This window comes from Salvelinus alpinus, chromosome 4 (assembly GCF_045679555.1).
Source record: "Salvelinus alpinus chromosome 4, SLU_Salpinus.1, whole genome shotgun sequence".
Lineage (NCBI taxonomy): Eukaryota > Metazoa > Chordata > Actinopteri > Salmoniformes > Salmonidae > Salvelinus > Salvelinus alpinus.
In genome coordinates, this window is record NC_092089.1 from 37,267,435 (window position 1) to 37,339,523 (window position 72,089).

General features: G+C 41.8%; 2 protein-coding genes and 1 long non-coding RNA gene across 11 annotated transcripts; all 3 read left to right on the forward strand.

The window, feature by feature from the left end:
• Positions 1 to 14,256: 14,256 nt before the first annotated feature.
• Positions 14,257 to 42,300, forward strand: LOC139573450 (serine protease hepsin-like). The gene is made up of 13 exons (XM_071396904.1): positions 14,257 to 14,642; positions 15,115 to 15,240; positions 28,665 to 28,763; positions 29,227 to 29,268; positions 29,368 to 29,506; positions 30,137 to 30,256; positions 30,397 to 30,437; positions 31,139 to 31,304; positions 31,431 to 31,627; positions 36,662 to 36,757; positions 40,124 to 40,266; positions 40,557 to 40,721; positions 40,830 to 42,300. The coding sequence occupies exons 2-13, from the start codon at positions 15,222 to 15,224 to the stop codon at positions 40,881 to 40,883; spliced, it is 1,281 nt and encodes a 426-aa protein (XP_071253005.1). The 5' UTR covers positions 14,257 to 14,642; positions 15,115 to 15,221; the 3' UTR covers positions 40,884 to 42,300.
• Positions 42,301 to 54,605: 12,305 nt separating this feature from the next.
• Positions 54,606 to 58,186, forward strand: LOC139573453 (uncharacterized). Of its 4 annotated transcripts, none has more exons than XR_011674600.1 (7): positions 54,606 to 54,715; positions 56,269 to 56,318; positions 56,653 to 56,685; positions 56,947 to 57,040; positions 57,161 to 57,235; positions 57,349 to 57,373; positions 57,561 to 58,186. It is a non-coding gene; the product is annotated as an uncharacterized lncRNA (long non-coding RNA). The 4 variants fall into 4 exon arrangements; XR_011674601.1 differs by having other exon boundaries at positions 56,947 to 57,036; XR_011674599.1 differs by having other exon boundaries at positions 56,947 to 56,961.
• An 8-nt stretch (positions 58,187 to 58,194) lies between these two features.
• Positions 58,195 to 69,389, forward strand: LOC139573452 (phospholemman-like). Of its 6 annotated transcripts, none has more exons than XM_071396907.1 (10): positions 58,237 to 58,377; positions 59,577 to 59,663; positions 59,775 to 59,890; positions 64,472 to 64,523; positions 64,948 to 64,986; positions 65,214 to 65,240; positions 65,489 to 65,563; positions 65,695 to 65,731; positions 65,901 to 65,944; positions 68,473 to 69,389. In XM_071396907.1, the coding sequence occupies exons 2-10, from the start codon at positions 59,660 to 59,662 to the stop codon at positions 68,490 to 68,492; spliced, it is 414 nt and encodes a 137-aa protein (XP_071253008.1). In that variant the 5' UTR covers positions 58,237 to 58,377; positions 59,577 to 59,659; the 3' UTR covers positions 68,493 to 69,389. The 6 variants fall into 6 exon arrangements, with proteins under 6 accessions (XP_071253012.1, XP_071253014.1, XP_071253008.1 ...); XM_071396908.1 differs by having other exon boundaries at positions 64,951 to 64,986; XM_071396912.1 differs by lacking the exon at positions 59,775 to 59,890.
• The last annotated feature ends 2,700 nt before the right edge of the window (positions 69,390 to 72,089 follow it).

Genomic DNA, 72,089 nt, shown 5'->3' on the forward strand with positions numbered 1-72,089 from the left:
GATCGTAGAATATGCATATAATTTACAGATTAGGATAGAAAACACTCCAAAATTTCCAAAACTGTCGCAATATTGTCTGTGAGTATAACAAAACCTGAGGAAATCTAACCCGGAAGTGATTTTTTTTTTTTTATATGTGTTTCATTGCCCGTCTTTCTTCCATTTAAAGGGGTATCAACCAGATTCCTTTTCCAATGGCTTCCTCAGGCTGGGACCAGGCTTTAGACATAGTTTCAGGCTTTTATTTTGAAAAATGAGCGAGATTTTTCTAAACTAGTCAGGTGTCCTTTGATTAGTTCCTGCACGCGAGAGGGGTAGCTCTCCATTTTCTTTCTCTCTTTTATTGAATAGGTTACGGTCCGGTTGAAATATTATAGATTATGTATGTTAAAAACAACCTGAGGATTGATTATAAAAAAACATTTAACATCTTTCTACGAACATTACGGATACTTTTTGGAATTTTTGTCGAACGGAACGAGGCTGTGGTTTTCTGAACATAACGCGCAATCCAAATGGCGTTGTTTTGTTATAAAAGTAATATTTATCGAACAAAAATAACATTTATTGTGTAACTGGAAGTCTCGTGAGTGCAAACATCCGAAGATTATCAAAGGTAAGCGATTAATTTTATTGCTTTTCTGACTTTCGTGACCATGCTAATTTGGGGCTAGCTGTTCTAGCATTGATTGATACACTCACAAAAGCTTGGATTGCTTTCGCTGTAAAGCATATTTTCAAAATCTGACACGATAGGTGGATTAACCTTTTCTCAATCTAGGGGGTGCTGTTTCCACTTTGGAAAATATCGTCTCCAAATTAAACTGCCTCATACTCAATTCTTGCTCGTACAATATGCATATTATTATTACTATTGGATAGATTTTGCTGTAACGGCTGATTTCCTCCTCTTCGTCTGAAGAGGTGTAGCAGGGATCGGACCAAGACGCAGAGTGGTAAGTATCCATGTTTTAATATAATCCACTGAACACGACAAAAAATACAAAATATCAAAGTAACCTAACCGAAACAGTCCCATGTGGCATAAACACAGACACAGGAAACAAACACCCACAAACCAACAGTGAAAACAGGCATCCTAAATATGGTTCCTAATCAGAGACAATGCAAAACACCTGTCTCTGATTGAGAACCATATCAGGCCAATTGACAAACCTAAACATAGAAACACATAACATAGACTGCCGACCCCAACTCACGCCCTGACCATACTAATTAAAGACAAAACAAAGGAAAATAAAGGTCAGAACGTGACAGCAGCTTAGTTTATTCAACATTATGAAAGGATATGTTCAGGCTTCAGGTTTGGCAACAGTGGAGTAGATAACAGAATGGTCCACCTCTAAACTTTCTTCCAGCCTGCAAAAAGCAAATGGAGTTTTTGTATGAGTATATTCAAACATTTCAAATAAACAGACTTCCAGAAATAGGTTATATGGAAAAGGACTGAACTGATAGTGAGTGCACTCTTACCTGGCAGTAGGACTGGGGAGGGGGAACGGGATGCTGGCGTACTGGAGGTTGTCTGTCACATTGGCCTTTATGGCTTTCACTGTGGAGTATACAACATCATCCCCACCATGGGGTCTGGAGAGTTGGGCCCCGTCGATGGAGCTTTGGAACTGCTGGAAGTCAAAGGTAGCGTAATGAGGGTCAGAAGGGTTCTGCAGAGCTGGTGGCTCGACCACAGAGTACAGAGAACTGTCTTGGTGGTGGGTGTGAGAGGGAGGCAGTTGAACGCTGGCATAGAGGGCATTTTCCTGTTCCTCCGTTCTAGTTTCCTGTGTGGCTGGGTCATTACTGGTCCTTCTTCTGGATAAGACTGAGTTTTGATCGTCCTGAAAGATGGAATCAGTCAAAAACAATACAAAATTTGTGATATATTGACATCCTTCATCTATTGGTTAACTTCTCACGAGTCACCAACCCTGATCCGGTAGCACCCCCATTTCTTTCCAATGGTATTATTTATATGCATATAGTAAGAGCAATAATTGAATAAGAGGCAGTTTAATCTGTAGAGCAAATTATGCTAATGGGAAAATAGCACCCCCTGTATTCTCAAGAAGTTAAACAAAATATCTTGTTACTGGGGAAGAATGGAAGCTTGTGCTTTAATGTTGTTCAAAACCCATGAATACTTACTGCGTTCAAACCTTCACATAACACTATTGCGCTGACATGCCGTGTTCCACTCACCTCTTTGTCCACAGCAGTCTTTTGACATAATTTGAACGGGCTTTTCCTCTCAAGGAAAACAAACTTCTTTAGAGGCACACATAGGTACCACAAGGCCATCATACTCTGCATTATGATGTTTCTAGACTTACCACATCCATAGGGACACAAAAAGTATGATCACCATGAAACCTGTGGCCGCGGAACTGATGTAAACTAGCATTTGGACAGTATTTGTACCTGAAAAAGACACAGTACATAAAAAAATACATTCAAGCAAAGGGAATTCCCATTTAGAACATAATGATTCAGGAGAACAGGACATTTCCCTCTACACTCACCATGATTGGCACTCTGTATGGTCAGAGACACCACAGTAGACTTGTGAGCCCCTTCTCTGTTCCTGGCCTCACAGAAGTACTGTCCACTGTCAGAGGAGGTTAGAGAGGTCAATCTCAACACCTCTCCTGAACCTGTCTGTGAGGTGTCTGTTCCATCCTTCTTAAACCAGTTGTAGTTCTCCACTGCTGGGTTGGCATGACTGCTGCAGGTCAGGGTCACAGAGCTTCCCTCTACCACTGGACCAGAGGGACTTACTGACACCAAGGTGTTCCTTGGTGCATCTAAAGTAAGGAGAAATATTCAAAAGTTGATATCTGCTTTTGTTTGTTTTGACACCTTAACACTCCATCAGAAATTAGGCAGGAGGGGAATCTCCCTCTTGCTCTTCAGTACAGGTAAAGGAATGTCCCTTTGTCTACAGAAAACTTTTGCCGCCAAAACTATAACGTCCAATATTGGAACAATATTTCTACGATAGGAATGTTAAGAATGGTCAGTGTGGGTCTAAAGAATAATCATGTCACATTGTTTATTACTTTGTGATGTCATTAAGAATGGTATAAAGAAAATACTGTAACTTGGAAGTATTGTCGTGTCTCTGACTATGATTAAATTATATGAAATGCTATTATATCAAATCGATGGCCTAACATTTAATCGATTACGTGAACGAATTAAACCATGCCACAATTAAACCATTAATAACCTGGGGCACCATGGAAGCATTCATTTATATAGAGCAGTTATCTCCCGAATCCACTCTCTTAAAGATCTGAAGATCTTTTATATCAATAGCAGTCAATTATTAGTCGTCACCTCGATCGGTCTCATTCTCATTGTCGTAAGTACTTGGTTATTTGCACGAGCCCTAGCTAATAAGTTCAATCAGCAATACACAAATTGGCTTAATTATTTATTTACTAAATACCTAAATAATCACACAGAATTACATATATATACACAGGATAGATCATACATCGATTACTAATCATGTCATGAAAAGCCCAAGTGGACTAACCCGATATGACGGCTGGTTACACAAAAGAAGGGGGTTGGGTTTAAATGAAAGAGCGGGAAGATTGAGGGACAAAGGGATTGGGTCTCTATCGGACCTTGAGAAGCTATGCTACCGTAAATAAGAATCTTATGCATTCTAATAACCTCCCATTTGGAAAAGGAAAATGCAAGATATATATTTACACTGAGCTGAGCTGCGGGTCGAAGATGGAAGACCGGTTTGCCCAGCAGAGATCGCCATTGTCCTTTGAAGAATCTTTCTGGTCGTAGTATTGTAGAGCGGATATGTTAAAGTACCCTGTCGTTCTTAGGAGATTGTCTGTCCTTTCCTGGGCCACGTACGGTTACAGCTGCAGCTGATAACTCAACTTCTAGGATGCATGCTTCTTCTTTAGTGAATAATAGTTCAAAGTCCATACCAAGTTACCATAATCAGCTCGTGCTGTATTCTGGCTGGTTTAGTCTAAATTTACCATTCCATCGTCACCTCCACATTGAAATTTGTCTTTATAAACGTTAGGACAGCAGTCCTAACCTTTCTGGAACTAAATGTTTATTTCGTTAGGTTGTAGTTGAAATTAGCCCTTTTAAATGTACGGACATCAGTCCTCACGACATGGAACTGAGGTTGACTTCCTTCAACGGGCTTTTGTACGGTGGGAGAGAAGGGCGTGTTTCATAGGTCTCAACCAATGTCTGTTCACTTGGGTGTGGCCACTGATTGGGCCTACGTTTTACTATGAAACAATTCTCTTTTTTAGGAGGCTAAAATTACATTTAATCTTTTCACAAATAGCTTCATATTTAAACATTTAAATTGCACAACAACTCCATGTGAATCTGATAACTAGAATGTGTAGACTTTCCAAGATACAATTTATGTCGTCCTATCATCAGATATATTGTCCCAGACACCAACTGATCTGACATCATATTCTTAACGTAACAACAGACACTTTAAGAGGACCAGAGGGCGCTGTTTTCACTTTGGGGGAAAATCGTACCCAATTTAAACGGCCTTGTACTCAATTCTTGCTCGTACAATATGCATATTATTATTACTATTGGATAGAAAACACTCTCTAGTTTCTAAAACCGTTCGAATTTTGTCTGTGGGTAAAACACAACTCATTTGGCAGCACACTTTCTGACCAGGAAGTGGGAAGTCTGAAATCGATGCTGTGTTCAAGGGCCTGCCTATAAATGGGCATGATACGTATGACTACACGTGCACGTCATACACCTTCCCCTAGATGTCAAGAGGAAGTGAGAGAAGAAATTAGTTGATTATCTCGGTCTGAGGTGGAATAAACCCTCTTGGAACGACGTGTACGCCATTTTCTGTTTTCTGCAAGGCGCGTGGAGGGACCTGTTATTGCCAACTGGAAAGCTGTCGTTACTATCTCCGGCTTTGATTTTATTTGATACATGTCACAATATCATCGTAAAGTATGTTTTTTCAATATAGTTTTATTAGAATATTGAAATTTATTCGGGACGTTAGGCGTGTTGCGTTGTTTGCGTTTGTTCACGAAGTAGAGCTTAGCACCACTTGGCCAGTGTGCTTGCTAATTCAAGAGGGAAAAACGACGTTCTGAATCCAAACAAAGACGGTTCTGGACAAAGGACCCCTTGTACTACATTCTGATGGAAGATCAGCAAAAGTAGGAACCATTTTGTGATGCTATTTCATATATCTGTCGAACTGTGTACTAGTAGCTTTGCGCTCAGGTTTTGGTTATTCCCTTACCATAACTAAGTCTTATGTCGTAATGAAGATATTTTTAGAATTCTAACACTGCGATTGCATTAAGAACTAATGGATCTATCGTTTCCTATACAACATGTATTTTTTTGTAATGTTTATGAATAGCTATTTGGTCAGAATAGGTGAGAGTCTAATAGAAATATCCGCACATTCTGGGAAAAATATGCTACGTTAGCACATTGTATAACCACGGATTTCAGGTCTAAATATGCACATTTTCGAACAAAACATAAATGTATGTATAACCTGATGTTATAGGACTGTCATCTGAGGAAGGTTTATGAAGGTTAGTGAAATGTAATATCTTTTGCTGGTTTATTCGCTAACGCTAACGTGCCTATTGCTATCGCTAACGTGCCTTGATGAATGAATGCGGTAGTGTGGTAGGCTATTGTAGTAAGCTAATATAATGCTATATTGTGTTTTCGCTGTAAAACACTTAAAAAAATCGGAAATATTGGCTGGATTCACAAGATGTTTCTCTTTAATTTGCTGTACACCATCGATTTTTCAGAAAAGTTTTATGATGAGTATTTAGGTAATTCACGTTGGTCTCTATAATTACTCTGGCTGCTTCAGTGCTATTTTTGACGGTAGCTGTGATGGTAGCTGAAATGTAAAACTGATTTATACCTCAAATATGCACATTTTTCGAACAAAACATAGATTTATTGAATAACATGTTATAAGACTGTCATCTGATGAAGTTGTTTCTTGGTTAGTTTGGTTGGTTCTAGGTTAGTTTGGTTGGTTTTGTGCATGCTACCTGTGCTGTGAAAAATGTCTGTGCTTTTTTCTATTTGGAGGTGAGCTAACATAAATATACGTGGTGTTTTCCCTGTAAAACATTTAAAAAATCGGACATGTTGGCTGGATTCACAAGATGTGTATCTTTCATTAGCTGTATTGGACTTGTTAATGTGTGAAAGTTAAATATTTCTAAAAAATATTTTTTGAATTTCGCGCTCTGCCTTTTCAGTGTAATGTGGGAGGAGTTCCGCTAGCGGAACGCCGGGGCTGTAAAGGTTAACCTGTTATGGCTGCAGGGGGCGTATTGGAAAAACTGGAAAATATGTGCCAATTTTCAAACGGCCTCTTAATCAATTTTTGCTCTTACAATATGCATATTAATATTAATATTGGATAGAAAACAATCTCTAGTTTCTAAAACCGTTCTAATTTTTTCTCTGAGTGGTACAGAAGTCATTTGGCAGCACTTTCCCTGACCAAGAAGTAGAATGTCAGAAATCTATGCTCGCTTCAACGTTATGCCTATACATGGTCATTATACGTAAGACCCTACGTACACTCCATACGCCTTGCTCTGGGTGTCAAGAGGGTATGAGAGAAGAAATTTAGTGATCATCTTGTTCAGAGGTTGAATAAGAGCTATTTCTTTGACGTGACCGACCACTTCCGGAAGTCTGAAGCGCGCGACTTGGGAGTGATATTGCGTTCTGTTTTGCTGCTGTTTTGGACGGGAACAATCTCCGGCTGGGTTTTTATTTGATAAATGAGACCATATCATCGTAATGTATGTTTTTTCAATATAGTTTAATCAGATTATTTGAATTTTTTTCGGGAGTTTTGCCGTGTTCCGTTCTCTGACCTTTTTTACGTTGGACAAATCCGTGCCAGTCGACCAGTGCCAATGCTAAGTGAGAAGGGAAAGTTGCCATCCTGACTCCAAACAACGACTCATCTGGACAAAGGACACCCTGATCAACATTCTGATGAAAGATCAGCCAAAGTAAGACCCAATTTATAATGTTATTTCATATATCTGTCGTGCATGTCAACTGGTCGCGGGCGCCCAAGTGTGTCTGGCTATTGTGGCTATGCTAACATAGCGCTACATTTTGTTTTCGCTGTAAAACATTTAATAAATCGGAAATATTGTCTGGAATCACAAGAATCCTGTCTTTCAATTGCTGCACAGTATGTATTTCTCAGATATGTTTTATGATGAGTAATTAGTTATTTGACGTTGGTGTCTGTAAATGTTATGGCTGCTTTCGGTGCAATTTCTGATTGTAGCTGAAATGTAATTTATGATTTATACCATAAATATGCACATTTTTCAAAAAAAACATATGCTATACAATAAATATGTTATCAGACTGTCATCTTATGAAGTTGTTTCTTGGTTAGTGGCTATATATATCTTTATTTGGTCGAATTAGTGATAGCTAGTGACGGAGTAAAAAACTGATGGAGTTAGAAAAGTGCTCTCTTTTGCTGACGTGGTTAGCTAATAGATTTACATATTTTGTCTTCCCTGTAAAACATTTTAAAAATCGGACATGTTGGCTTGATTCACAAGATGTCTACCTTTCATATGCTGTATTGGACTTGTTAATGTGTGAAAGTTAAATATTTTAACAAACTAGATTTTGAATTTCGCGCCCTGCACTTGAGCTGGATGTTGTCATAAGTGTACCTGTGTCGGGATTGCAGCCCAAACAAGTTTTAACTGTTACATTATTAATTTAATCGGGTAACAATTAAAGATAGCAAGGTTGATTCTATAAATAATAGTCATCACATTAACCTCTCTGCGCTACGGATCTCTTTAGCGGGATCATTTTCCTAAACAACCGCTGAATTGCAGGGCGCCAAATATTACTAAAATATTTATAATCATGCAATCACAAGTGAAATATACCAAAACACAGCTTAGCTTGTTGTTAACTCATTATGAATTTGGGGCACCACGGAATAAGTTGTTTAATAAGTTGTTTACCATATCCTGTTGTAAACTCTAAAAGATATAAGTTATATATCAATAACAGTCACTTAATCAATACCTCATATCAGTCTCATTCTGAACATCGCATACTCCTTGGATCCGTAAGAACCCCCAGCTTTACTTATAACTCAGCACTACACAAAATGTGTTTAAATATTTATTTACTAGTTCACTAAATAACACAGAATAACATAAACACTTAACACATGAGAAAAAGTCCCTAGCGGACTAACAACAGCATGATTGATTGGTTACCACAAGAGGGAGGGGTAGATAGGGAGAGGAAGAGAAAAAGCGAGCCAAACTTATCGTTGAATAATTTGGAAACTACCCTCAAAGTAATAATTTACTCTGCACAAGAACCATCACCCATTCGGGTAAGAGATCATGAATGTATTTGCACGTAGATGGCTTTGTTCGTCGTCTCTGTTGAAACCAATAAATCCTTCAATGGGGAAGTTGTAGTGTCCTGCTTCCGTGTAAGGCCCTGATTGTCCACCAGAGGTCACAATGGCCTTCTCCTTAATTGTCTTGGTCTTGTGTTCCAATATAACAGATACTTGGTGATTGTCTGAGATGGGATTTTCTCCTTCCCACCTTGTGTCTTTAGTCAAAGTTCTAGGACCACTTTTACATGCCCAGCAGCAGACTGGCAATGTTAAGGTCTAGTCTTTATCTTCTCCACCTCGTGTGGAGATTTAAAGCTCTAACCATTTCAGCCATGTAGCCACATCTACACATTTTCTGGTCTAAAGGAATTATTCGGTGTTCAGCTCCCGACCACTTTACACGCCAGTAGTAACCCGGCAATGTTTTGATCTGGTGGCTGAGGTTATCTTCTCATCTAGTGTTGAGGGTTTCCAACCATTGCAATATGTGGACCACTGTCTCATGTCTTCTGGTATGAAGGAAGGTTTCGTTACCAAGGCTTTTTATGCACTCTGATGGCACAATCGCTGACCTCACTCAGGGCGTGACATTCATATCTTAACAAAAATACTATCATTCTTAATCATATATTTTATACAACATATGGATGTAAACTTGACAGATAGAATGTCTACACTGTCATGACGTTGCCCTGTTGGGTGAGGTTTATGACCCCCCATAAATACCTTTCTCCCTTTTTTCTCCACTCTACAGAATGGACTCTTGGAAAGCCCTTTGTTAATTAATCATCAATAAGGATCCAACCGGAGAATTTCATTGTCTGAAGAAAGAGCATTGGAACGAGAGCTCTCTCTCTCCCTCGCGCGCAAATCCAGACTGAAATTTCTGACGACCACTCACTAAAACAGCTCCTATGATCCCCTCCTTTATAGTAGAATAATAAGACTAAAATCTAAAGACGGTGACATCTAGTGGAAGCCCTAGGCAGTGTTTATTCAGCCATATCTACAAGGGGTACCATTTGACACTGTTTTGAAAATCGAGTTCTCATTTCCTGTTTTGACCTCTTCTCAGGTTTTTGCCTGCCAAATGAGTTCTGTTATACTTACAGAAATAATTCAAACAGTTTTAGAAACTTCAGAGTGTTTTCCATACAATAGTAATAATAATATGCATGTATTACCTTCTGGGACAGAGTGGGAGGAAATTTCGTTTGGGCACGCAATTTGTTCAAAGTGGAAACACTGCCCCCTATCCCGATGAAGTGTTAAGAGAGTAATAAATGTTTGGGGTCCTGTTACCCTCTTTATTAGCTTCCTATAGAGACATAAAATGTAAGGAATGGAGAGAAGGAGAAGTGTCTTAAGTGGGATATAAATATCTGTATGGGACAAATGTTGGGTTGGCTGATTACAGCTGTACAGAACCTTTGGGAAGAATTCAACTTGGTTAAAGCTTCTCTAGTGTCCGTGGGTTATTTACTCTGAAAAATAAGAACCTAACAATGTGAATCAGAGGTGGTGGGTGGTCACCCAAAGGACGATTCCATACTGACAGTCAAGACCATGTGACTTCCTGCTACATTCCGCAATTTTTGCATACAGTCATTGTGGTCGTAGGACATGCCACCATACCATCAGGATTTAAAGTACAATGACTTAAATGTAAATGTAAATGTACAATAACTTCTTAGTTACAAGAGAGCTCTCAATGTTGTTGTCAACAGCTGGTACTGTACATACAGATAGCAATATCACTGTCACTATTACTCAGAGAGTCTTTCAGTAAGTTAATGAGAAAATTAGTAAATATTAAAACATTGACAAACTTTCTGAGGAAGTGTAAGAACACTATGAGAGTCTCTCTGAATCATGTGATAATACTGAAATGAGGAAGCAATGGCTCCTATCAGAGTGACTCAGAAATTATGATGACATTCATTTCATTGGAACCTCTGAGGCTTGTGGTCAGACTTGATCTCTGTGAAGATAAGCTGGAAGCTGACCACAACTTCAACAGCTCTCCTATTCTCATAGGTCAAATAGTTACACACTAAATGTACAGTACCAGTCAAAAGTTTGGACACACCTATTCATTCAAGGGTTTTTCTTTATGTTTACTATTTTCTACATTATAGAATAATAGTGAAAACATCAAAACTATGAAATAACACATATGGAATCATGTTAAACATAAACATATATTTTATATTTGAGATTCTTCAAAGTAGCCAGCCTTGATGACAGCTTTGCACACTCTTGGCATTTTCTCAACCAGCTTCATCGAGGTAGTCACCTGGAATGCATTTCAATTAACAGGTGTGCATTGTTAAAAGTTAATTTGGGGAATTTATTTCCTTCTTAATGCGTTTGAGCCAATCAGTTGTGTTGTGACAAGGTAGGGGTGATACAGAAGATAGCCCTATTTGGTAAAAGACCAAGTCCATATTATGGCAAGAACAGCTGAAATAAGCAAAGAGAAACGACAGTCCATCATTACTTTAAGACATGAAGGTCAGTCAATGTGGAACATTTAATGAACTTTGAAAGTTTCTTCAAGTGCAGTCGCAAAAACCATCAAGCGCTAGCTGGCTCTCATGAGGACCGCCACAGGGAAGGACGACCCAGAGTTACCTCTTCTGCAGAGGACAAGTTAATTAGAGTTACCAGCCTCAGAAATTGCAGTCCAAATGAATGCTTCACGGAGGTGAAGTAACAGACACATCTCAACATCAACTGTTAATGAGCGAGCTAGGACAGACGTAGTCAATATAACTATTTGTTCAGCACTTTTTAAATGTACAGCGACAGAATTCAGAACATTGGCAGTATACATATCTCCCTGGCATATTACATAATTTATGCAGCAGCATACAATACATTTTTGGACTTACCTTGTTGTGCAGTGCTCACTTGAACAGGAACATGGCACGGCGGTCCTTCGTGGGCAAATTTTGTCACCAAACTTTGTCATCAAAGTCTGACATTCTCTGGATTTATGGTGCTTTCAAGACAACTGTGTATGTAGTTCTGTCCTTGAGCTGTTCTTGTCTAATCATGTTAATGTATTATGTCATGTTTCAGTTTTTTTGTGGAACCCAGGAAGAGTAGCAGCTGCTTTTGCAACAGCTAATGGAGATCCTAATAAAATACCAAAACTTCCAACTGGGAACTTAACAACAACAAAAAAGTTGAATCATGATGATGTCAGTGATCTTCAGGTCGTAGCTCTAAAAAGAGGCCTGAGTTCCGGATTTACAATTCCGAGTTGGATGAAAGTTCAAAACGTATTTTCCCAGTCGTAGCTCGTTTCCCCCTGAGTTCCGAGTTGTCTTGAACTCACTAAAGTCAGATTTTGCAGTTCCGAGTTAACAGTTGTTTTGAGCGCGGCAAAAAAATCATGCTTCATTGACAGCATGGCCAATGTTGAAAGTTATTATTTTAAACTAGGAAAAGAGAGCCTTAATCTTAGACTTGGGACCACACAGCCACTTCATTGAATAGCAGACTAATGATTGCTTTGCAATGCTTGCAGTTAGCCACTGATTCCTTCCAAACCACTCATTGTTGAATTGGTCAATGAGCACTGATACGTTTTATCTATAATTTATCTTCATATGACAAGGATTGAAAAGGATTGAAAAGGATTTGCCAGTAGATTGTTGACTTGAGTGATGATGATGACTGCTTATCTAGCTTGCTCGCTAAGATTTTGAAAGTATAATGTTGACATGATCAGTCCAATCAAAGCTACGGTTGATAGTACGTGATTTAAAGTCATTTTATCTGTGGCCAATGTTTTTTTTTTATTGAATTTTACTGTTATTTTACCAGGTAAGTTGACTGAGAACACATTCTCATTTACAGCAACGACCTGGGGAATAGTTACAGGGGAGAGGAGGGGGATGAATGAGCCAATTGTAAGCTGGAGATGATTAGATGACCGTGATGGTATGAGGGACAGCTTGGGAATTTAGCCAGGACACAGGGGTTAACACCACTACTCTTACAATAAGTGCCATGGGATCTTTAGTGACCACAGAGTCAGGACACCCGTTTAACATCCCATCTGAAAGACGGCACCCTGCACAATGACCTTGAGCCTTCTTGGATGGGCACTTCTAATGTAAATCTATGGCAGCACCCAAGGAGCATGAATTTTCGAGCTCTCCCCTGTAGATTTTGTGGTGACATAGTGTCCCCATGAGTGACAGAACACTGAGCCATTCACTGCCCAACTAGAGAACATTACCAACCCCTATGCTCTGTATTTTCTGCTGCCTGTCCCACCACCACAGAAAGCACAGAGCTAGGCCGAAAAACACCTGCATTTTGGAGCTGCCTTACTCAAGAAAGCCAAAAAGAGACCATGTTTGTATGAGGCTTTATTAACTCAATGCGGCTTTATTAACTCGCCACTGGTCAGTTGCTATCGACATATAATCATTGACCACAAGGCATATTTACACAAAATACTTATAATATAAGTATACTTATAATATAAGTATATAATATAATATAACATATAATAAGCACTGTGGTCTTACCTGCCACTAGCAGGGTTACTCCAGGCTGTCCAGGAGGCTTCTCCACTGGGTGGTTGGTGATAAAATAGAAGACGTATGTCCCGCTATCAGACCTCCTCAGATCAGAGATCCTCAGGGAGCAGTCAGTTTCTGGTTCCTTCCTTCCCCAGGTACTCCACTCTGCCCTGGGAGGCTGGCTCAGGGAAGATGCCCTGGCTATGGTACACATACCTGGGGGTGATGCAGCGGCTCTGGTCCCGGCACCACATCTCAGACAGCACCCTGTAGGGTTGAGGGTAGCCGTAGGAGCAGAGAAGAACCACAGACGAGACGGCCACGGCATACAGTAGAGCGGAGGGAACACACACAGCCCAGTCACTACAGAGGACACCCACACAGCAGCCTGGGATACAAGGAATTAATGAATATGATTTACAATACAATACTTTGTATGTCTATTCACATACCATACTAAAAGTGTGTTCCGTATGATAATGATGAATATGATGTCAGTCTTACCTTGCAGGATAAGTGAGAGCAGCCTCCTCCAGCCAGTCTGGAAGATGCCCAAAGCCATCTCTGACGCTCCCCCACTCTATTACTCACTGTCCTTCTTTACATTAGCAGCGAAGACCTCGACAGTGTCTGTCTTTCCGTCTGTCACTCACTTCTCTTTTTCCTAACTAGGAACTGGTCAAGTATATTGAGAAACAAAAATAGATGTATAGAAAAGCATTGGCATTATAAGCCTGCAACAAAAAGCCAAGGCACTGTTGCTGGCTTATTATGTCACTGTCCCTAAACAAGCCAGAGCCTGTTTTTGGTTCTGTCTATTGAGACCTTGTTTACAATGAGCATCCATTATATGCAGATTTATGCCTTTACCTCTGACCGTTCTGCCTACAGACCTGTCTAGTTCCAATCTTATCCCAACCCCCTGTTTGCACCTTATTGTTTAGACAATAATGTTGCACGATCCATTAATAATGTTGCAAGGTCCGTTAAGCTCCTGTGGCATGGTTTAAGCCTAGGACTGGCCTACTCATGCCTCAACTTCAATGCACTTTGGTCTATTGCACCTGGAACATTACCTGAACTTAACACATAAATGTAGAACTAGGAAACGGTAAATCAGTTGAAGGGGTTGTTAACAGTTACACTTGATTAACCATGGTCTTTAAAAACAAAAGGGCTTTAAGCCTGTGCTCTGCTCTGCAGGTGCCATTTGTCTGATATCTCATGACGTCACCTGTGCACTACCTTGACCGTTTCTAAAAGGCTATGAGCGCAGAACCGGGAGTTGAACAAGTTGAACTGCTGAGCAGTCTTGTTTTTACAGAAAAAACAACTGTGTAAATACTTTGGTAGCTACACGTTTTATCTATAGGAAATTGTATTTTATTTTCAGTTTTGAACGGAAAACTGTTTTCTTTCGCAGAAGGGGAGAAAGTGGGGAACGTTTTCTTTTCGTACTCTTCGTAGCCATACAACCACTTGTCGAAGAATTGGGAATATCCATGGTGGAGTTTACAGCCTATTCGTACTGCTACCCCGGAGGGAACAGCGAGCCTCGAGAGTAATCGCCGAGATTGTAACTTCATTTTTTTTACGCTTGACTTGACAAGCAATCATACACCTGTTGCAAAAGAGAGGTGAGTGCTCTGAGAATGGTGTGGATTTTGAGTAACCTACTACTCTGTAATTTTAAAGCATCGAGTTGTTTTTGATCATGAACATAGCTATGGAAAAGTAACAGTTACATTCTGTCCAGTGTTCACGTCTAAGGGTGATTGTTATGAGTTTCTCGATATAAAAGGTATGTAGGCCTAATCATTCTATGCTGGATGGTAGGCCTATTGGTAGCTAGCTAGTATGCATACTGGGGAGAAACAGCATATCCTAAATCTGTGGTAAATTACAATATAGCTACCACTCATCAGTAGAGACATGTTTATTACACATTTATTCCATAGAAAAATAACAATTCCCCTTCAGCCTAGTCTATTAGTCAAATCTGCTAAAAACAACTCACTTTGCCCTTTGGTTTATTTAACTTGTTTAACCCACCTCTCTCCAGCCAAAAAGTGTATTAACGTTTATGTTCTGTGCTATCTATTTATACAGGCTGGGAATAAGACTGGGTGGCAAGTTGACCATCACAGGAGCTGTGAAGCAGGGCCACCCTGAACTTCAGCTAACTCTTTTCATTTTCTACTTTTGAGCGAGAAGAAATGACTGAGAAAAAGAACGGTGAGTTGTCCACACACATCCAGACATTGTGCTTGCCACATTTTTCCCTCTATATTTGACATCAGAAGAACTCAGTGTTAAAGATTAATAGAACTGGCCACTGCTTGATGTTTGATGGGGTAAGCTACCTTTTGTGGTGTCGAGTTTGTGATCGAGATTAGGAACCTTTTAAAAAAAATGTTTTTTCTTTGTACAGTCTGTTTTTGACGAAGATCTTGTAAAGAATTTTGGTTTTATTAAAGTACACACACTCTTAGAAAAAAAGGTGCTGTCCCCATAGGAAAACCCTTTGAAGAACACTTTTTTGTTCCAGGTAGAACCCTATGGGTTCTATGTGCCCAGAGGATTCTACATGGAACCCAAAAGTGTTCTACCTGGAACCAAAAAGGGTTCTACCTGGAACCTACATTAAAAGGGTTATCGTATGGGGACAGCCAAAGAACCCTTTAGGAACCCATTTTTCTAAGAGTTCAGTGATACTTTATCCATGCGTCTTTGATTCTGTTTAGAATTGTTTTGAGTATTTACAGTTGAAGTCGGAAGTTTACATACACTTAGGTTGGAGTCATTAAAAATAGTTTTTCAACCATGCCACACATTTCTTGTTAACAAACTATAGTTTTGGCAAGTCGGTTAGTTCATCTACTTTGTTCATGACACAAGTCATTTTTCCAACAATTATTTACAGACAGATTATTTCACTTATAATTCATTGTATCACAATTCCAGTGGGTCAGAAGTTTACATACACTAAATTGACTGTGCCTTTAAACAGCTTGGAAAATTCCAGAAAATTATGTCATGGCTTTAGAAGCTTCTGATTGGCTAATTTACATCATTTGAGTCAATTGGAGGTGTACCTGTGGATGTACCTCAAGGCCTACCTTTAAACTCAGTGCCTCTTTGCTTGACATCATGGGAAAATCAAAAGAAAACAGCCAAGACCTCGGCAAAAAAAATATAGACCTCCACAAGTCTGGTTCATCCTTGGGAGCAATTTCCAAACGCTTGAAGGTACCACGTTCATCTGTACAAACAATAGTGTGCAAGTATAAACACCATGAGACCACGCAGCCTGTCACGCCCTGGCCATAGAGAGTTTTTTTTCTCTATTTTGGTTAGGCCAGGGTGTGATTAGGGTGGGCATTCTATGTGGTCTATTTCTTTGTTTTTGGCCGAGTGTGGTTCCCAATCAGAGGCAGCTGTCTATTGTTGTCTCTGATTGGGAATCATAATTAGGCAGCCTTTTTTCCCACCTGTGTTTGTGGGTAGTTATTTTCTGTTTAGTGTCTGCACCTGACAGAACTGTTCCGTTTTTTCACTTTGTTATTTTGTTTGAGTGTTTTTGAGTAATAAAGAATCATGAACACTTACAACGCTACGTTTTGGTCCATGCCTTCCGACGAGAGACGTAACACAGCCGTCATACCGCTCAGGAAGGAGACACGTTCTGTCTCCTAGAGATGAACGTACTTTGGTGCGAAAAGTGCAAATTAATCCCAGAAGAACAGCAAAGGACCTTGTGAAGATGCTGGAGGAAACGGGTACAAAAATATCTATATCCACAGTAAAACGAGTCCTATATCGACATAACCTGAAAGGCCGCTCAGCAAGGAAGAAGCCACTGCTCAAAAACCGCCATAAAAAACTAAAATATAACTTTTTGGCCATAATGACCATTGTTGTGTTTGGAGGAAAAAGGGGGAGGCTTGCAAGCCGAAGAATACCATCCCAACCGTGAAGCACAGGGGTGGCAGCATCATGTTGTGGTGGTGCTTTGCTGCAGGAGGGACTGGTGCACTTCACAAAATAGATGGCATCATGAGGCAGGAAAATTATGTGGATATATTGAAGCAACATCTCAAGTCATCAGTCAGGAAGCTAAAGCTTGGTCGCAAATGGGTCTTCCAAAGGGACAATGACCACAAGCATACTTCCAAAGCTTAAGGACAACAAAGTCAAGGTATTGGAGTGGCCATCACAAAGCCCTGACCTCAATCCTATAGAAAATGTGTGGGCAGAACTGAAAAAGCATGTGCGACCAAGGAGGCCTACAAACCTGACTCAGGAGGAATGGGCCGAAATTCACCCAACTTATTGTGGGAAGCTTGTGGAAGGCTACCCAAATCGTTTGACCCAAGATATACAATTTAAAGGCAATGCTACCAAATACTAATTGAGTGTATGTAAATTTCTGACCCACTGGGAATGTGATGAAAGAAATAAAAGCTGAAACAAATCATTCTCTCCACTATTATTCTGACATTTCACATTCTTCATCCTAACTGACCTAAGACGGGGAATTTTTACTAGGATTAAATGTCAGGAATTGTGAAAAACTGAGTTTAAATGTATTTAGCTAAGGTGTATGTAAACTTCCGACTTCAAATATATTGTTATCTATAACACAAGGAACCTCTTTTACTATCTAATTGGGGCGTCTAGAGTTCTTTCTGAACGGAGAACATTATCCTTCACCATTATCACTCATTTAACAATGTTTACTAAATCCATTGGGTTCTTGCATTCACTTCTCAACTGTCTCTTCAGTTGAAGTAGCAGACCATACACCTTATTTTTATTTATTTATTTATTTAACCTTTATTTAACCAGGTAGGCTAGTTGAGAACAAGTTCTCATTTGCAACTGCGACCTGGCCAAGATAAAGCAAAGCAATTCGACACATAGAACAACACAGAGTTACACATGGAATAAACAAAACATCCAGTCAATAATACAGTAGAACAAAGAAAACAAAAAGTCTATATACAGTGAGTGCAAATGAGGTAAGATAAGGGAGTTAAGGCAATAAATAGGACATGGTGGCAAAGTAATTACAATATAGCAATTAAACACTGGAATGGTAGATGTGCAGAAGATGAGTGTACAAGTAGAGATACTGGGGTGTAAAGGAGCAAAAATAAATAAAATAGATAACAGTATGGGGATGAGGTAGTTGGATGGGCTAATTACAGATGGGCTATGTACAGGTGCAGTGATCTGTGAGCTGCTCTGACAGCTGGTGCTTAAAGCTAGTGAGGGAGATATGAGTCTCCAGCTTCAGAGATTTTTGCAGTTCGTTCCTGTCATTGGAAGCAGAGAACTGGAAGGAAAGACGACCAAAGGAGGAATTGGCTTTGGGGGTGACCAGTGAGATATACCTGCTGGAGCGCGTGCTACGAGTGGGTGCTGCTATGGTGACCAGTGAGCTGAGATAAGGCGGAGCTTTACCTAGCAGAGACTTGTAGATAACCTGTAGCCAGTGGGTTTGGCGACGAGTATGAAGCGAGGGCCAGCCAACGAGAGCATACAGTTCACAATGGTGGGTAGTGTATGGGGCTTTGGTGACAAAACGGATGGCACTGTGATAGACTGCATCCAGTTTGTTGAGTAGAGGGTTGGAGGCTATTTTATAGCGGTAGGATGGTTAGTTTTACAAGGGTATGTTTGGCAGCATGAGTGAAGGATGCTTTGTTGCGATATAGGAAGCCGATTCTAGATTTAATTTTGCATTGGAGATGCTTAATGTGAGTTTGGAAGGAGAGTTTACAATCTAACCAGACACCTAGGTATTTGTAGTTGTCCACGTATTCTAAGTCAGAGCCGTCCAGAGTAGTGATGCTGGACGGGCAAGCAGGTGCGGGCAGTGATCGGTTGAATAGCATGCATTTAGTTTTACTTGCGTTTAAAAGCAGTTGGAGGCCACGGAAGGAGAGTTGTATGGCATTGAAGCTCGTCTGGAGGTTAGTTAACACAGTGTCCAAGAGGGGCCAGAAGTATACAGAATGGTGTCATCTGCGTAGAGGTGTATCAGAGAATCACCAGCAGCAAGAGCAACATCATTGATGTATACAGAGAAGAGAGTCGGCCCAAGGATTGAACCCTGTGGCACCCCCATAGTGACTGCCAGAGGTCCGGACAACAGGCCCTCCGATTTGACACACTGAACTCTATCAGAGAAGTAGTTGGTGAACCAGGCGAGGCAATCATTTGAGAAACCAAGGCTGTCAAGTCTGCCAATAAGAATGTGGTGATTGACTGAGTCGAAAGCCTTGGCCAGGTCGATGAATACGGCTGCACAGTAATGTCTCTTATCAATGGCGGTTATGATGTCGTTTAGGACCTTGAGCGTGGCTGAGGTGCACCCATGACCAGCTCTGAAACCAGATTGCATAGCGGAGAAGTTACGGTGGGATTCTAAATGGTCGGTAATCTGTTTGTTAACTTGGCTTTTGAAGACCTTAGAAAGACAGGGTAGGATAGATATAGGTCTGTAGCAGTTTGGGTCTAGAGTGTCACCCCTTTTGAAGAGTGGGATGACCGCGGCAGCTTTCCAATCTTTGGGAATCTCAGACGATACGAAAGAGAGGTTGAACAGGCTAGTAATAGGGGTTGCAACAATTTCGGCAGATCATTTTAGAAAGAGAGGTTCCAGATTGACTAGCCCGGCTGATTTGTAGGGGTCCAGATTTTGCAGCTCTTTCAGATCTGGATTTGGGTGAAGGAGAAATGGTGGGGGCTTTGGCGGGTTGCTTTGGCGGGTTGCTGTGGAGGGTGCCGGTTAGTTGACCGGGGTAGGGGTAGCCAGGTGGAAAGCATGGCCAGCCGTAGAGAAATGCTTATTGAAATTCTCAATTACAGTGGATTTATCGGTGGTGACAGTGTTTCCTAGCCTCAGAGCAGTGGGCAGCTGGGAGGAGGTGCTCTTATTCTCCATGGACATTACAGTGTCCCAGAACTTTTTTGAGTTAATACAACAGGATGCAAATTTCTGTTTGAAAAAGCTAGCCTTAGCTTTCCTAACTGCCTGTGTATATTTGTTCCTAACATCCCTGAAAAGTTGCATATCACGGGGGCTATTCGATGCTAATGCAGAACGCCACAGGATGTTTTTGTGCTGGTCAAGGGTAGACAGGTCTGGAGTGAACCAAGGACTATATCTATTCCTAGTTCAAAATTTTTGGAATGGGGCATGCTTATTTAAGATGGTGAGGAAGGCACTTTTAATGAATAGCCAGGCATCATCTACTGACGGGATGAGGTCAATGTCATTCCAGGATACCCCGGCCAGGTCGATTAGAAAGGCCTGCTCGCAGAAGTGTTTTAGGGAGCGTTTGACAGTGATGAGGGGTGGTCGTTTGGTCGCAGACCCATCACGGATGCAGGCAATGAGGCAGTGATTGCTGAGATCTTGATTGTAAACAGCAGAAGTGTATTTGGAGGGCGAGTTAATTAGGATGACATCTATGAGGGTGCCCGTGTTTACGGATTTGGAGTTGTACCTGGTAGGTTCATTGATAATTTGTGTGAGATTGAGGGCATCAAGCTTAGATTGTAGGATGGCCGGGGTGTTAAGCATGTTCCAGTTTAGGTCACCTAGTACCACGAGCTCAGAAGATAGATGGGGGGCAATCAATTCACATATGGTATTGAGGGCACAGCTGGGGGCAGAGGGAGGTTTATAGCAAGCGGCAACAGTGAGAGACTTGTTTCTGGAAAGGTGAATTTTTTGAAGTAGAAGCTTGAATTGTTTGGGTACAGACTTGGATAGTAATACAGAACTCTGCAGGCTATCTTTGCAGTAGATTGCAACACCGCCCCCTTTGGCAGTTCTACCTTGGCGGAAAATGTTATAGTTAGCGATGGAGATTTCAGGGTTTTTGGTGGTTTTCCTAAGCCAGGATTCAGACATGGCTAAGACATCCGGGTTGGCAGAGTGTGCTAAAGCAGTGAGTAAAACAAACTTAGGGAGTAAGCTTCTATGTTAACATGCATGAAACCAAGTCAACAAATGAGAGCAACTGGGAAGTGGGAGTGGAGCTAGGCACTGCAGGACCTGGATTAACCTCTACATCACCAGAGGAACAGAGGAGAAGTAGGGTACGGCTAAATGCTATACGAACTGGTCGTCTAGCACATTCGGAACAGAGAGTAAAAGGAGCAGGTTTCTGGGCACGATAGCATAGATTCAAGGCATAGTGTACAGACAAAGCTAAGGTAGGATGTGAGTACATTGGAGGTAAACCTAGGCATTGAGTAATGATGAGAGAGATATAGTCTCTAGAGATGTTTAAACCAGGTGATGTCATCGCATATGTAGGAGGTGGAACAACATGGTTGGTTAAGGCATATTGAGCAGGGCTAGAGGCTCTACAGTGAAATAAGACAGTAATCACTAACCAGGACAGTAATGGACGAGGCATATTGATATTAGAGAGAGGCATGCGTAGCCAAGTGAACATATGGGTCCAGTGAGTGGTTGGGCTGACTGGGGACACGGCGATTCAGACAGTTAGCAGGCCGATGCTAACAAGCTAACAGTTAGTAGGCCGGGGCTAAACAAGCAAGCAGTTAGCAGGGGCTAGCAGTTAGCAGACCGGGGCAGGCAAGCTAACGTTAGCAGCTAGCAGACTGGGGCACGCAAGCTAGCAGTTAGCAGATGGGGGTAAGTCTGTTTTTGCCTCTTCGTGCGGTGACCTCGATAGACCAGTCGTGGAATTAGTAGGGTTCCAAGTATCTCTAGGTAGCTAGCAGGCCTAGCATGTTAGCAGAATGGGCCTTCAGCGTGCGTCGCGCCTGAGGGGCCTGTTGGAATCGTCAGGCAGATTATGTCGGTATTCCAGTCGTAGAGGATCGGCGGGGTTCCGTGCCCCGTACCGGCAGTAGAAGGTGTCCGGATATTGTAGCCCAGGAGTGGGCTTCGGTGGTAGCACAGGAGCCCTGGCCGGGCTAGGTTCAGGCTAATTGCTGCTTGCTCCGGGATGGAAACGCTAGCCAGGAGTGGTCACCCGGGATTGCGGTTAGCAAGTTGCGAAGATCCAGATGAAAATGTTCAGAGTTTGCAGTAGGAATCTGGGGATATGGAGAGAAATAGGTCCGTTATGGTCTGGTTTGAGTCACGTTGTTCGAACTGGCGAGAGCTTTCCGAGCTAAAGGTTACCTGATGACCGCTAGTAATGGTTTGCTGACTGATAGCTGGTAGGTAGTTAGCTAGCTTCAGTTGAGGGATTCCAGATCCGAAGTAAATAGAAATACTTTAGAAAAAAGCAGGACCACGCCACATTGGGTGAGGCGGGTTGCAGGAGAGTTTTCAGAAGTTGAGGTTAATGAAAATATTTTAAAAGATATGTGAAGAAAAAGATGTAAAAAGATATATACAAGGGACACGACAGGACAAAGACGTCTGACTGCTACGCCATCTTGGCTACTCTCTTTCTATCTTTATGACACTGTAATGTCTTGTGTGATTATGTTTATGGAATGACAGATAAGATAAAGGGCCAAGTGTACCTGGCTTGGAACCTCATCATCCTTGTGAAATGTTTTTTGACTGCTCATATCAGTATTTCTTTGTTATCTAATTATCACTAGTAGTAGGTGATCCTAATCATGAGCTTTACTCAGTATTTCGAAAGCTATACCTGTATGTACTGACAAATAATCAAAACGGTGGTAATAACAAGGGTACAGTAATCTTGAGTTTCACATATTTTTTAGACCACAATTATACTGTTTGCTTTTTACCAGACATAGCATCATTTATTGTGTGGCTTTTAATTTGGAGAATTAAAAATGCTCCTAAGTTCTCAAGCATGGACACTTCCGTGAGTCTTGTAGAGAGATGCTCACCAGGACTCTGACAGAATCTATGTTTCAATGTAAAGCCATTGTCAAACCCGAGTCACCATCCAATGAACAACATCTCAGTCTCCTTCTGAGTTGATCCTGTACAGTGTAGCTGAAACAGTTACAGCATGACTGGTGATTGTTGTGTTGTCTGGTTTCGTTTTGGTCTGGGTTGAGGTGTGGGCTGAGGTGTACAACACTGTGGTCTCTATCTGTGGTTTAGTTGCTGAAACTGCTAATTTGTGACATTCCATGACTCATTGATTGTTGTGTGAGACATTTTAGTCACAGTTCTGAAACAGATGTATCTTTATGAAATGATCTTTCTATTGTGAAATGAGGCAGAATACAATCTTCCTGAGAGAGACACAAGGTAACTCGGCCTTTCACCTTATTGAAGCAAAGGAGATGTGTATTTCTCACACACCGGATGTACTCAGGTAGAGGCTAAAACAATAGCAGGGCTTGTTCTCCAGCTCCAGGCCTGTGACTCCAGGATCCACTGGAGTGGGTTTAGGAAATGTGGGGCTTTCTTGGAACCAGCAGCTGGAATACTGGAAGGGAGACTGGCCTGAGATAAAGTCAGCCCTAACCAGACAAGATCTGGTTATGTCAATAGGATCTGTGGTTCCTTCCTCACCCCTGTCATTACAGAGAGTCCTGGGCAGGAACACTAACACATTAATCTACTGATACGGCCTCATAGGATATAGGTGGATGGGTTAGGGATGGGTTTTGTGGTTGCAGAACATTTTTGTTCGAAGTAGAATGTCTCCTGAAAGTCAACTAGGTTGAGAATCGCTTTTGTACAGAGAAGGAATGTTCTAATTTAAATCTGTAGTGCAGGGTTCTGCAATGCGACTGGGTATGAAGGGTTCTGCTCTCTAGACCGTACCTGTTTCAAACAATCAACTAATCATGGTCTTCATGCGTGTTAGTGCTGGGTTGGAACAAAAACAAGCACACCCACGAGCCAGTGTATCATGGCTCCAGACTGATATCTGGAAAAGCCCTTGAATCAGCAGCCTATAACATGTGCTGAGTAAGGGTTCTCTGGGGTTGCCATAGGTGACTGCACCAAAACATCTGTTATTGTTTGAAAATAGTCCATTTTATTATATAATGTACAGTCATCACACTAACAGAGCTTCACTGTATGTTATGCAGGTCAACTGTGTGTTTTAAAAACCGTGCAGTATACAAAAGCCTTCAAATACATTTGTACATCTTAATTTTCACCGTGTTAAAGAGCAACAGTACTTGATGTTATTCTTTTAATGCCCTCTCAGTAGAAACCCATGTATCTTATTGTTGATGCATGGTCCACACTGATTGAAAGTGGTGAGTAAGGGAGAAAAAAGTGGAGGATTTCCCCATCACTTAAGGAAGAGCCATCAGCTGCCTGTAAACTGTGCCCATATCCTGTGGTAGTGAGTACAGACGGCGACCCCATGGCCTTACAGGACCCCCAGTGTTTTCTCACTGAATTCCAGTCTCCCTCCTTTGTGTGCGATGTTGATTTTCCTCTCTTTTAATTGGCAGAGTATCAGGTTGATGCTCGTTTCCCTGCATAAGGCACAATGGGAAACAGTGTTATGTTGTTGATAAGAGACATGCTCATCTGGCAGACTCTACTTGTACAGGCAGCTAGGGTGATCCAGGTAGTGGGTGGCAGGTAACCTAGCTGTTAAGAGCGTTGGTAACTAAAAGGTTGCTAGTTCGAATCCCCGAGCCGACTAAGTAAAACATCTGTCTGTGCCTTTGAGCAAGGCATTTAACCCTAATTGCTCCTGTAAGTCGCTCAGGATAAGAGTGTCTGCTAAATGACTAAAATGTGAAATATGGTGCAACTGTTTGTGTTGTTGGTGTCGAATGGTTGAATGATGTCCTCACTATCGGTCATGTATTGATGCCCAATAGGCGATTAGGAGATTGTTCCTAAGCGTCCGTCAGACTGGTGTATTGCCCACATAGCTAGGGCCACATGACCAGATCAGTAAAATGTCTTGGCCCTATAGCATACATAAAGACTTGTGAATACCTACACAGTAATAACAGACTTATAGACCTGTGTATTACCTACAGAGCATTCTTATAGACCTGTGTTAGGCCTGAGTTGGATCCACACGCAGACAGTGTGTTTGTTTGCACTCAGTCAGGAGCTTATCATGCCTTGCTGTCAGTCAGTGTCTCTGCTGGTCTGCTCTGCTGGTTTGGTCTGGTGTGTGGCATGTCTCCACACAGGCTGAAGCTGGCTGGCCAGCCTGCAAGGTTAATGATCACTCCAGAACTCCACTCTCTGCGCCTCAGATACCTGTCTGCAAACAAAGCAGATATATGCGTGTGTGTGTGTGTGTGTGTGTGTGTGTGTGTGTGTGTGTGTGTGTGTGTGTGTGTGTGTGTGTGTGTGTGTGTGTGTGTGTGTGTGTGTGTGTGTGTGTGTGTGTGTGTTTGGTTTGGTTTTGCTATCCTTGTGGGGACCAGAAGTACTCACAAGGATAGTATAACAAGTGTGTGTTTGTGTGTGTGTGTGCGGCGCATATGTGTGTCTCACACGTGTGACTTAAGTTGTAAACAGTGCTTGAATAATCAAGTGTGGCTTTGTTTTGGTTAAACCAAACTTTAACAGTTAGTGACTGGTCAGTTCATGGACCTTTCATCATCATCAGCAATTTAATGTAATGAAATGACCTCTCATTCTGCCCAACCTTGTGTTCTAGCTAGGGACACAGTGACAATTTGTTGGGGCTTGAGATGGCACTGAAATCAAGCTTGCAGTTTGTTTTAGCTCTATGGAAATGGAGCAGACTTTGGACTATTGATCCTATTCATTTGTACTTTTGCAATGTGCCAATTTGCCAGTGTGTTATTATGACACTCTCTCTTCCTTTTTACCTATCTGATTAAAACACTTTCACTTCTTCAAGATGTTCAAATGTTCATAGATGACCAGCAGGGTCAAATAATAATCACAGTGGTTTTAGAGGCTGCAACAGGTCAGCACATCAGGAGTAAATGTCAATCAATCAATCACATTTATTTATAAAGCCCTTTTTACATCAGCAGTCACAAATTGCTTATACAGAAACCCAGCCTAAAACCCCAGAGAGCAAGCAATGCAGATGTAATAGATGTAAAAGCGTGGTGGCTAGGAAAAACTCCCTAGAAAGGCAGGAACCTAGTAAGAAACCTAGAAAGGAACTAGGCTGTGAGGGGTGGCCTGTCCTCTTCTCGCTGTGCCTGGTGGAGATTATAAGAGTACATGGCCATTAAGGCCAGATCGTTCTTCAAGATGTTTAAACGTTCATAGATGACCAGCATGGTCAGTTGTCTTTTCATAGCCGAGCATTGTCGAGACAGCAGGTGTGGTAGAGAGAGAGAGAGAGAGAGAGCAAGAAGGGGAGAGAGAGAGAGGGAGAGCGAGGGTCGAAACAGCAGGTCTGGGACAAGTTAGCACGACCAGTGAACAGATCAGGGTTCTATAACCGCAGGCAGAACAGCAGAAACTGGATCAGTAGCACAACCAGGTGGACTGGGGACGAGGAAAGCCAGGAGTCATCAGGCCCGGTAGTCCTGAGGCATGGGGCTCAGGTCCTCTGGATGGGTAGAGAGAGAGATTGAAGAATTAGAAGAAGCGTACTTAAAACCTCTACCACTTCTCTCTCCCGGATCCGGGATCCTCCTCATCAAAAAAGCTGACTAGCATAGCCTAGCCTAACGGGACAGGGATATCATATAATATAATTTTCATGAAATCACAAGTCCAATACAGCAAATGAAAGATAAACAGCTTGTGAATCCAGCCATCATTTCCGATTTTTAAAATGTTTTACAGCGAAAACACAATATGTATTTCTATTAGCTAACCACAATAGCCAAACACACAACCGCATATTTTCACCATGTTTCTACCGCATAGGTAGCTTTCACAAAACCGACAAAATAGAGATAGAATTAGTCACTAACCAAGAAACAACTTCATCAGATGACAGTCTTATAACATGTTATACAATAAATTTATGTTTTGTTCGAAAATGTGCATATTTGAGGTATAAATCATAGTTTTACATTGCAGCTACCATCAAAAATATCCCCAAAGCAGCCAGAATAATTACAGAGAGCAACGTGAAATACTAAAATACTCATCATAAAACATTTATGAAAAATACATGGTGTACAGCAAATGAAAGATAAACAGCTTGTGAATCCAGCCAATATTTACGATTTTTTAAGTGTTTTACAGCGAAAAGACAATATAGAATTATATTAGCTTACTACAATAGCCAAACACACAAACGCATTTATTCACCGCAAAGATAGCTTTCGCAAAAACCAGCAAAAGATATAAAATGAATCACTAACCTTGAACAACTTCATCAGATGACAGTCTTATAACATCAGGTTATACAATACACTTATGTTTTGTTCGAAAATGTGCATATTTAGAGCTGCAAACCGTGGCTATACATTGTGAATATGTAGCAACATTTCCCCAGAATGTCCGGAGCTATTTTGGACACTCACCTAATCTGACCAAAGAACTCATCATAAACTTTACTAAAAAATACATGTTGTACAGCAAATGAAAGATACACTGGTTCTTAATGCAACCGCCGTGTTAGATTTTTAAAAATAACTTTACCAAAACATACAGCTTGCGTTATTGCGAGACAGCGCTCGCCAAAATGGCGAAGAATAGGAATCAACATTTTCCACAGAAATACGAAATAACATCATAAATTGTTCTTACTTTTGCTGAGCTTCCATCAGAATGTTGTACAAGGAGTCCTTGGTCCAGAATAAATCGTTGTTTGGTTTTACAATGTCCTTTTCTTCTGTCGAATTCGCGCCACAATGCTAGCAAAGGTTGATAACGCTCCCATCTTCTCTCGAAGCTAAGAACGGAAAACTCCAAAAGTCCCAATAAACGTTGAATAAACTGATAAAACTCGGTTGAAAAAACCTACTTTACGATGTTATTATCACATGTATCAAATAAAATCAGAGCCGGAGATTTTCGCCGTGTAAACCGAACGCTTATCAGAAGACAATATCGAGGTACTTCGCGCGCCTTGGTAGACAAAGGAAATTCCTGACCTGCCACTCCAAAAGCTCTTGTTTGACCTCAGATCGAGCTAGACACCCCATTCCACCTTCCACTGCCTGTTGACATCTAGTGGAAGGCGTATGAAGTGCATGCATATCGATAAATATAAGGCAATTGAATAGGCAGGCCCTGAAACAGAGCCTCGTTTTCAGATTTTTCACTTCCTGCATGGAAGTTTGCTGCAAAATGAGTTCTGTTTTTACTCACAGACATAATTCAAACAGTTTTAGAAACGTCTGAGTGTTTTCTATCCAATAGTAATAATAATATGCATATTGTATGATCTAGAAAAGAGTACGAGGCCGTTTCATTTGGGAACAATTTTTTCCAAAGTGAAAACAGCGCCCCCCTATTGACAAGAAGTTGTTTAAGATCACACAGGACACTAGATAAGACAGGAGAATTACACCAGATAGGACAGATAGACCCCCGAAAAAAGCCTGGCACAACGTGATGCACCCCTCCTAGGGACGGAATGGGAGAGCGCGTGCAAGCCAATGACTCAGCCACCTTAATAGAGTCAGAGGTAGAGAATCCCAGTGAAGAGAGGGGAGCCCGCAAAGCAGAGACAGCAAGGGTGGTTTGTCATTCCAGTGCCTTGCTGTTCAACTTCACACTCCTGGGCCAGACTACCTTCAGTGTGACGTTGAACGTAATGGTATGTTTTTGTTGTGTGTATTGTCTTTTACAGGAGGCGCGGGGGTGACCTTCCTGACCCCATGTCGCGTGGCGGGCATGTGTCTGATCGTGGTGCTACTGGGGGGGATTGGAGCTACTGTCTGGGCTGTAGGTGAGAGACCTCTGCATCTGCTCTCACATAGTAGTGATGTGTACCTTTTGGCAATGAGCAGTGCTTTGTGGGCAATGTAGTTTTTGTTTTTTCATCGTACAGACAGAGCCAAAAGAGGAAGCGAGACATCCCACTCCCTCATTTTTTTCTGTTTGAATGGAAGTCAATTAACTAAGTACACCAGAACCAGTTTCTATCACATTGGTGTCTATGGGAGAGCCACCCCCTTAAGTAGACAGGAACTGACCAATTTTTTCAATGGTAAACGGCCTGAGTGAACTATCTTAATTCATCCTCCCATCTTTGGTACAGATATTACCAACATTGTTTGATTGCAGTCAGTGGATTTGTTTGCAGGCTCTGTGAGGTTTGCTGTTTCATCAACAGTGTGTATGCACTTTACAGTTTTATATTACATGTTGTTGACTTTTGTTTGTTTGTTTGTTTGTTTTTCAAATCCTAGTAACGTTTTGTATCAGAGAAGAAGACACAGGATTATATGATGGTAAGTGAGAGGGAAACCACTCCACCAAAGCCAACCTCATATCGTATCTGAATCGATAGAATGGTTTGTTTGATCCAGTATTTCATTGCTCCAACCCAGTCCAGGTGAACTCCAATCCAAGCTCGGACCAACGTCTCCGGGTGTTTGACTCGGCCGAGCGACGGTGGAGACACCTCTGTTCCTCAGAGGCCAACCAGCTCCTGGCCAACATCAGCTGTGAGGAAATGGGCTTTGTCAGGTGAGGAGATTGATGGATTGTGATATGAAAGGCTTTAGATTAAATCCAAAAGTGGGAGTCACTATCTACAGCATCATAAAAGGAAAGGGAAAGGGGGATACCTAGTCAGTTGTACAACTGAATGCATTCAACTGAAATGTGTCTTCCGCATTTAACCCAACCCCTCTGAATCAGAGAGGTGCGGGGGGCTGATACCCCTATGCCATGCAAGAAGGCTGCACAGAAATTGCTCCACCCTTGCCTGGTTGCTAAAATTCTAATGGTTTGCCTAATTTCAGTTTATGGCCACAAAGCAAGCAATGTATAATTTAGAGAATCTAACAGCTGTGAAATATATTTTCAAAAACAAAAAAGATTGTATTTTCAGCTGGTGTACAAAGCTGAAAATAAAAAGAGGCGAAAACTAAACTTAAGGACATGAAGCATAAAAATAGTGCATATAGAATGGATCTACCGCTTCTCAGACTTCCTTTCAATGAGAGATCTTTACCTCACATTGCTATGTGAATTTGGTCGGGTCGCCCAAAAAGTTATACAACTTCATGTGGTTTAGGCCAGGGATCTTTCAACTGATCTGTCAGTGATAGAAGTCTCTGTAATAAAGAGATGCATGCCTTATATCTCCTCCAGCATGGTGAATTACTCCGTGTCCAGTATCCCTGAAGGCAGTAACGACCGTGAGGAGTTTTTCTGTGTCAAAGAGAAGGAGCTGACCTATGGCAAGAAGATCAAAGAGTCTCTATATCCCTGGTAAGACATTCTTATAACACTCTTATATCTCATAGATGAAGGATGTGTTTATTAAAGCAGCAGCCGGCTGAAAAGTAGAGAAGAGCAGGAATGTTGTGTTCCAGGCTGCTGTGTCTGACTGTTGTTGTTTTGTTTTTCAGTGACTGTGAAACTGGCCAGGTCCTAAATCTGCTTTGTCAAGGTAAGTTCTGCTGAGAGCTTTGGTTTGGTACTGACACCGTGATAAACTTTTTACACAAAGTGATGAAAAACAACCTGAGAGTTGTACAGGATGGCTTAACTCTCTCTCTCCTGCATCCCCCGTTGCCTCTCTCTTTACTCCTCCCTATCTCTCTTTCTCCTCCTGTACCTCTCCCTCTCTTACCTCTCGCTTTACTCCTCCCTATCTCTCTTTCTCCTCCTGTACCTCTCCCTCTCTTACCTCTCGCTTTACTCCTCCCTATCTCTCTTTCTCCTCCTGTACCTCTCCCTCTCTTACCTCTCGCTTTACTCCTCCCTATCTCTCTTTCTCCTCCTGTACCTCTCTCTCTCTTACCTCTCTCTTTACTCCTCCCTATCTCTCTTCCTCTCCTCCTGTACCTCTCTCTCTCTTACCTCTCTCTTTACTCCTCCCTATCTCTCTTTCTCTCCTCCTGTACCTCTCTCTCTCTTACCTCTCTCTTTACTCCTCCCTATCTCTCTTTCTCTCCTCCTGTACCTCTCTCTCTCTTACCTCTCGCTTTACTCCTCCCTATCTCTCTTTCTCTCCTCCTGTACCTCTTTCTCTCTTACCTCTCTCTTTACTCCTCCCTCCCTATCTCTCTCTGTCTCCTCCTTCTCCCTCCCCATCCATATCTCTTTCTCCTCCCTATCCCTCCCTCCCCTCTCTTTCTGTCTGTCTAGACTGTGGCAGGCGTAGTCTGACAGAGGACCGTATAGTGGGTGGTGTAGATGCTAGGCAGGGTAGCTGGCCGTGGCAGGTCAGTCTGCAGTATGACGGGGTGCACCAGTGTGGAGGCTCCATCATCTCAGACCGCTGGATCGTCAGCGCAGCCCACTGCTTCCCAGAGTAAGTCCTGAATCTTTCTCTCCATCTCTCTCTCTCTCTCTCTCTCTCTCTCTCTCTCTCTCTCTCTCTCTCTCTCTCTCTCTCGCTTACACACACTTCTCATGGATTCTGTTTGTCCTCTCTCAGGAGGAACCGTCAGGTGTCTCGATGGAGGGTGTTACTGGGCTCCATCTACAACAAGCTCACCCATAAGAATGTTAGAGTTCTTGAGGTAAAGACTGTGGTGTACCACAGCAGCTACCTGCCCTTCGTAGACCCCAACATAGACGACAACAGCAGAGACATCGCTGTCCTGGCTCTGGCCCAGCCTTTGCACTTCACAGGTAAACACATCCGGGCCCATATTGTTATATTCTTATTATACTGTGATGATTTGTTGTTCTTTTTCAAGGCACATCAGACGAAGCCACATTGTGGGAGGGAGAGAAAGAGCGAGTGAGAGAGAGAGAGAAGGGGAGTAGAGAGAAGTGATAAAGCGAGATAGAGATGAGGGACGAGTCACTATGGTAATTCCCTTCCTCAGTGTTCAGGTTTCCAGTCAGACTACCAAACAAAGGCCCTCTTTACTGCCTGCCTGCTGTCGCCTGGACAAAAGACAATGATATCAGAACCGGACAGAATAGTTTACCCTCTGTTTTACTGTAATTTTTCCTGGAATCGCTGGACGTACATAGAAAAACATTACATTGTTATAATGTGAGAGAGAAAAGTCTCTAGGACAGCGTTTCCCAAACTTGATCCTCGGGACCCCAAGGGGTGCACGTTTTGGCTTTTGTCTTAACACTATACAGCTGATTCAAATTATGAAAGCTTGATGATTAGTTGATTATTTGAATCAGCTGTGTAGTGCTACGGCATTAAACAAAACGTGCATCCCCGATTTTGGGAAACTGATCTAGGATGTAGTTGTTATGCAGTGAACTTCCTGTTGTTTATCAAGGACACATGTATTGGGCCTTGTCTGACATCTAGTGGTTGGACTCAGATGTGCAGCTATTCTCATGATATAATAACTCACTGGTGGGGAAATTGAGAACATGCAGCATCAGCCGACAAGATGAACATTGTCCACAGTGAATACAACACACAAGCCAGCAAGTAAACTATCAACATTTTTGTGCAAGTATACATTTAAGTACAATTCAATCTCATCTCTCTCTCCCTCCTCTTCACCTTATCATAACCGCCATTGATAAGAGACAATACTGTGCAGATGTATTCATCGACCTGGCCAATGCTTTCGACTCTGTCAATCACCACATTATTATCGGCAGACTCAACAGCCTTGGTTTCTCAAATGACTGCCTCGCCTGGTTCACCAACTACTTCTCAGACGGAGTTCAGTGTGTCAAATCGGAGAGCCTGTTGTCCGGACCTCTGGCAGTCTCTATGGGGGTGCCACAGGGTTCAATCCTCGGGCCGACTCTTTTCTCTGTATACATCAATGATGTCGTTCTTGCTGCTGGTGAGTCTCTGATCCACCTCTACGCAGACGACACCATTCTGTATATTTTTGGCCCTTCTTTGGACACTGTGTTAACAACCCTCCAGACGAGCTTCAATGCCATACAACTCTCTTTCCGTGGCCTCCAACTGCTCTTAAATGCAAGTAAAACTACATGCATGCTCTTCAACCGATCGCTGCCCACACCTGCCCGCCTGCCCAGCATCACTACTCTGGACGGTTCTGACTTAGAATATGTGGACAACTACAAATACCTAAGTGTCTGGTTAGACTGTAAACTCTCCTTCCAGACTCACATTAAGCATCTCAAATCCGAATTAAATCTAGAATCAGCTTCCTAATTCGCAACAAAGCATCCTTCACTCATGCTGCCAAACATACCCTCGTAAAACTGACTATCCTACCGATCCTTGACTTCGGTTATGTCATTTACAAAATAGCCTCCAACACTTTACTCAGCTAATTGGATGCAGTCTATCACAGTGCCATCCGTTTCGTTACCAAAGCCCCATATACTACCCATCATTGCGACCTGTATGCTCTCGTTGGCTGGCCCTCGCTTCATATTCGTCGCCAAACCCACTGGCTTATAAGCCTTTGCTCGGTAAAGCCCTGGCTTATCTCAGCTCACTGGTCACCATAGCAGCACCCACCCGTAGCACGCGCTCCAGCAGGAAGATTTCACTGGTCACCCCAAAGCCAATTCCTCTTTGGCCGCCTTTCCTTCCAGTTCTCTGCTGCCAATGACTGGAACGAACTGCAAAAATCACTGAAGCTGGAGACTCCTATCTCCCTCACTAGCTTTAAACACCAGCTGTCAGAGCAGCTCATAGATCACTGCACCTGTACATAGCCCATCTGTAATTAGCCCATCCAACTACCTCATCCCCATACTGTTATCTATTTTATTTATTTTTGCTCCTTTGGACACCAGTATCTCTACTTGTACACTCATCTTCTGCACATCTATCACTCCAGTGTATATAAAATGTCAGCAGTTTTACGGGTGCCAAACCAATTGTGCTATTATGTGGGGGGGGGGGGGGTTTGCGTTATTTGTAACTTATTTTGTACATAAAGTTTCTGCAACCGTATCTTACGGCAAAAAAAGAGCTTCTGGATATCAGGACAGCGATCACTCACCTCGGATTAGACAAATATTTTTTTCTACAACAAGCAGGACGCACAGGACATTCTCCAAACACCCGACAGGGCCGACATTCCCGTTATTTGGAAGAGGAAGCGATGCAAGTGCAGAGGACAAAGAGCCGGATGCCTCGTGAGGACCCAGAGAAGGCGAGTGGGAAAGCTGCCATTACCGTCAATACTACTCGCCAAAATGCAATCATTGGACAATAAATTAGATGAGGTACGATCACGAATATCCTACCAACGGGACATCAAAAACTGTAATATCCTATGTTTCATGGAATCGTGGCTGAATGACGACATGGATATTCAGCTAGCGGGATATACGCTGCACCGGCAAGATAGAACAGCACACTCCGGTAGACGGGGAGGGGGGGGGGGGGGGGGGGGCGGTCTGTGCATATTTGTTAACAACAGCTGGTGCACGAAATCTAAGGAAGTCTCTAGATTTTGCTCGCCTGAAGTAGAGTATATTGTGAAAAATTGCAGGCCACACTACTTGCCTAGAGAGTTCTCAGCTATACTTTTCGTGGCTGTTTATTTACCACCACAGACAGATGCTGGCACTAAGATCGCGCTCAGTCAGCTGTATAAGCAAATAAGCAAACAGGAAACAACTCACCCAGAGGCGGCGCTCCTAGTGGCCGGACACTTTAATGCAGGGAAACTTAAATCAGTTCCACCATATTTCTATCAACATGTTAAATATGCAACCAGAGGGAAAACAATTCTAGATCACCTGTACTCCACACAGAGAGACGCATACAAAGCTCTCCCTCGCCCTCCATTTGGTAAATCCGACCACACCTCTATCCTCCTGATTCCTGCTTACAAGCAAAAATTAAAGCAGGAAGCACCAATGACTCGGTCTATAAAAAAGTGGTCAGATGAAGCAGATGCTAACCTACAGGACTGTTTTGCTATCACAGACTGGAACATGTTCCGAGATTCTTCCGATGGCATTGAGGAGTACACCACATCAGTCACTGGCTTTATCAATAAGTGCATCGAGGATGCCATCTCCAAAGTGACTGTACGTACATACCCCAACCAAAAGACATGGATTACAGGCAACATTCGCACTGAGCTAAAGGGTAGAGCTGCCGCTTTCAAGGTACGGGACTCTAACCCGGAAGCTTACAAGAAATCCTGTTATGCCCTGCGACGAACCATCAAACAGGCAAAGCATCAATAGAGGGCTAAGATTGAATCATACTACACCGGCTCCGACGCTCGTCTTATGTGGCAGGGCTTGCAAACTATTACATACTACAAAGGGAAGCACAGCTGCAAGCTGCCCAGTGACACGAGCCTACCAGACGAGCTAAATCACTTCTGTGCTCGCTTCGAGGCAAGCAACACTGAGGCATGCATGAGAGCATCAGCTGATCACAGACAACGACAAGACAGCCTATAGGGAGGAGTTCAGAGACCTGGCCGTGTGGTGCCAGAATAACAACCTATCCCTCAACAACCAAGACTAAGGAGATGGTTGTGGACTACAGGAAAAGGAGGACCGAGCACGCCCCCATTCTCATCGACGGGGCTGTAATGGAGCAGGTTAAGAGCTTCAAGTTCCTCGGTGTCCACATCAACAACAAACTAGAATGGTAGAAACACACCAAGACAGTCGTGAAGAGGGCACGACAAAGCCTATTCCCCCTCAGGAAACTAAAAAGATTTGGCATGGGTCCTAAGATCTTCAAAAGGTTTTACAGCTGCAACATCGAGAGCATCCTGACTGGTTGCATCACTGCCTGGTACGGCAATTGCTCGGCCTCTGACCGCAAGGCACTACAGTGGGTAGTGCGTACGGCCCAGTACATCACTGGGGCTAAGCTGCCTGCCATCCAGGACCTCTACACCAGGCGGTGTCAGAGGAAGGCCCTAAAAATTGTCAAAGACCCCAGCCACCCCAGTCATAGACTGTTCTCTCTACTACCGCATAGCAAGCGGTACCGGAGTGCCAAGTCTAGGACAAAACAGTTTTTACACCCAAGCAATAAGACTCCTGAACAGGTAACCAAATGGCTACCCGGACTATTTGCATTGTGTGCCCCCCCAACCCCCCCAAACCCTCTTTTTACGCTGCTGCTACTCTCTGTTTATCATATATGCATAGTCACTTTAACTATACATTAATGTACATACTACCTCAATTGGGCCGACCAACCAGTGCTCCCGCCTATTGGCTAACCGGGCTATCTGCATTGTGTCCCGCCAACCCCTCTTTTACGCTACTGCTGCTCTCTGTTCATCATATATGCATAGTCACTTTATCCATATCTACATGTACATACTGCCTCAATCAGCCTGACTAACCGGTGTCTGTATGTAGCCTCGCTACTTTTATAGCCTCGCTACTGTATATAGCCTGTCTTTTTACTGTTGTTTTATTTCTTTACTTGCCTATTGTTCACCTAACACCTTTTTGCACTATTGGTTAGAGCCTGTAAGTAAGCATTTCACTGTAAGGTCTACACCTGTTGTATTCCGCGCACGTGACAAATAAACTTTGATTTGATTTGAGTGTTTAATTGCTATATTGTAATTATTTCGCCACTATGGCTATTTATTACCAATTGACCGTATGTTTGTTTATTCCATGTGTTGTTGTTTGTGCTGCACTGCTTTGCTTTATCTTGGCCAGGTCGCAGTTGTAAATGACAACTTGTTTTCAACTAGCCTACCTGGTTAAATAAAGGTGAAAAAAATATATATATAAACCTTCTGTTTTCTGCAGACTACATTCAGCCGGTGTGCTTACCCCACTATGGCCAGCGCCTGATTGACGGCCAGATGGGGACAGTGACAGGCTGGGGAAATGTAGGTTACTATGGTGAGTGACTGTGTAGGCTTCTACATCCTTAAACTTACATCTGGTCCCAGAGCCAGATACTGTAGGAGTTGGGTTTAAAACATAATCTGGTCCCATAGACAGATACTGTAGGAGCTGAATTTAAAACATAATCTGGTCCCCGAGACTAATACTTTAGGAGCTGGGTTTAAATCATAATCTGGTCCCAGAGACAGATACTGTAGGAGCTGGGTTTATATCATAATCTGGTCCCAGAGACTAATACTGTAGGAGCTGGCGTTAAAACATAATCTGGTCCCCGAGACTAATAGTGTAGGAGCTGGATTTAAAACATAATCTGGCCCCCGAGACTAATACTGTAGGAGCTGGGTTTAAAACATAATCTGGTCTCAGAGGCAGATACTGTAGGAGCTGGATTTAAAACATAATCTGGTCCCCGAGACTAATACTGTAGGAGCTGGGTTTAAAACATAATCTGGTCCCCGAGACTAATACTGTAGGATCTGGGTTTAAAACATAATCTGGTCCCAGAGACAGATACTGTAGGAGCTGGGTTTAAAACATAATCTGTTCCCATAGACCATGGGTGTCAAACTCTGGCCCGCGGGCCAAATTTGGCCCGCGGGGTAATTATATTTGGCCCGCGAGACAATACCAAATTACTACTAGAGCTGGCCCGCCGGTATTATACAGCGCATTCACCGCTAATACTACGAATCCCATAATGCTCTGCTGTTGTTTTCGCGCGCCAATCAGGACAGGACCCAGAAACGCCCTCTCCTCTGTGACAGTAGTCATAGCAACATAGACGCTACAACTGTCAGCGCGCTATCCCTTCCCAAAAATGGCGAAAAGAAAGGCAGAAAACAGGAGCTTTCTGAACAAGTGGGAGGCAGAATATCTGTTTACATATGTAAAAGACAAACCTGTTTGTCTTGTTTGTGGAGTCAACGTGGCTGTAAGTAAGGAGTACAACATTAGACGACACTATGAAACGAAACACCATTGACAAATACAAGGACCTGGACATGACTCAAAGGAGCCAGAAAGTAGAGGAGATGAAAATAAGTTTGGTTTCACAACAGAATATGTTCAAAAAAGCCACATCACAAAGTGCTGGCTTGGGCACATCAGATTAGATCAGTGTGCAATAATTAACGTTTTCTTTGTGCACTTTTTCTTGCTACAAGGCATGGGCTTGAATGGTTGATTGATTTATTATCATTTTATTTGTAAAATTATTAGCCAGTGGAAAAAGTTTATTTTGGTATTTAAATCAGAAGGCTGCAAATAGAAAAGAGGCATACGATTTTTATTTACATTTTATTTATTTAATAAATGAATGCCATTGATGTGTTTTTTCATTTGAAATTCGATTTTGCATGTCTCCACTATTAAATTATATATTGTATGGTAATAAGCGATGCTTGTTCCATATTCAATGTTAAAGCAAAACTTGTTTGGGTCCATATTAAAAGGTTAATTTGTTCAATGTTGGCCCGCGACTTTGTTCAGGTTTTACATTTTGGCCCACTGGGTATTTGAGTTTGACACCCCTGCCATAGACAGATACTGTAGGAGTTGGGTTTAAAACATAATCTGGTCCCATAGACAGATACTGTAGGAGTTGGGTTTAAAACATAATCTGGTCCCAGAGACCGATACTGTAGGAGCTGACCTTAAAACATCATCTGGTCTCATAGACAGATACTGTAGGAGCTGGGTTTAAAACGTAATCTGGTCCCAGAGACAGACACGGTAGGAGCTGGCCTTAAAACATAATCTGGTCCCAGAGACAGATACTGTAGGAATTGAGTTTATAACATAATCTGGTCCCATAGACAGATACTGTAGGAGCTGGATTTAAAACATAATCTGGTCCCCGAGACTAATACTTTAGGAGCTGGGTTTAAATCATAATCTGGTCCTAGAGACAGATACTGTAGGAGCTGGGTTTAAATCATAATCTGGTCCCAGAGACTAATACTGTAGGAGCTAGCGTTAAAACATAATCTGGTCCCCGAGACTAATACTGTAGGAGCTGGATTTAAAACGTAATCTGGCCCCCGAGACTAATACTGTAGGAGCTGGGTTTAAAACATAATCTGGTCTCAGAAGCAGATACTGTAGGAGCTGGATTTAAAACATAATCTGGTCCCCGAGACTAATACTGTAGGAGCTGGGTTTAAAACATAATCTGGTCCCCGAGACTAATACTGTAAGAGCTGGGTTTTAAACATAATCTGGTCTCAGAGACAGTTACTGTAGGAGCTGGCCTTAAAACATCATCTGGTCCCAGAGACAGATACTGTAGGAGCTGGGTTTAAAACATAATCTGTTCCCATAGACAGATACTGTAGGAGTTGGGTTTAAAACATAATCTGGTCCCATAGACAGATACTGTAGGAGTTGGGTTTAAAACATAATCTGGTCCCAGAGACCGATACTGTAGGAGCTGACCTTTAAACATCATCTGGTCTCATAGACAGATACTGTGGGAGCTAGGTTTAAAACGTAATCTGGTCCCAGAGACAGATACTGTGGGAGCTGGCCTTAAAACATAATCTGGTCCCAGAGACAGATACTGTAGGAGCTGGGTTTAAAACATAATCTGTTCCCAGAGACAGATACTGTAGGAGTTGGGTTTAAACATAATCTGGTCCCAGAGACAGATACTGTGGGAGCTGGGTTTAAACCATTATCTGGAACCATGGAGAGACAGAGTAGGTGTATCACTGTTATCATTGGACAAGACAGCCTCTCCCTATTTCTTTCTTCCTCTCCCTCCTCTCTCTCTCTGTATGACCTTTGAGTATGTAAACAGGGACAGTGTCATAGTGTGCAGATGTGCCAAGCACTATTGACCAGGGATGTGAGTAGAGGGATTAATAGCTTCTCTCTCTCTCTCTCTCTCTCTCTCTCTCTCTCTCTCTCTCTCTCTCTCTCTCTCTCTCTCTCTCTCTCTCTCTCTCTCTCTCTCTCTCTCTCTCTCTCTCTCTCTCTCTCTCTCTCTCTCTCTCTCTCTCTCTCTCTCTCTCTCTCTCTCTCTTCTCTCTCTCTCTCTCTCTCTCTCTCTCTCTCTCTCTCTCTCTCTCTCTCTCTCGCTTTCTCTCTCTCTCTCTATCTCTATCTCTCGCTTTCTCTTTCTCTTTCTCTCTCTCTCTCGCTTTCTCTCTCTTTCTATCCCTCTCTCTCATTCTCTCGTTCTCTCTCTCTCTCTCTCTCTCTCGCTCTCGCTCTCTCTCTCTCTCTCTCGCTCTCTCTCTCTCGCTTTCGCTCTCTCTCTCGCTTTCTCTCTCTCTCTCTCTCTCTCTCTCTCGCTTTCTCTCTCTTTCTACCCCTCTCTCTCGTTCTCTCTCTATATCTCTCACTCTCTTTCTCTCTTAGGTACTCTTGCTGACGTTCTTCAGGAGGCTAACGTGCCGATCATCAACGACGCTGTCTGTAACGCCCCTGATTACTATGACAACCAGATCACCACCAGCATGTTCTGTGCTGGCTTTGAGAAGGGTGGTACCGATGCCTGTCAGGTAACCAGCTATAGTGACATCTAATTTCCCTGCCCTGACAGTCAATTAATAAACTTGATCAAAAAATGTCACCTTCCATCCATATTCTGTCTTCCACTTACAAACATGTTAATTATTGACGTCATCTATTGACATCTGAATGTGCCGGATATGAGCAAGGCTGTACCGTTGCTCTCTATCCAGATTCTAGCTTTTACATGAGAAATTGTTCATATTTATATAATCCATTCACCCAAGTGATACTGATTTTATAATGTACTGTATGTGAGTGGTTGACTTTTTTATTTCAGGGAGACAGCGGGGGCCCGTTTGTGGCTGAGGACTCCCTGTCCAAGGCCAGCCGCTACCGCCTGCTGGGGGTGGTGAGCTGGGGAACAGGCTGTGCCATGGCCAAGAAGCCTGGCGTCTACACCAGAGTGTCCCGCTTCCTACCCTGGATCTCCTCAGCCATGAGGGTGAGTACAGTACACAGACACACACACATGTACGCATGCACACACACACATGTACACTGATGCACACAGGTGGAAGTATAATCTTCTTTTCCTGTCTTATCTTCACAGACGTATCACAATTCACCAGGAGTGCACAAAATGGCGCGTACATGGGAGCACTGACCATACTTTTAAGGGATCAGAAATGACCAAAATATTATCCCTTCAGACTTACTGCACTTCACCTGTTCAAAACCCCCATCCTATTAGGGGAACCTTGTGCAAAAATCGGATGTAGAGGTAAATCCAGCTAGATTACCTGAGGAAACCCTTTGAAGTGGTAGCTTGACCAAATAATAATCAATAGGTGTATGGTCTTGTGAAATGAGAAAGTGTCAAATGAAAATACTTATGGGACATGCATGACAAAGTCATAGAAAATCACCACTCTGCCAGCCAATGTGCAGATTGTACTGTCGTATGGGGATTATTTGTATGTCATTAAAGGGTTCATTTTTGTATTCAGGGTTTCCTTAGAGTTTGACTCTTTTCAGGTGCAACCAACTTATGACACACAACAAGCCTGTGTATCAAAATGTATTGCTCAAACAGATGTTAAAAAACATTCTGGATGGTTTTGCCATGAAGTTTCTCCTTTATATTATTCCCTTGAACAAATAATGCCAAAGTTACTGAAGAGATTTTAACATAGACAACATGTAGCTGAAATTCCCTAAGACCTAAAACGTTTGCAACAAATAAAAACATTAGTGTCAGATATTCAGCTCTTGAATTGTCTCTCTATCCTTTGTTTGTATCACAGATTGCAGTTCAGACTGTTACCTTCTATAATGATACATGATGTTTCTTAGTTTTGTTTTTGGTGGGGACATGAATTTAGGGACAAGTAAACAGGTGAAATGTAAACGATATTTCTATAGCCTGTGTAGATTAGAAATTGAGCTGTAGAACGTATGAGATATGCATAGTTAAATCAATGTTGTATTTGTTTGGCTTTATTGTAAATATTAGTAACAGATTTTTTTGAAAATGGATGTTTATTTGAAAGTGATCCATGGATTTCAATCTCAAATGTGCAATAACAACCAGAATGAAGTTTTTATTAGCCATTTCAGCTTCACAAGTTACTAAGGAATTACGGTTAACAACACCAAGTCATATTACATATTCATCACAAGATGATGCACTACACTACAGAGATCATACTCAGTTGTGTGTTGTCAGTTACCTGCTGAGAACCACAACTACCTTATTGGTAGAGAATTAGCTACACAGCAACACGAGAAAAACTCTGTATTGTCTGTTGATCATCATGACTCAATTTGCTGTAGTTTATTGTGATGTAGTTTATCAAGCATATTTGACGGTCTTTATGCTTTCATTTCCTCATTTTATATTGTTTGAAGTCTAGTCTCTATGCAGATGACTTCAACAGATGTGAATGTATATATATTTTCTGTGAAGAAATTATGAAATTCTTAGTAAGAATGTTATTGTTACTGATTTAAACTCTGTTCCTTCTGTAAATGTAAATTGTTCTATTGAATATTGTATTGAAATAAAGATTTAATTTAACAAACTGGATGATGTATGTCAAATGTCATCTACAGATGTATGATCTTAATTTGAGCCAGTTTGCTACAGAAGGAAAATAATCCTGAAGCAACAAGAAATGTGAATTATTATGTGGATTATAATTAATGGATATTTTTGTAGTAGTAGATACATTTTCTGTAAGGGAAAATCAAGTCTGAAATTTCAAAGTGGAAAATTACAAACTCCAGAAGCCTTTTTAAAGTTGTACTTTTCCTTCAACAGGGTGATCAAATTAAGATCCTACATCTGTACCAGTATTATATTTTGCGGGTAAAGCCACAGTAAAAAGCCTGTCATTTCCGCAACACATAGCACTTTGTATCTGGACACAGTTGTGGAACTGGTTTTATGGAATCTAAACATTCCTGGTTTACAGGAACTGAACTACTCAGACATCTGGAAGGTGATACTATAAACGGCTCACTATATGATCAGTTCTACAGTCAATGTGATCTAACGTAATCATTAAATCATTGGATAACTCTGCATGGCTGCCCTGCATGACCCCTGCCAGGCAACCCCATTAGCCTGTGTATTTTCCCAGACCCAAATGTGCTATAGACTTATGTCCACTGGCCATGCAAATACATCTGTTGATAGTAAACCTAAAGGGTACCTAAAGTACATAACAGCTTTTCAACCTAAAGGCTTTAGCATTACTTGAATGTGAACTTTATAGTGTGTGGTATAGTGAGACACAGTCTCTTTTTCCCTTGGAAAAAAAGAGGACAATATTGGGTGTCTGCTTTGGAAGTGAAATGTCTTTACTCAAATCATAGGTGTGCTCTGAGAAGAAATGAAAGAGAGAAAGAGAGAGAGAGAGAAAGGAAAGGAAAGAACCTCATCGCTTTCTATGCTAAATGCGGCCCAGCCCTGCTCAACCTGTTCTCTTTATTTTCATTCCCTGGAATCTTTCTTGCAAATCAGTCCAGGGAGTTCCTTCATTTGTTTTTCACCATAGATAAAGTTGTTTGTTCATTTGTTTAGGTCATAGCTCAAGGAGAGTTGTCTGTCCTCCCCCTTGTCTGCGTTTTCAGGCTGGAATCATTGGCAGCAGCTAGAGTCTCAGGACATGAATGTCCACTGAAGCGGATGTCTTGGAGGGGTTGGTAGAAAGTTATTTTGTTGATGAAGAGAAGAATAATGTCTGTATGTGGGATGACGGGACCAGGGCTTGGTCTGTCTGTGTTCCTGTTGGCTCTGCTTCATCTTCAATGCTCAGGTAGGACTGACTTGGTTGACCGTTGGTTCTGTCTTGTCAATCATACATGTAAAGGTAGCTACTGTAAAGCTACCATATTGTGTTTATTTTAGCCAAGATCGGTTGGGCTCAAGAGCAGCCATCCAGACCTAGAATGTAGACAGAGAGCAATATTTGCAGTGGTGCCTTGGTTTCACTGATGTCCCTTAAATCAGGAAAATACAATCTCAGACCAATTCACATTGGAATAGTCAAACAGTCAAACAACCCTTTCCATGAGAACTAGTGCACTTTGCCTCCTAGGCAAATGAGGATTAGGCTGTGTCACAAGCTATGACTGATTATGTTGCATTTCTCTCCTTGCTACCCGTTCTCCCCTCCCATTTCTCTCATTCACTGTACCCATCTCTTCCTAATACCCCCTCATCATCCATCCTCCAGCCCAGAACAACTACACTACGCTCCCCAAAAACGTATCAGTGGCTGTTGGCAAGCCTGCTGCCTTCCAGTGTGGTGTGTCCCCTCCTCCTAGACAACTCAACTTCACTCTCTTTGGTAGCCATAGAAACATAACCCTCATCTGCCCGGGAGACCACACGGAGTATCTGGCTGCCCAGGTGAGTGGCACAGCCTTAGCTTATATTATACCAACCATCCAGGCTACAGGTATTTGCTCTGTACAGGCCTGGATGACGCAGGTGACCTAATTAGCATGACCATTGGTACAGCTGAATTCACTGAGAAATCCATACAGAAGCTCAATTCAGCAGGCCTGTTGGAGTGCAGAACAATTACTTTCATTGCCTCTTTAGCTCTTGCTAATTGGAGTCTTTATGCATCACCAGACGAGATTAGATATAATCTCTCTCTCTCTCTCTCTCTCTCTCTCTCTCTCTCTCTCTCTCTCTCTCTCTCTCTCTCTCTCTCTCTCTCTCTCTCTCTCTCTCTCTCTCTCTCTCTCTCTCTCTCTCTCTCTCTCTCTCTCTCTCTCTCTCTCTCTCTCTCTCTCTCTCTCTCTCTCTCTCTCTCTCTCTCTCTCTCTCTCTCTCTCTCAGTCAATAAAAGGGTACTGTGATAACACAGGTAAAGAGCTCTTTGCAATATGGCTCATCAGCGGGACGTCCCGCTCTGACAACAACACACGTGTGGTATGTGAGAGCTCAGGACGACCACTCGTGGATGGATACCTCTGGGTGTACGGTAAATACATCTCTCTAATATACCTTCCCTGAGCATATGGTATTTGACGTTGTCATCATTAGCTAACCCTAATCTCTTTGTCTGTCTGTCTGTCTTTCCTGTCTATCCTGTCTGTCTCTCTATCCTGTTTGTCTGTCTGTCCTCTTTGGATACATTTTCAGAGGACGGCAGTTACTTTGCCATCCTCATTGGCTGTGTCATTGGTGGTTTCTTTGGTATCCTCATCGTCTTTGGTCTGTCGTACACTGTGCTCAGGAGATCTGAGAGGTTCCAGCTCTGTTTCAGTAAGTACCTCTCTCCTTCAGCCCTAACAGAGGATGGACCAGAGAATGATGCCCCGCGACGTTCATATGGTTCTCTTCTCATTTCTGTGTTTGTGTCAACAGGGGGAAAAGATTGTGAGGATGACGTCACCACAATGGTGACAAAGGATTAAACACACACCTTTCAAAACTGTTGGATTTACTTATTCAACTTCTTAAAGGTGGCACTTTGTGGGGGTGTTTTGCATATGCAGAATTTTGATTGTAATTTCTATTTTGTTTTACTGTTCTATTATTTGCTTATCTAGCAGTATGCAGTATCTGATACTGGCATCAGTTTCCTGTGTTTTTTATCTTATTAAATGTAGCTAAACATAGGAAGTTAAATTAAATGTTGCATTTTGAAAACTTCTTACCAAAGTCCCATATATCATATTCTCTCCCATAAGCTTTTAGATTTTTTTGCCTTGGTTTGTTCAGTCGCAGTTCTACTATTTGTCCAACAGAGAGCAGCCATGACAGTACAGAAACTGAAGTTCAATGATGCTGGGATACTACTAAAGCATTTGATCATGTACTATAATTGTGCGTCTCTGACTTTTCCTCTACTCCGGAATACTGAAGTTTATGTTCCTTTTTTATACTGCGTTTTATAGCTCCATTAATTGTTTTACAGTTATGCTGGCAGCCAGCTAACACCTGTTTTCACTGCATAAACAATAGAGAGCAGGACGTCTGAGTAGCTGTCTAAAGTGTTCCAGTGGAGGATCAGTAGAGGTGATGCGATGTTGACTCAGCTGGCCTGCTATGCTCTGGTATGACTCTGACACGGACACAACTCACATCACTTCAAATCCCACAATATGCTAATTTGTTGAGAATTACATACATTCTTTGAGATGTATTTATATTTTTTATGCATGCTCCCCATCTTCAGAGTGGCTTGTCAGAGGGTATGGTCAAATGCTCAAAGACCCTTAGATGGTTTGTTTAGTGACAAATATGCCTTCTAACAAGTAAGAGTAGTGTACGTTTTGAGTGTTCCAGCACGAGCGTGCTTGTGTCAGTGCATACAGGCATGCTTACATACCACACTTTTGTTTAAGTCTAAGCTATGCACCGGAGTTGTGTCAGTGATGATGCATTCATATTATATTAATACAGTGTGTTCCAAATGTATTGGGGCAGTGAAACTTTTTGTTGTTTTGGCTCTGTACTCCAGCACTTTGGATTTGAAATGATTCAATGACTATGATGTTAAAGTGCTGACTGACAGCTTTAATTTGAGGTTATTTTCATCCCTATATGGTGAACCGTTTAGAAATGACAGCACTTTTTGTATATAGGCCCCCCATTTGGACAAATGCACTTATATGTGTATTAAAGTAGTAGAAAGTTAAGTATTTGGTCCCATATTCATCGCAAGCAATGACTACATCAAGCTTGTGACTCTACACATTTGTTGAATGCATTTGTTTGTTTTGGTTGTGTTTCAGATTATGTTGTGCCCAATATAAATGAATGGTAAATAATGTATGGTGTCATTTTGGAGTCACTTTAATTGTAAAATAAGAATAAAATATGTTTCTAAACATTTCTGCATTAATGTGGATGCTACCATGATTACGGATAATCCTGAATAAATCGTGAATAATGATGAATGAGAAAGTTACAGACACACAAGTTACAGACACAATCCATTATTTACCATTCCTATGTATTGGGCACAAAATAATCTGAAACACAACCAAAACAAACAGCAAATGCATTCAACACATTTGTAGAGTCACAAGCTTAACGTGGTCATTGCGTGCTATGAATATGTGACCAAATACTTAACTTTTTACTACTTTAATACACACACAAGTAAATTTGTGCTAATACTTTTGGTGCCTTAAAATGGGGGAACTATGTACAAAAAGTGCTGTAATTTCTAAATGGTTCACCCGATATGGATAAGAATATCGTCAAATTAAATATGACACTCTGCACTTCAACCTCACAGTCATGATATAATTTCTAATCCAAAGTGCTGGAGTACAGATCCAAAACAACAACAAATGTGTCCCTGTCTCAATACTATTTTAAAGAGTTGTTTTAAAGAGTTTAAAGAGTTGTTGTTGTGCAAAGAAGAGAGCAGGGTTTTTGTGGAGGGAATGTCTTATGTTTGTGTTGTACCTGTGTGTCAGCTTTACCCTTTGGATAGCCCACCCTGACTGTCTCTTGTGTGAGCCTACGACAAAACCCTTTCACTGTGGTCACTGGTTCTGTAGACTATGTAGCTGAGGTATGTGTAAGGTACCCAATTGTCATACTTGAGTAAAAGTAAAGATACCTTAATATAAAAGGACTCAAGTAAAAGTGAGTCACCCAGTAAAATCCTACTTGAGTAAAAGTCTAAAAGTATTTGGTTTTAAATATACTTAAGTATCAAAAGTCAATATAATCTCTAAAATGTACTTAAGTATCAAAAGTAAAAGTATAAATAATTTCAAATTCCTTTTATAAAGCAAACCAGACGGCACTCATATTTTTATTATATATTTGTTTTACAGATAGCCAGGAGCACCCTCTTACACTCAGACATAGCAAAGCATTTTTGTTTAGTCAGTCTGCCAGATCAGAGGCAGTACATATGACCAGGAACATTCTCTTGATAAGTGCGTGACTTGGACCATTTTCCTGTACTGCTAAGCATTCAAAATGTAATGAGTACTTTTGAGTGTCGGGGAAAATGTATGGAGTAAAAAGTACATGATTTTCTTTAGGAATGTAGTGAAGTAAAAGTATACATTGTCAAAAATATACATAAATAGTAAAGTAAAGTACAGATACCAAAGAAAAAACTATGTAGGTAGTACTTTAAAGTATTTTACATCACTGGGTATGCAGGTATGCAGTCTTCCAATCAATTAGTTTGCACTATATGGTCAGTTTTGAACATTGTGGAAAAGTTGTGTTATCATCAGTAATAAATGTCTTAAAACTATTCTGGTTGCATGGAATGCTGTTGTGCTTGAACGTACAACAATGGAACACATATATGTTGGACCCAATACACACAGACTTGGACAGCACAGAATGGACTTTATCTCACAGTTTTATCAGTCCTTCATGGTGGTAACCACCTCAGTCTCATGTCAGGTCTTCATATGTCACTGATGGTCCCTCTAACTAGGATATAGCCACTCACATTATTGTATTATCACTCGTGAAGAACTGGATACGTATTCCTCCGCAGACGCCGCAGGGATATAAATAGTCCCAGATAGCAGCACGTCACCATGCCGATAATGTGCAGAGGTTCAGTCATGTGTCCCCTCTGAGGAGCCACCATAGAGGTGTGAGCCTTAGGTTCTTGACTCTGTGGTTCAGTTTACTGTGTTAGCCTTTTTCAAGGCTTTGTGTTTTCATTTACTTTCCACACTACTCCAAATGAGAAGCACATGATCACACAGGCAGGGAGGCAGGCAGGCAGGAAGACAAAACCTGTTGTTTACGAAGCATGTGACAAATACATTTATATTTTATTTGTTTTGACAGGCAGACAGACAGATAGACAGACAGAGAGACAGAGTGCCACTGACATCACCAGTAGTGAGGTCTGATCTCTGAGCTATGATAGCTGTCTCTGTGAGTTGGGAGTAGAGGTGAAATATTCCAAAGCATTATATTGTATTTAAGGCACCTCCCTCTCTGTGAGGTGAGCATGATCTCAATCTGACGGTTGTCATGCTTCCTTTTTACTCCAAAACTGGCTTGGGAGGGACAGTTTTTTATCTCCACTTATAGATCTGTGTGTGATTTTCTATACAGTTGTCATTTATTTATAACAATAGAGCCATATGGACAAGGAGCACTATATATACTAAATTACATGGACACCTCTTCAAATTTGTGGATTCGGCTATTTCAGCCACAGGTGTATAAAATCTCCATACACAAACATTGGCAGTAGAATGGTCTTACTGAAGAGCTCAGTGACTTTTAGCATCGCACCGTCATAGGATGCCGCCTTTCCAAAAAGTCAGTTAGTCAAATGTCTGCCCTGCTAGAGCTGCCCCGGGCCAAACTATAAGTGTTGTTATTGCGAAGTGGAAATGTATAGGATAAACAACGGCTCAGCCTCGAAGTGGTAGGTCACACAAGCTCACAGAACAGGACCGCCAAGTGCTGAAGCATGTAAAAGTCGGCTGTCCTTGGTTGCAACACTCATTACCGAGTTCTAAACTGCCTCTCAAAGCAATGTCAGCACACGAACTGTTCGACGGGAGCTTCATGAAATGGGTTTCCATGGCCGAGCAGCTGCACACAAGCATAACATCACCATGCGCAATGCCAAGCGTTAGTTGGAGTGGTGTAAAGCTCGCCGCCATTGGACTCTGGAGCAGTGTAAACACGTTCTCGGGAGAGAATAATCACGCTTCACCATCTGGCAGTCTGATGGACGAATCTGGGCTTGGCAGCTGCCAGGAGAACGCTACCTGCCCCAATGCATAGTGCCAACTGTAAAGTTTGGTGGACGAGGAATAATGGTCTGGGGCTGTTTTTCATGGTTCGGGCTAGGCCCCTTTGTTCCAGTGAAGGGAAATCTTAACACTACAGCATACAATGACATTCTAGATGATTCTGTGCTTCCAACTTTGTGGCAACAGTTTGAGGAAGGCCCTTTCCTGTTTCACCATGACAATGCCCCTGTGCACAAAGTGAGGTCCTTACAAAAATGGTTTGTTGAGATCGATGTGGAAGAACTTGACTGGTCTGCACAGAGCCCTGACCTCAACCCCATTGAACACCTTTGGGATGAATTGGAACGCCGACTGCGAGCCAGGCCTAATCGCCCAACATCAGTGCTCGACCTCACTAATGCTCTTGTGGCTGAATGGAAGCAAGTCCCCACAGCAATGTTCCAACATCTAGTGGAAAGCCCTCCCAGAAGAGTGGAGGCTGTTACAACAGCAAAGAAGTGTTGCAAGGTATACTGCTACCACGGTAATATTATGATACTTATAATACCAACATTTTAGAATACTGTAGTACTGTTTCATATGATACTACCTGTAACGGTGGTCTGTGGTGGAAGAAGGAGAGGACCAAAGCGCAGCGTGGTTAGTGTTCATCTTATTTTAATAAATCCAAAACTGAACACTACAAATACAAAAACAACAAATGTGAAAACCGAAACAGTTCTATCTGGTGCAGACACACAAAGACTGAAGACAACCACCCACAAAACACAATAGAACACAGGCGACCTAAATATGGTTCCCAATCAGAGACAATGACTAACACCTGCCTCTGATTGAGAACCATATCAGGCCAAACGAGAAACCCCACATAGGAACAGAAAACATAGATAATACCCACCCGACTCACGCCCTGACCACACTAAAACAAAGAAAATACAAAAGAACTATGGTCAGAACGTGACAGTACCCCCCCCCCCCCCCAAGGTGCGGACTCCGGACGCAAAACTGAACCTATAGGGGAGGGTCTGGGTGGGCATCTGTCCGTCTGAGCCGCCCGTCAGTCAGGAGCCGCCAGAGCCGCCCGCCAGTCAGGAGCCGCCAGAGCCGCCCGCCAGTCAGGAGCCGCCAGAGCCGCCCGCCAGTCAGGAGCTGCCAGAGCCGCCCGTCAGTCCGGAGCTGCCCTTCAGTCCTGAGCTATCCCTCAGTCATGAGCTACCTCTCAGTCCTGAGCTACCCCTCAGTCCTGAGCTACCCCTCAGTCAGAGCCGCCCGTCTACAAAAGAACTATGGTCAGAACGTGACACTACCGACTTTTTAAACCTACCGATATAAAAAACCTGCTGGCGCCTATTATGAATTGTTTATGAAGTCAGTTTTGTTTATAAACTCAGTTGAATTTAAGCAACAGCCACTAGTCTCTTGTATGTTCAGGTCCAATAATATCCACTTCACTTTCATATCAGCGGGAATGCAGACCCAGACTCTGGTGAGTGTTCTCTTGTTAGATGTGTTACATTGGGTCTGCGCACAAAGCGAGCAATGTTAATATATTGTGCAATTTCATCGCCTGTTATAACCAAGGGCACAGACCAGTCTGAGTAGACTTTGCAAGTTCACTGTCATGCAGCCTCTGAGTGTCAGAGAGGGGAAATGGAGCACGCGACAGGCATGTTTGCAGCTTTACAGCAAAGAAAACGGCTTGTCTCTAGCCTAAACTGTTAAAAGAAGATGCCTTTTTTAAATATAATTTAACAAACTAATCCCGGGTCGCTAATTATTAGTTTGATAACAAATGACGTTGTTCAGTCATGTTACCTAGCTAGCTAACAACCTGCTAACTTGCCAGTAGGTTTAGGCAAATTTGACTGGCACAGGAAGAAAGGAAAAGGGTCTGCTACTCATGAGATGTGCTTCAAAAGGTAGGGTTCGTATAGGCCTAATGGAAGCCTAAACTATATACAAATCAATTTCTTTTTGGTGCTCCTTAAATTCTGTTTGGTGCCTAATGTTTTAAAAGTTGAGAGCAGTGTGCCCACAGTGCATTCGGAAAGTATTCAGACTCCTTCACTTTTGCCACATTTTGTTACATTACAGCCTTATTCTAAAATGGATTAAATAAAATAATTTCCTGATACATCTACACACAATACCCCATAATACAAATGTATACAAAATAAAACACAGAAATACCTTATTTGCATAAGTATTCAGACCCTTTGCTATGAGACTCGGAATTGTGCTCAGATACTGTACATCCTGTTTCCGTTGATTATCCTTGAGATGTTTCTACAACTTGATTGGATTCCACCTGTGGTAAATTCAATTGATTGGACATGATTTGAAAAGGCACCTGTCTATATACAGGTCCCACAGTTGACAGTGCAGTCAGGGCAAAAAACAAGCTATTAGGTGGAAGGAATTGTCCATAGAGCTCCGAGACAGGATTATGTTGAGGCACAGATTTGGGGAAGGATACTAAAACATTTCTGCAGCATTGAAGGTCCCCAAGAACACAGTGGCCCCCATCATTCTTAAATAGAAGAAGTTTGGAACCGCCAGGATTCTTCTTCTGGCTGTCCGCCCAGCCAAACTGAGCAATCGGGGAAGAGGGGCCTTGGTAAGGTAGGTGACCAAGAGCCCGATAGTCACTCTGACAGAGCTCCAGAGTTCCTCTGTGGAGATGAGAGAACGTTCCAGAAGGATAACCATCTCTGCAGCACTCCACCAATCAGGCCTTTATGGTAGAGAGGCCAGACAGAAGCCACTCCTCAATAAAATACACATGACAGCCTGCTTGGAGTTTGCCAAAAGGCACCTAAAGGACTCTCAGACCATGAGAAACAAGATTGTCTGGTCCGATGTAACCAAGATTGAACACTTTGGCCTGAATGCCAACCGTCACATCTGGAGGAAACCAGGCACCGCTCATCCCCCGGCCAATACCATCCCTACGGTGAAGCATGGTGGTGGCAGCATCATGCTGTGGGATGCTTTTCAGCGGCAGGGACTGGGAGACTAGTCAGGATTGAGTCAGGATCAAGGGAAAGACGACTGGAGCAAAGTACAGAGAGGTCCTTGATGAAAACCTGCTCCTCAGACTGGGGCGAAGGTTCACCTTCCAACAGGATAATTACTCTAAGCACAAAGTGAAGACAACGCAGGAGTGGCTTCGGGACAAGTCTCTGAATGTCCTTGAGTGGCCCAGCCAGAGCCCGGACTTGAACCTGATTGAACATCTGTGGTGAGACCTAAAAATAGCTGTGCAGCGACGCTCCCCATCCAACCTGACAGAGCTTGAGAGGATCTGCAGAGAAGAATGAGACAAACTCCCCAAATACAGGTGTGCCAAGCTTGTAGTGTCATACCCAAGAAGACTCGAGAAGGTAATCACTGCCTAAGGTGCTTTAGCAAAGTACTGAGTAAAGGGTCTGAATACTTATGTAAATATTATTTTTCAGTTTTTCGTTTGTAATACATTTGCACACAAAAAAAATACCTGTTTTTTCTATGCCATTATGGGGTATTGTGTGTAGATTGATGAGGGAATAAAACAATTTCATCAATTTTACGCTGTATGTGTGTTTGTGGGAGAGAGAGAGAGAGAGAGAGAGAGTGATGTGTAGGTGTGTGTGTTTATGAGAGTGAGGGAGACAGAGTGTGTGAGGAAGGGAGGGAGAGTGTATGTGTCCATTAACTGAAGAGTAAAGGTTTCATGTAGTGTTTTCACCTTACTGACTCTGACATGCAGATCATTATGCATGTTTATTCCTTCCTCCCATTCCTCCAGCCAAATCACAGGTTGGGCTTTGTGAATATGAGTAAATCAGCCATTCTATGCAGTATTCTATTATACACTAAAAAGTGTGAAGTTAAATTCAATGTTTTGTATTGAGTAGAAGTGTGAATTTCAGTGACAGGTTTTTGGAGAACGTTTAGAAAACGTGAACAAGCGTCCGGGGGACAGTGCAAAAAGGATGCTAGGCGACAGATTTTTTTCCACAGTTTTATTTTTATATATATATTTTTTTGTAACCTTTATTTAACTAGGCAAGTCAGTTCAGAATAAATTATTGTTTACAATGATGGCCTACACCAGCCAAACCCGGCCTATATTTGTTTTGAACTGACTTGCCTAGTTAAAGAAAGGTTAAATAACATAAAATAAAAAGATTGTGCGCCACTCTATGGGACTCCCAATCACAGACAGTTGTGATACAGCCTGGATTCCAACCAGGTTGTCTTTATTGACGGCTCTAGCACTGAGATGCAGTGCCTTAGACCTCTGTGGAGCCCGAGTGGCATTGTGATACTTGGCCTGGTATCGTATCGTTTGTAAAATGTTGGTATCGTGACGAGCCTACAGCAAAGGGGTGACCAACTCCAAGTTAATACCCATGATTTTGGAATGAGATGTTCAATGAGCAGGTGTCCACATACCTTTGGTCATGTAGTGTATCTCTATTCGAGGGAACCTATTAGATTGTATTGATTCAATACATTCTGGCCAATGGCTACTCCTGTTAATACTGTGTTGTGTGTTGGCCTTTTGTATTACCCATATAGCATTTTTTTAACATCTGTTTATCAAAGAGACAAAGAGAATATTTAGATTTTTGTCACTCCTATTTCAGCCAAAGCTAAAATGTGGGACGGTACATAATGTCTCTCTGTGTCCTTTTAGATTGTCTTTTTAGAATGTCCTCTTAGAATGTCTCAGAATGACATTGAAAGGTTCTTGGCTGACAGGATGGTTACTGGACTGGAAGGAAACTTCCTGGATTAATGTATCTCACTGTGGCGTAATCATGGAGATTTATTGTAAGGCATTCAAATATTTTAAGGACGGACCCAAAATCCATTTCTCTCCAGCTCAAACCGTATGCTTCTCTAGCATTCATTCTGCTTATCAGTAGGACATGCACAAAGTCTAATATAACTGACCATAAAGCGTATCCACCGAAAGAGATTCAATGAAATAGTGATCAGTATGAGAGCTCAGTAGGTCTTGGTATGGCAACTCAGTACCTCGTCCCTTTTAACCCTGAACAGAAGGGCACAGGCCTGTGTTTGGGGCACAACAGTGCACCTGGATGCACCGCACACGTCCTGCACACGGGATCTCCATCGTCCTATAGTGTGTTTAAGGTGACAACAAAAAGGAGGGGCTATTCCTCAAGGTAAAAGGAAAGAGAAAAGTCAGCAGGACGACCTGAGCTACCCAGCAGACATCCCCGGACACCTTGCCAAGACAGACCTCGTTCTCAGGTAAGAAGGGGATTCACTGGCTTTCCCAGGCCCTGTTTTACAACCATCTGTGTTGTTACGATCACTTACACATCCATAGGGTGAGGTGTTGCTATAGCACCATTAGGTTCTGAAGATTGTATGGATGTAATGGTGATTTTTGTATATAGTTGGACGGTCAATCTAAATTCACCTTGTAAAGTCTAAATATTCTCAGAAAGTTGAGCTAGGTTGGTGTGTTCCCTACGAAAGGCAGTTGTCAGGTAGTAAATATATGTATAGGTATCCTTGACCTTGAGTGAAGACATGCTGATCAGCATGGTGACCTTCACTACTATTAGTCTGCAACAGGGAAAATGGCATTCTGGGCATATTGGAATATGATAGTACAATACGATCGGAAATATTCTGTTTCCCTCTATAAGTTCAAATGTATGTGTTATGTTTCAGTGTCGTGTGTGTCAATGCTCTAAGTGAATGCTCTGATGTGAACTATAAACATAATAGTATTTTGATGTAGGACTAGTTACCATCATTGTCAGTTGGAGTTGAGAAGTAGAGTAATCTACGACCACATCTTACTGTGTATGAGGGCATTAGAAAACTAGAAAACTCATTCTAAAAAATCTGATAGGAAAAGTTGGATTACTAGCATTGACCTGGTCTTCAAATAGTGGAATTGTCCATTGTAAAACAAACTAGTTTTTACCAGAATGAAGGAGATGGGTGTCGTATTTCTATATTTCCAAAACATTGCAGTGTAAACCCCAGTGAGTGACCAAGGTCGAGCCAAGGGTGTCCTGAGGCCTGTGGCGTCCGCCCCACATTTCCTCCCTCAGCTGTTTTCTGTCCAAACACCCACAATGCCCTCCCGCTGCGTCCCGGTGTCTGTCTCACACCCCAAGGACATTCTGCCCCTTTATGCTCACTGTGTTTGGGAACAAGGATGGGACTGTGCAGGAGGGCAACATAGACACAATGGTTTTAATTACATTAGTTAATTATTGATCATACGAGTATAATCATACAGTATTATCCCTCTTCAGCTAGGAATAAAAAGGGTTAATTCAAGATGGTGTTAAATTCTAGGAATGACCCCAATGGTTACTGGTATGTCAAATCAAATCAAATCTTATTTGTCACATCCGTCGAATACTGCAGCTGTAGACCTTACAGTGAAATGCTTAAAAATACCTAAAAAAAAGTTACAAATAAAGTAACAAATAATTAAAGAGCAGCAGTAAAATAACAATAGTGAGGATGTATACAGGGTGTACTGGTACAGAGTCAATGTGCGGGGTCACCGGTTAGTCAAAGTAATAGAGGTAATATGTACATTTAGGTAGAGTTATTAAAGTGACTATGCATAGATAATAACAGAGTAGCAGCAGCGTAAAATAGGGGCGGGGGGGGGGGGGGGGGGGGGGGGCAATGCAAATAATCTGGGTAGCCATTTGATTAGATGTTCAGGAGTCTTATGGCTTGAGGGTAGAAGCTGTTTAGAAGCCTCTTGGACCTAGACTTGTGAGATGTTATTCAGTTATAATAGATGCCTTTTCTCATTTTGCTCCCAGTCAGGTTGTGTGCAAGATGGGACAATTCTCAGTTCTGGTTTTGCTGACAGGTAAATCAGACATTTTCATGATAAAGATGTATGGGGTAATGCAACAGATGAATTCTGCAAAATAAAATAATATTTTTATTAAAGATTTTATGGACATTAGTATGGAAAGCTACAGTGGGAACTACAAATCTGTGATACAACAGACAAGTTATGCTTAGTCTTAGAAGAATGTTGCAGGATTGTTTTAATGCACTTGACATTTTGTGACCTTTTGTGTCCTTCCAAGAAATGACAGTTGACCTTGACCCTTAACATGATCAAAACTACATATACACATAGATCTATCCACCAAATGACAAATGTTTTAAAAATGATTCTTCTTTTTCTCTCCTAGTTCTCTGTGCATTCTTTGAGGAAACTGAAGCAAGTAAGACACATCTGCTTTAGTGTTGTCTCTAGTTGTCTGACGAGTTGGTCAAAACTTGCTCTTTGTTAGACTCATCTGTTTTTCATGAGGTTCTTGTTTTCAGTGACTGTGAATGAGAACTAACTATTGTCAGCAGATTTGATCACTGTCACTTAAACCAGAATCACACACTGTGCAGCCAGTCAGAGCAACATGTGTTTAATTTGCTTGAGGTTAATTTTCTGTTCTCCCTTTCTCTCCTCCCCCCTCTCTCGTCTGCAGATCCATTTGTTTACAGTAAGTAGCTCATTCCTCTACACTCATTCAAATGGAACTGATAAATCCCCACCACCAAACAAAATGAACATAGTGGTATGTAAGTGACCATATTCTTATTGGATATGAAATGACATGAGCGCATCAGAAATATGCTTCTGACATTGGATGAATCATTGCGCCTGTGTGATTCTTAGCTGTTGAATGTTGAATTTCCCAGACTATGAGAGACTACGAATTGGAGGCCTGATCATTGCAGGCTTGCTTGTAGCAGGTGGCTTGTTTGTCCTACTTAGTAAGTACACATAGCCCAATTACTAATACGTTCTTACATAATGAATGTAACTCAAGAGGATAGACCCAGACTTTGTCAGTGTTTGTAGTAACATCTCATTATTCTCTCTTCAGATCCCAAATGCACTAGAAAGAACAAGTAAGAGCCTATTTTATATCCATGTCTTTATAAACCCTTTACCTGGCCTACATAAATGCTTCACATAATTTATACTGTATAAGAAATGTCCTTTCATATGATTGTTACACTGTACTGTTGTACTGTGTGTGCAAAAATTTTTTAAATCTTGTTTCAATCTCCATTTTTTTCCCTACAACAACAAAAGAAAATCTGAAGATGACACAAGTGAACTCTAAGCATCTCTAAAGGATGGAATCTGACTAACTGGTTGCTGTTGTTCTAATGATGAAGATTCGGGGGTGGGAATGGGGCAGGACTCTGGCCATGACAATGTAATGACACCTGAATGGATGTGAGAGCGGATGGAGGGTGGGTGGACCACAATACATCTATTTACTGTTTTGTTTCTTTATTGGCTCAAATATATGAGTTTATTCTCAGGTGTTTTACGGTGGTAGTGAGATGTATGATCGAACAACTAAAATACATTTCATTTAGCTATAGCTGAGCTAAAACGATTAGCCTTCAATTGTTTGTGCAAATTCTTATTAATGAAAAGCCAAATAAATACCATTGGATACCATTGTTAGAAGTAAACAACATGCACAACTGTTTGTATTCAGAGATGTGCACTGTGCATGCTCTCAAGATAGAATATGTAACCAAAACAGGTACTGTACACAACTATTTTGAATATATTGATGTGATAATGTTCGATTTGGTACCTTCCATATCACAGTTTTTACATGTTGTTGCTATATTTGTTATAGCAACAACAGGTCATTGAAAGCAACCAATGACAAACAAATAATAAAATCCTCCTCCTCTCCAGCGCATGCAACTTCAATTTAAACTCAGCCTATTTTCAAGCTGAGCAAACCTGTTGAGCGTCAGTGAAAAAGGGTGTTGGCGTCTGTCTGACTCAAGAGTACGTTCGTCTATTGTGTGTCGCTCCATGCCCGACATTTCCTGTTTTTCCCCCCCCTACACACATCTCCATTTGGGTTTAACGCGTGTCGGAGGTAAGTTTTAGTTTTCTAACAATTAGAGTTCGAGTGAATGCTTAGCTGTAGTTTCATCAAAAGTATGAGTATGTTAACCGTTATTTATTCTATTCATTTCAAGACAACAATAGGCTAATCTTGTTTTAAGTAATTTCTAAAATGTTTGCTTAGCGCATCTTTGACCAAGACAAACTTATCACTCTACATGTTCTAGTAGTAGTAGCCTATCCCTAGTAAGACCTTAACATATATGTAATTCCTTTATAGGCATATCCTTTTCTTTCCTGGCAAGAGTTGCTCAGATTTGGGAAAAAGTTGACTAGCCTAACTAAAATACTCTAAAGGGTACAATCTTTATTAGGCTATGAATTATGTTTATAGAACAAAGATCGAACCTGCATGTAATATAGTTTCAGTTTGTAGCCTACAGTATAGGCCTATGCGAGACAGACAGAACGAGCGCATATGAGCCAGAGCCATGTGCAAGTATTATAAATCGTGTTTCTGCGTCACGCAGATGTATTTGTTAACCTGCTTTTATGAATTCAGTTATTTACTCGGGCTGTTCTACAACAGTGTTCTGGATGTTGTTTGTAATATCCAAACAAAAAGTCCATAACCTATAGGCTTAAAGCAACATTTTGACCATCGGCAACTTTTCTTCTCCTTTCTATTCCGTTTAGCACTGGTGTCCAGGCACTCTTCTAAAAGAGGGAGGACCCAATTAAATCCGCGTGATATTCAGTATTTTATCTGGCATAACGCTCATGGAAAACAACGGAACACGTGGTCCTTCCTTTATTGTATTCAATACATTTTTCTAGAGCCAGATTTTAATGTCTGTGGTGCTCATCATCCAGCTGTGGTCCAGCTGTGCTTTGATGGGTGGAGGGGTGGTCAGCCTTAATGATGCGATACTAATGTTACATGTCCTCTCCCATTAGCAAATCTATTTTTTTTTACTGGATCAGAATATTCAGTATTTGATAAAATTAATGTCGCAAGATAATACGTTTGGGACTGGTAGGCTAGTTGTGGTGCTGTCCTTCTATAATGGAAAATGCATCAGTGTACATGCCGCTGTGTGTGGGGAATTACATTTGAATGACCAATTCTGTTCAACAGCTTGGTGGTACCCTTCACACACTATTGTGCCAACCCAAACCGTAGGCTACCGTGCTGGCTTGGATATTTTATTTTTACATTGTCCTTTTCAGCATGGCTCCTGCAACTATGGTGATGCGTAACCATGCCAACACAGTACGACATGGCTCAGTTATGTTCTGCTCACTAGTGTGACATGGGTAAGCTAATAGACATTTTGAAATAGAATGAATGATTGATTAGTAGACAGACATGTTATTATGAAATTGTTGTTCTATTTCAAGTCTATGCTTATGGATCTGTGATAACAGGGATCTGGGGTTCTGGTACAGTGCAAACAGCCCAGCTGATAAGAAGCCTGATAGAGCTGTTATCCTGGACTGATCTTTATTCACTGTGGTTACTCCAGCACAGTGCTGTTGCTAAGGTGATTGATACTGACAGACGGACTTAAAACTGACATATAAATGTTATCTCACACTCAAAAGCTAAACGTATTCTACTGCCTTCAGTGGGTCGCCTACTGCCGGCTCTAATCATACACAATGTTTGTCTAGACCTCAAATACGGATGAGCAACGTTCAAAAGTGAGGACCTCAGAGAGACTGCCTCATTAAAAATGAGAGATTCAGTGTGATCACAGAGTGGGACACTTATTTATTCTGTGAGACATTACAAATCACAAGAGATGATAGGTAAGCCATGGTTCTATTTTTCCTCAGTTTAAGGCTAATTTGACTCAGTTTCAGATAATTAGGGTTCATCATACATTCACCATAGCAACACCATCACTCTTTACTTCAGATATATGAAAAGCTTATTTCAAGGCCTCACTGCCTCAGAAGCACAGCAAAGCAACACCAAGGTCTTTCCCTTGAAGGGAAGGCCGCATGACTTCTTTAACCTTTAAACAGTGGAGCTGCTGTTGCTGCTATTGTTGACCTTGTGGCTGTGGGTAGGAGGGATGAGTCATGGCTATAGTATGCCACATCCCCCCCTCCATTGAGCAGCCAGAGGAACACATTGCCCTGCTTTGCTCCTGCAGCTACTTCTTCATCAAACACTAACAACAAGGAGTGGTTTCAATAGCCATCTATGGCTGACTGACAGACAAACAACACTGTATGAGCAAATATCGACTATAGTTTACCCAGCTAACTTAAAACGTTCACAGAAATGTCTGGTACTCGTTTCTGTCTGGTTCGGTTTTGGTTATGAGACAGCATGGAAGAATGGACCCATAACATTTTTAATCAACAATTCTGACAGCATGAAATAAATAGGTTAAATATCAGATGTTATTTATTCCAGATGTAATATGAATACATACATGCAATACTGTAGTGCTCTATCACAGTCCCTTACCACATTAGAATGTTTTCCCAGTGTGTTTGCGTTCCTATTATACCTCAAAGGTATAGTCTCAGTGGTATGTTTTGTTCCTAAATTAGCTGCACGCTAGATTCCTGTGTCCAGGCACCATGGGGGAGTCCAGGCACCACTATGGGGGAGCGAAGAGTGAACCTGTATGAGTATGGAGAGGTGATTGGGTCATAGTGGCAACAACAGGTCATTGAAAGCAACCAATGACAAACAAATAATAAAATCCTCCTCCTCTCCAGCGCATGCAACTTCAATTTAAACTCAGCCTATTTTCAAGCTGAGCAAACCTGTTGAGCGTCAGTGAAAAAGGGTGTTGGCGTCTGTCTGAAAACGTGGAAAGAAAGAACCCCGGGAGAGTCTACCTCTCTCTCTCCCTGTATTGAATCGTAAACCATCCACGACCGATTTTTGGAGAGCTTCCCGCTTCTTGCATTCCCTCTCCCTCACCAACATTGCTGGGGAGAGGGAGGGTGCGCTTGGAAAGAAACCAGGGGGGGATTTTTTTCCCTGGTTGCTGCCAAATGCCAAATAGTATGACACTGCTATAAGATAGAGGGAGGCTCTCTGTTTTAGCTGTGTGTTATTGTAAAAGCTGTAGTGTTGTTATATGAGCTGTAGTATTGTTATGGGAGCTGTAGTGTTGTTGTAGGAGCTGTAGTGTTGTTTTAGGAACTGTAGTGTTGTTGTAGGAGCTGTAGTGTTGTTATAGGATCTCTAGTGTTGTTATAGGAGCTGTAGTGTTGTTATGGGAGCTGTAGTGTTGTTATAGGATCTGTAGTGTTGTTATAGGATATGTAGTGTTGTTGTAGGAGCTGTAGTGTTGTTTTAGGAACTGTAGTGTTGTTGTAGGAGCTGTAGTGTTGTTATAGGAGCTGTAGTGTTGTTGTAGGAGCTGTAGTGTTGTTATAGGATATGTAGTGTTGTTGTAGGAGCTGTAGTGTTGTTTTAGGAACTGTAGTGTTGTTGTAGGAGCTGTAGTGTTGTTAAAGGAGCTGTAGTGTTGTTGTAGGAGCTGTAGTGTTGTTATAGGATCTCTAGTGTTGTTATGGGAGCTGTAGTGTTGTTATAGGATCTCTAGTGTTGTTATAGGAGCTGTAGTGTTGTTACAGGAGTTGTAGTGTTGTTATAGGAGCTGTAGTGTTGTTATAGGATCTCTAGTGTTGTTATGGGAGTTGTAGTGTTGTTATAGGAGCTGTAGTGTTGTTATAGGAGCTGTAGTGTTGTTATAGGATCTCTAGTGTTGTTATAGGATCTGTAGTGTTGTTACAGGAGTTGTAGTGTTGTTATAGGAGCTGTAGTGTTGTTATAGGAGCTGTAGTGTTGTTATAGGATCTGTAGTGTTGTTATAGGAGCTGTAGTGTTGTTATAGGATATGTAGTGTTGTTACAGGAGTTGTAGTGTTGTTATAGGAACTGTAGTGTTGTTACAGGAGTTGTAGTGTTGTTATAGGAGTTGTAGTGTTGTTATAGGAGCTGTAGTGTTGTTATAGGAGCTGTAGTGTTGTTATAGGATATGTAGTGTTGTTATAGGAGTTGTAGTGTTGTTATAGGAGCTGTAGTGTTGTTATAGGAGCTGTAGTGTTGTTACAGGAGTTGTAGTGTTGTTATAGGAGTTGTAGTGTTGTTATAGGAGCTGTAGTGTTGTTATAGGATATGTAGTGTTGTTACAGGAGTTGTAGTGTTGTTATAGGAGCTGTAGTGTTGTTATAGGAGCTGTAGTTACAGAAGCTGTAGTGTTGTTATAGGATATGTAATGTTGTTACAGGAGTTGTAGTGTTGTTATGGAAGCTGTAGTGTTGTTATAGGATATGTAGTGTTGTTATAGGAGCTGTAGTGTTGTTATAGGAGCTGTAGTGTTGTTATAGGATATATAGTGTTGTTATAGGAGCTGTAGTGTTGTTATAAAAGCTGTAGTGTTGTTATAGGATATGTAGTGTTGTTATAGGAGCTGTAGTGTTGTTATAGGAGCTGTAGTTACAGAAGCTGTAGTGTTGTTATGGAAGCTGTAGTGTTGTTATAGGATATGTAGTGTTGTTATAGGAGCTGTAGTGTTGTTATAGGAGCTGTAGTGTTGTTATAGGATATATAGTGTTGTTATAGGAGCTGTAGTGTTGTTATAAAAGCTGTAGTGTTGTTATAGGATATGTAGTGTTGTTATAGGAGCTGTAGTGTTGTTATAGGAGCTGTAGTTACAGAAGCTGTAGTGTTGTTATAGGAGCTGTAGTGTTGTTATAGGAGCTGTAGTGTTGTTATAGGAGCTGCCTTTACAAAACTTTACCATGGTACTACAATGACAAAATAGTAGTTGTAGTTTTTTCATTATACTACCATGGCAGGAAAATACCAAGTGACCAAAAACATACTAATTTATGGTACTCACGTAATGTAACATATACTACTCGCTATGCAATGGCAAAGTGTAGGCCTATTACACTCTTAAACCCCTTTTAGCTCATAGTGAAAAACCACAACACACATGGTCTAGTAGCGTAGTGTACCCTCTTAAACCCTGGAACCTGGATAGGATATATTGAGAAGAATAATGGGATTCTGAATCCTTGAAGATTGTATCTGGTGCTTGTCCAGTATGTGGCTGGTGGCGTACACCACATGACGGAAAATAAATGTAGCCTTATCATGAGCAGAAACAAAAGGGGAGCGTGAGAGTTGTGACATAAGGGATTTAGCTACCAAATCTCCTCGAGACTCCATTCCTGTCCAAATCAGTATCCAGCCCTTCCAGAACCATCATGTTAGGCAGAGTATGATCAAAGAAGGCCAACCCCCTGGAACTCTGCTCAAGCCCCAGCATGTTTGTTATGTGGTTGCCATTGTCTCTCTTTCTCTCATGGATACTTTAGAAACCTGAGGGTGGGTTATTGTTAGTGTGTGGTTGCTGATGGGTGAGGTGATTTCCTCTCTTTGTCTTTTATTCATATGGTGTGATGGAAAATCACTGGGGTCTAGTTACTTTATGTTTTGGCGCTGGAGCCATGCTCAATGATCCAGCATTTTTTCCCTTGTGGATTTTCTACTCCTTTATGTCATTTGACAGTTATATGATTATAAAGACATTATAGCCCAAAATATATATTCAACAAGGAATAGCTGAAACATAATTAGGTTTGAAGGTTTGGCATGAGATGAAGCAAAGCACTCTGGGCAACATTCAAGATCACATGGGTTACGCTGCTCAGAAGCCATTTTGTACAAATCAAAATCAAATATGGGACTCCAGGGGAAAGCTAAATGTTGTGTCAGGTCTCTGTTGACATTGGAACTGGTGTGAGCCAGTTTTGGGCACTGTATGAGCTGCCATTAGCTTCCCGGGTTTGAAAAGGTCTAATCAAATCAAATAGGTAGTGGGACCAGGGTAATTTAATTCTAACAAGTGGAGCCTTGTTCAGACAATCAGGCGGGTACATTTATTTTCTTAATTTTGAGCAGCAGAGCTGCTTATGTGGGTGTGAAAAGGGCAGGGAGGATGAGTGCCAATTTGCTAGGGTGCACTGCAGTCATAATGGTCAGCTACTTTATCATATAAAGTCAGCCTAATATTATAATATGATCATATTATTATGCCATTACTTTGTTTCCCTCAATTATTTATGTTCTGTCTTCTCCAGGTGAAAGAGAGTTTGAAGATGGCAAATATCTCTGCTTTGATTTTATTGACATGTGAGTGGCAGGTCTTAAAGACCAATCATACATAGCTATTAATACCACTTCCTGCTTAGGTTTCCCCAAAGCTACCATCTCTGTTCATCTTGTTTTGCCCAGTCTTCACTCACAACTCTGGCTCAGTATTCAGCACAGTAGATACTATTGTATGTTTTGAGTGAGAGAGAGAATATGTTTATGTAATGTTATGAAATACATATGGTTATGGATATGAATAGTATACCAATCTAGAACTAAATAGAGGAAGGATAGATTCATTGACCTTCTCCAGTGCTATTCAAGGTGAAAGCCGTTGAGAGACCACTAAAGTTACAAGTGCACTTGTCACAGGGACGGAAAGCTGACTTGTTTGGGACATTGTTGGGATGCCATGTTGTCAATGCATTATGCTGTGTGCTTACCATTGTGTCTCTTCTGTTAGCAGTTGCGTCCCTTGTGTTCGCAGAGGAGCAGAAAGAAAGTATGTAACTGACAATTATTTATCATAATAGCGTTCCATAGTTTTATTACTCTAAATCTTTTGACATGCATTAATATGGTCTCCAGATAAATCATTGATTCACAAGTAAAGTAGGCCATTCGCTATTTGCCCATTTTGAGGTTGGGTGCATTCCAGTTCTTTGTATTATTTTTGAAGGTGTCTAGATGCTGTATAAACTGACATTTGTCATGTTTTTGCCCCTACAGTGGAGGAGGAGGATCCATTTACCTTTGGTGAGCAGAGAGATACATCTTTTAGAACACTCAACAACTCTCAACATCCCTGGCTTACTGTGTATGATTAATGCTTTTTCACTCTCACTCTCTCTCGCTCCCATTATTCTCTCTCCTGCACTCTCTCCTGCACTCTATCTCTCTTGCTCTCTCTCTCTCCTGCACTCTCTCCTGCACTCTCTCTCTCGCTCTCTCCTGCACTCTCTCCTGCTCTCTCTCCGGGTCGCTCTCTCTCTCTCTCTGTTCAGATTATCACAGGCTACGTGTTGGGGGGTTGATCCTGGCAGCAGTTCTGTGTCTGATCGGCATCACCATCCTCTTCAGTAAGACTCCATCACATAAACACATACACATACTCATACTCACACATGATGACACAGTCATAGCATGTATTTACACATGCTCACATTAACATAGGACACAGATTAACTTGTGACCCTTCTTCTTATAACAGGCGGACACTGCAGATGCAAGTTCAACCAGGACAAAAGGTAAATTATCTATCATATCAGTGCATGCTCAGTTCAGTCCAGATCAGGGCACATTCTTTGTGTGAAACTGTACGTTTCAGGTAGGTGTATGTGTGTGTGTTATGTAGCTAGGTGTCATAATGTATAATGAAATGTAGTGTGAGTTGACACGCTGGTTTTCTCTCTGCAGGAGGAGGTCAGGAAGCAACGCCGCCCAGCCACTCAACGACCAAGGTCGGTTCCCCTGACCTCTCAATCTCCTCTCTGATTGGCCCACACTTTACACTGGATGATTCCTAGCCATCTGGATGCATAAGTCTTGGCTAGGAATATAATGAACTTATATAACTGACTGGTATGTTTGAGTGATCATTACAAAATATCCTCTTCAAGAAAAAGGATTAGAAATCAGTTAACCTATTCAGCGTCTCACAAAGACACGTGGTTGGAATCAAAAATCTCATATTTAGACTCATCAGACGAATTTACCCAGTCAAATATAGTGTAGTGGCAAGAGGAATTTAGTCAATAAATTGTTTTCTATTCCTTTACCTGTCTTTCTGTGTCACCAAATGTCTGCATATACTGTAGGCAAAACGTTCTCGAATGTTGCAGATAGAAATTCCATGAATAGAGCCAACATTATTCCTTATTCAACATGTCAGAGGCATGTTTGTTCTACATACCATATTTCTATCTGAACATTCCAAAATGTTGCATCCTGCTGAATGCTTCCCAGATTGCCCATCAATGCATGACAGAAAGAAAAAAACGTAGCGCTGGGATTATGGGTCATATCTTTTGAACGACAAGGGCTAGAATCAAGCCGTTTCTCGGAGGAAAAAAGGTAGAGTTGGCTTCGTTGGCTACAGAACCTGTCTATGAAATGCAGTGGTGTCACGACTTCTGCCAAAGTCGATGCCTCTTCTTGTTCGGGCGGTGTTCGGCCGTCGACGTCGCCGGTCTTCTAGCCATCGCCGATCCATTTTTCATTTTCCATTTGTTTTGTCTCGTTTTCCCACACACCTGGTTCTCATTTCCCTCATTATGTGTTGTGTATTTAACCCTTTGTTTCCCCCATGTCTTTGTGTGGTATTGTTTATTGTAAGTGCTTGTGCACATTTTGTATGACTGGTGCGCGTCGGGTTATTGTGCCCATACTTTGAATTTCCTATGCCGTTGGTTTTACTATTAATCTGCTCCGGCTATTATCAAGTTCTTTTCTCCTGCGTCTGACTTCCCTGCCATCAGATATGCACCCCTTACAAGTGGGGAAAGTGGGAGGGCTGAGCGAGACTACAAATTCAAAGACAGCCTAATTTTCTATACTCAAGGGAGAGAAAAACATAGCTAGACTGTTGTTTTACTATTAAAACATAGCTAGACTGTTGTTTTACTATTATTACATAGCTAGACTGTTGCTTTACTATTAAAACATAGCTAGACTGTTGTTTTACTCTTAAATTCAATGCTGCTATTGTTTTTAATTTTGCAAAGCAGCTTGTGTTTCTTACCAGGCAAAGGGTAGCTAACTAGAAGTGGTGGTGACTGGCTAGCTACGGGAAGCAAGAGAATCGCCTGTAGAGTTGAGCGCTATCCAGATTTTCATATCGTCAATCCATCCTTAGTAAACAAGGGGCCATTAAAACGCAACAACAACAAAAAATACACAAGTAATAGTTATTTCCATGGAGGCTGATATGCTAGATGATATGCTAATGAGTGCAAGCAAAAATAAACTAAAAGCAAAGACAGGCAATCCAGTTCATGAAGTTATACATACAGTATATAGGTAGTAGCTACTGAATGTCCTTTTTGGTGAGTTTGGACATTTACAAGCAAATGTCAACAAGAGAAATTGTGCAAATTAATTCAGTTTTGCCGCTTTCTCTAGAGCAGCATGTGTTCACGCTGTGTCTGTGTGGAGTCGTTAGGGCCACGGCCTGTCTGCCTGCTCTGCTCAGAGAAAAGAGCAGAGGAGCAGACTGAGGCTGCTGAGAACAGAGAGGAGAACACATGCAAGGAAATCAAGATAGCAGTAACAGCTGTATAGATAACTCATCCAAAGCGCTTTGACTTCTCAAACACAGTAGAAAGCTAGCACCACTATATGATGCCCCGTCTTCTTGTTAATTCAGCCAGTTACTTAGCTTACTAGCAAGTTAAACCAAATAAACAGCTGGACTCACCTGCTCCCGCTTTCTCCTGTTGTGCTATTTACAAACAAACACGTGACTGGCTCATCTGTTCTAGTGAACTACGGTAGGGCTTCATAATGTAAAATAATATGACACGTGAAATGAAGAACGCAATCTGCTTTATCTCCTAATGTATTGCACAAGTTGACTGCGGGTATTTACTTAAAAAGTAGCTACAAATATTACAATTCATTAAAAAACTTGTTTAGGCAGAGCCGGAGCGGAGCTTGTCTGCCTATCTGCCCACACTCATCGCTTGCTCCCCTGTAGCTCACCAGCTGATGTAGGCTGGGTGTGGCACATCCTTCCCACTGCTGAACAGAACTGCACTGCGCATCTGTGCTGCTAATATTAATTGTGCTCATCATCAAAAAACTCTTAATCTCTCAAAAAACTCTTGTCCAGTCCAGAACTATAGCCATGGCTGTCACTGTTTTGCCTGTGATGACATGATCATTATGGCTGCCCAACGGAGAGCCGTATGTCTGTGTTATCTCACATGGCTTGGTAATGAATGGCTTTTAATGATTCAAGATATTAAGTCATCTTTCTTTCTGTCCACAGCTCGGGCCAGTGAGTGCTAGGAACCAAACGCCCACCTAGCAGCAGGTCAAATCGACTTCTTGGTTCTGCATCAATCAAGAGATATAAATTGATGGGTGGAGTTGGCTTGTTTTTTGTCTAATGGAGGTTGTTTTTTAGAGAGTGGTGCTGTCTTCCCAAGAGGGAGGTGGTACTGTGCCATTGGAGATCAGAGGTGTGCTGCTTTTACCTGTGTTGCTGTTCTCCCTTCCGCCCATTACTCCTGTTTCTGCTCCGCCCAATACTCACACTGTAACTCGCCACCAGCGAGCACACACAGACAGACAAAGCAGGACACGATTTTTCCCCCATGTTCTTTGTATTTAAACAGATAACCAAAAGATGCTGTGTGTCGACTCACTCATTATTTCATTGCAATGTTTTGCACCTTTAGTGGCTCCACCTGTATGTGGAAAATATGCGGTAGATTTGACTGTTTGTGTGTGTTTTGAATTGCCATACTGTCACCTAATAATCTTACATGCATATACATTACTGTAAAATAGGTACCGATAGCCATAAACTATTATAATGTCAATAACTATTCACACACCTTAATCTTGATTATTCCTATATTAACTTTTGAGTTGAATGTAGAAAAGTGCGCTGGTCTATGCAGTAGAATCTGTTGTATGATAAATGCAATGTTTTTTTAATATTACAGAATATTAAAATGATTTCAATAAGCGGATGATATAGTTTTGATTGAGAGTGTTTGCCACCAAAACAACATTAATGTTATTTTAGTTTGTTAGATACCACACAAACAATTACTGTCCCTGAAGAGGGTTTTCTCCCCAATTGGCTTTTAGTGAGTCGCGGTCTACATTGAGATGTTTCTTGGCAAATGAGTAGATGGTGTCTATGTTTGTAATTCAAATTAAAAGAGTTACCTTTTATGACTGTGTCCAATGTTACATTACATTATACTAATAGATGCTGAATCTCTAAATAAAATAAGTCTCTGATAGGCTCCTCAAATGTTAATACTGCAAATTCTTTTCTGTTTTTGACCTAAGGCCCATGTCCTGAGTGGTTCAAAACTACTTCTACATCGCCATCTACTGGATTACATGAAACACTGCAAAAAGACTGGTACAGTGTTTCTCAAACGCATACAAGCATTTTTTTGAAAAATATTTTTCAAAACAGTGTTCACAAGACACAACGCTGTGGCCTTTGCAAAACAGTAAAATAATTTTAAAAATGTAGTTGCCTCCTCAAAACATTAATACATTCATCAAAACTACACTGCCTGTACAAAACATTAGGAATACCTGCTCGTTCCATGAAATAGACTGACCAGGTGAAAGCTATGATCCCTTATTGATGTCACTTGTTAAATCCACCTCAATCAGGGGAGAAGACAGGTTAAAGAACCATTTTTAAGCCTTGAGACAAATGAGCCAGACATAATATGCAAGTGCCTTTGAACGGGGTATGGTAGTAAGTGCCAGGTGCACCGGCTTGTATCAAGGACTGCAACGTTGCTGGGTTTTTCATGTTCAACAGTTTCCCATGTGTATCAAGAATGATTCACCACCCAAAGGACACCCAGCCAACTTGACACAACTGTGGGAAGCATTGGAGTCAACATGGGCCAACATCCTTGTGGAATGCTTTTGATGCCTTTTAGAGTCCATGCCTGACAAATGGAGGCTGTTCTGAGGGCAAAAGGGAGTGGGAGGTGAAACTCAATATTAGGAAAGTATTGTTAATGTTTTGTACACTCAGTGTAGATACATTTCAACACAGATCCCCAAAATTGCTTGTATGCGATTGAGAAAGACTAAGATTATCTGGACTGCACATGGAAACAGTCCTTTACAATATAAACCAAACGGTCTATGGTATGAACACCAGCTTATGTCATTATTTTAAAAGTGAAAGTGTGTCAAGGTCATAAATATCCTCCAGCATAATTAAGTATGTCCTTGCCCGTTTCCGAGCTACAGTCCAAATCCCAAACTCTACTCACAGGCATTCTACCTTGAATAGAGTATGGCCATGATAACAAAATCAACTTATCATGGGTTACAGTGTATTCAAAAGTGGTCATGGCAGGTCATGTGTTGCCATGGTAACTGAGATATGAGAGTCAGCTGATACGGGCTGTGGAATCAAATTTGTGGAGAGTATCATTGTATGATACAACCAGAAGGTCAGAGGGTTTGTGAGTTAGACAAGAAGAAACAAGCTGAAGAAGAGCATTAGACCTACACATTTTTGTGCAAGAGTAGTTTACCCGGACTCCTGGACTGTTTACCCATACTCCTGGACTGAATACTCACTTTGAAAACTCAGTTGACCATGCTGTTTAGTCCAGAAGTAGACAGACCCTGCATGTATTATTTGTATTTCCAATGCTCAATTCCATTTCTTCAAACAATGTGATAAGAGTGAGTCAATACAGTCGCATACACTATATATACAAAAGTATGTGGGCACCCCTTTAAATTAGTGGATTTGGCTATTTTAGCCACATCCATTGCTGACCGGTGTATAAAATCGAGCACACCGCCATGCAATCTCCATACACAAACATTGGCAGTCGAATTACCTTTCTGAAGACGGTAAAAATGTCCTTGGTTGCAACACTCATTACCGAGTTCCAAACTGCCTCTGGAGGCAACGTCTGCACAATAACTGTTTGTCGGGAACTTCATGAAATGTGTTTCTATGGCCAAACAGCCGCACAAGCCTAACATCACCATGTGCAATGCCAAGCGTCGGCTGGAGTGGTGTAAAGCTCGCCGCCATTGGACTCTGGAGCAGTGGAAACGTGTTCTCTGGAGTGATGAATCACGCTTCACCATCTGGCAGTCCGACGCACAAATCTGGGCTTGGCGGATGCCAGGAGAATGCTACCTGCCCCAATGCATAGTGCCAACTGTAAAGTTTGGTGGTGGAGGAATAATGGCCTGGGGCTGTTTTTCATTTCATTTTAATGGGCTAGGCCCCTTAGTTCCAGTGAGGGGAAATCTTAACACTACAGCATACAATGACATTCTAGATGATTCTGTGCTTCCAACTTTGTGGCAACAGTTTGGGGAAGGCCCTTTCCTGTTTCATCATGACAATGGCCCTGTGCACAAAGAAATGGTTTGTCGAGATCAGTGTGGAAGAACTTGACTGGCCTGCACAGAGCCCTTACCTCAACCCCATCGAACACCTTTGAGATGGATTGGAACGCCGACTGCGAGCCTGGCCTAATCCCCCAACATCAGTGCCCAACCTCAGTAATGCTCTTGTGGCTGAATGGAAGCAAGTCCCAGCACCAATGTTCCAACATCTAGTGGAAAGCCTGTTACAGAAGCAAAGGCTGTTATAGCAGCAAAGGGGGGACCAACTCCATATTAATGCCCATGATTTGAAATGAGATGTTCGACAATTAGGCGTCCACCTACTTTTGGTCATGTAGTGTATTTCTGACTTATTGTTATCATTTGTTAGCGCGCTACTGCTCAAACTGTTTACAATAGAAACGTCATTCGAACTTTAAAACGTGAAGCAGGGCCACACTTGAGTAAAGCTAGATGGATACCTTAATCAAGCACACCGTTTTCTTTAGGTAAATTACCCTTTCTAGTTCTTCTATT

What these genes read in the sequence shown, in the direction of transcription:
- LOC139573450 (XM_071396904.1), top strand. An exon ending in AAAGAGTCTCTATATCCCTG is followed by an intron (nt 30,257 to 30,396) that starts GTAAGACATTCT and finishes TTTGTTTTTCAG; the next exon opens with TGACTGTGAAACTGGCCAGG. An exon ending in GGATCTCCTCAGCCATGAGG is followed by an intron (nt 40,722 to 40,829) that starts GTGAGTACAGTA and finishes TTATCTTCACAG; the next exon opens with ACGTATCACAATTCACCAGG.
- LOC139573452 (XM_071396907.1), top strand. An exon ending in AGCACAGTGCTGTTGCTAAG is followed by an intron (nt 59,891 to 64,471) that starts GTGATTGATACT and finishes TGTCTTCTCCAG; the next exon opens with GTGAAAGAGAGTTTGAAGAT. An exon ending in TGCTTTGATTTTATTGACAT is followed by an intron (nt 64,524 to 64,947) that starts GTGAGTGGCAGG and finishes CTCTTCTGTTAG; the next exon opens with CAGTTGCGTCCCTTGTGTTC.